The sequence below is a fragment of the Agelaius tricolor genome, unplaced genomic scaffold (genome assembly GCF_023055355.1).
Source record: "Agelaius tricolor isolate 1412-34295 unplaced genomic scaffold, bAgeTri1.0.p SCAF_3, whole genome shotgun sequence".
Lineage (NCBI taxonomy): Eukaryota > Metazoa > Chordata > Aves > Passeriformes > Icteridae > Agelaius > Agelaius tricolor.
In genome coordinates, this window is record NW_027269263.1 from 48,292,802 (window position 1) to 48,364,890 (window position 72,089).

Sequence of the window (72,089 nt, forward strand, 5' to 3'; positions counted from 1 at the left end):
TAACCATGGGCCTTTCTCATTCATACACAGGAGATAAACCATAAAAAACACATTTTATGTTAATTGGGTGTAGTCTGCTTTTTCCATTTCATTTTGAATTTAAAAATAAAGCCAGATTCTCTGCTGACAGCTGGAGAGCCATAATTCTGAGTGACTGTATTCTGAGGGTTACTTCTCCTCTTATTAAATAAGCACTGCTTTGGTCCAAAGGACTACTACTCTGTAGTATTAGCCAGAAAAGAAAGAGAACAGAAATGTGCAAGCTTCTCTGCAATTTGTCAGTCCATGCTCCTTGAATAATAAGCATCTGGGAATGACCCATCTACCAAAAAAGTGCTCCAAATCCAGCTCAGATGCTCCAGCAGTTCCTTGGTTCTTAGCATCAACATCCAGAAGAGCCAATTCCCAATTCTCTGCTCCTGCCAATGTCATTTAAGCAAATACTTTGTGTCTGATACATGATACAATCATTATCCTATTTCTTAAGCTTTAAACATCTGATTTCAATTGTGTTCCCAAAGTGGTACATACAAAAATATAGTAGCTGGTAATGGCTGTTTTTAAGCAAAAAATACCCAGCTGGTAATGGCTGTTTTTCAAGCAAAACTTGCACTTCCTCATCTAGTCCTTAAGTAATAAGTTTAGAATTCATACTGCACAAGTAACCAAACTCAAGATGATTAAGCTTCAGGGAGGAAAAAGCACACACATGAAGTAATGGCTCAAGAATTTCACTCCAGAGAAACTCCAAAAACCCTTCAGAGCACAAGGAAAAAGACCTTAAAGTATATTTGTTGATAATAATAGATCAAAAAAAACCAAACCAACTCCACAATAATGTAACATATAAAACTTCCTAATTTCACGCACTCTTTATAAATGGGTAAGTCTTACAGTTATTACTTAAAAGTATGTAAGAGAAAAATTTGAGTAACAGAAAAATTACTAGTCTAATTCCTTTTAGCAGGTTACACCTGCAAATACTGTAAAATTCAGCATAAAATTTGTCAGAAAAACATCCCATTACTTATATTTGGGCAATGATTCTATTCCTCAACATGTATCTGAATTGTTTCCAAACCTGTGATTTCAAACAATGTTTTATTTTTCTCAAGCACAATATAACAGACAAGCCATAGCAATTTGGCCATTAAAAAAACAAACCAAAAAGGCTCCTTCACAACGGGATAAACATCCTCAAACTTTCAAAGACTAGTCTTAGACTTGTCAGGCTAGAGTCACTGACAAGGTAGTTAAAACATGGTGTTAACCCTCCCCAGCTCACATTCTAGTTCTTACTACCCCATCCTTTCCAACTTCTCACTCACAAGACAATTCCAGGCAGGAAACAAATACATAGCAACAGGAGTCCTTACTGCAGTGCTAGAGGATAACACTGGTCCTTTGAGAGACAAAGGCTGAGTATCGTCTAAGCTTCCCTAAACCATTTTCACTTTTCTATAAATAAAGCTGCTTATCACTGTACTTAAGCTTCAGGAACTTTAATTAGACCAAGAATTCCTCTAATGATTAGATAAAGGCTGTTGCAGTGGACTGCTAACAGTCTTAAAAGCAATAGGATCTTTCCTCCCTTCTCCTCCTTACAAGAATGTTGGGAAAGTAACCACTATCAAATAAAAAAAGGCTCATTTCAAAAGCATATTTTGACCTTCTGCTCATGAAGTGGAAAAGAAATGATTATATACCTCAGCTGATCCTGCAATGAACAATTCCAACTTTGCCCCATGCTTAACACCGAGAAATCAAATAAGCACTAAACCCCAAAACAAAGTATTGTACATCAGGTAAGTTTGAAATGCTGGACTCAGATGCTTTAGGAGAGAGAAGCAAACTTCTGAAGTATCCTGAACTCAAACTCTATAACATGCAGGACAAAGATTTACATCTGTATAATCCAGGTTCAGTTAGAGCATCCACCAACAAGAGTTAATTATTTAGAACTTCTTCTAGAATGTTTATTAACGATCCCATGTTTGTTTGACCTTGAAATGTGGCTGGTTTATTGCACTTGCCTGCAGCAGTAGCTGTTTCCAAGGAGGCTGCTTAGCAGCGGTGAGATCTGCCAGGAGGACGGGGTGTCACATTCTTACTCATTGTGTTTACTCAACAGCACAATCCAACTTTCCAGAGACATGAAACTTCTGCAATTTGACAGTGGCTATTTACTGCTTTGTGAACTTGGCCAGGTGGCCAAAGTCACTTTTAAAGTGTGCAATCAATCTACAGATCTATTTTAAAACCCGTGCCACAATCAGCACTTAAAAACCACACAGTTTTACACTAGTTGGGTCAAATTAATTTTATTATGCTTCATGATGAATTGCCACCAGTGCAACATCCTATTCACTGTACATTTCAAAAATTCACATACTAAAAATTTCAGTTTGATAAATGGAAAACTGAATGATTGAGAAGTTCTTACGAATTTCATACGTACAAGTGGCTAGCTGATATTGTCTATGCACATAGAGTGTTGAGATACAAAAGCCTCATGCTAGTTTGTTAATTGCTAAGGCTATCTGGACAGTCAATTAACCAGAATATATAAGAGGCCTTCATTACAATGTTTAGCAACAATGCACCAGTATCATGAAATGCTGTCTTCCGCTTGGAGCAAAAGTGGCAGAGTGCTGAAGCATGCAGCTGTGACTAACTTAACTGCCATTGCAGTCTGTATGCCTGAAATTTATCATGAACAAACACTACTTGAAAGTAAATATTAACCTGGACACCACAGGTGTGAGTGTACTTTTTATATGAAGAAACAGAAAACCCAAAAACTTTCTTTGGCCAGTATCTACAAATCAAAGTTTTATTCAATAATGCAACTTCAGAGCTCCCAAAATCCAGAATAGAAATTTGATTAATGAACTGTGATGCCTAATTATTAACTATATTACAGAAATTCCAATCCTGGGAACATAACAGCTAAACATATCTAGTAAGTAGCATGTTAGGAAAACCTCTAGGCCTCATCTGCTTAATTTTAAAATGCCCTATATGCAATAAAAATAAGAGTGCAGTGCCAGAAGTTATATGAAAGCCATACAAATATTTTCCTTATACACAAGTTGCTAACTCCACTGCCATTAGCTACACCAGGCTGCACTTGCACTTGATCCAAAGCTCAAGCCATTACAGCAGCAAAGCTAGCAGGAAGTGTTTCCAGCAGCAGAGGCCAATGAGAAAGTTACTGCAAGAAAATGAGACCACTTGGCAATTTTTTTCCTCAAGTTATGTGCTTAAATTACTCTTGGAAGGAAGTTAGCATCCTATGAATAATTTAACTACAACCTTACCTCTCCCACTACTTTTCAGCAACTTTCTTTTCTCCTCTACAACTAAATTAATTTGCTAAAGACTAGGTTATAACTGGGTTAGAAATCCAAGCCGTATCATGCAGGTCCAGCCTGTCAAGATCAGGTCAACACTGGGTTTCAGTCAATACTTTTCTGATAACTTAAATTTTGCTTGATACCCGGACTACAGTCAAAGACCCAGGACACTATGCATTAACTACACTCCAAATGTAACTGACTTTAATGAACATTCTGTGTCCGATAATGTGGTTTTTAAAAAGATTTTCTACCTGAAAATTACAGTAAGTACAGTAATTAATGCTGCAGATATTAAATACCCACTTAGCATAGATTAGTATTTCATAATAGGCAGATGTGCCAATGTTTACTGCACTACAAAGTACAATGTATATAAATGTGCAAGCTGTGAAATGAAAATCCCATGTTCTGTCCACTTATTCAAATACTATTCTTGTGAATCAGGTTCTTGATCTTCATCACAACCCTTGGTCTTAAAGCCAACATATGAAGACAAAATACTGCCATAAAGTTCAGTACTTTACACTCCATAGTGTATAATTCTGAGTTAATTAGACTTTCCAACCTACAGGGTGTAGGATTGGTGTTTCAGCATCTGCTGTGTACCATAAAGCAAAGACTGCAAAGTAATACCATTTGTGTTTATTAGTACACCAATGTCCTACAAATTTTAAAAAGTAATTAAATGCTATTGAAGCAAGCCTTAAATGCAGCCCTTCAGCCTAAAAACCACAAAAAATTTATTTTAAAAATAGATCAAACTGTAGCGATTGCCAGCCTCCAGTATCGCCCCCAGTAATTTAGACATCTTCATTCTGAAAGTAAGAGCAGGAAAGGAAAAAAAAACCAAAACCAAAAAAACCAGCGAACCAACAAAACCCAATCCCCCAAAAATCCCCCAGAAACCCTCCCTAAAACCCCAAACCAAAACCAACTGAAAGTTGAACTTGTTTGCATCAAAGTTGCCTTTACCACTATGACAATACAGAGCCACCCTGTTTAACTTCAGATAGAGGTCCCCATTGAAGAATTTGATTTCTACTGCTGTTCAATAGCAGTCAGTACTATAGTTAGGACAAGGTAATTTTCACAACTAGCTGTGCATTTCTGCAGTGCTTTTGTGTTATGGAAAGCATACTGCTAACATTTGACCTGCAATGTTTTGATGTATTTGAAACCATGCAATAGTATAAATCAGCCTCAACATTCATACAGCATTTCATTTGAAATCAAGGGGCTAAATAAACTAAGAGCTGCATCACTTAAAGAACATAGTGCTATACTAGGCTTTAATAAGAAAATTTAGATACAGAAAAAGTAGGGTATGAAAATAGTGTTTTCCTTCTTGCATTATAACTAAATTACATTAAGGTTTTTGTCAGTCTCACATATTACATTTAAACTCCCTTATTGATGGAATGGAAAGTATTCACATGTACATTATCATCCAGGTGTAAACTTGCACACATTAACAGGGAGTAGCTTTGTAGAGGATTATGACAAACCTTTACAGATTAAATGAGGTATTGCACAGATTAATAAAAAAGCAAAAGGCAACAAAAATATACAGCAAATTGGTAGAACATTTACATGATAATTTTACAGAATCCATAGACAGAAAGCAGTGTTTAGTATATCATTCACCTTAAAAAATATATATATAATAATATATGATCAATCATCCCATTCGTCATCATCCTCAAAGTCTTCTTCATCATCTTCATCCTCATCTTCATCTGTAAGATAGGAAAAGCAAGTCACTTGCATGCACAGAATTAACATGATCAAAGTATTACTGATTTCTACCACAATTTTCTGAAAAGAGAACCATCACTTCAAGGTCGTCATGACAATACATTTAGTAATACTCTATTTTAAGATTGCTAGACATGCCATCCAGTTCAGATAGTTACTAGCTGGAAGTTAAATCTAATTTGTTTCTTCACTCACTCCTTTCTTCACAAAGGAAAAATGTGTTTTGTTCACAAAGAGAACAAGAATCAGAAGTTCTTGTTTAACAGTTACTATTTATTACTGTTGCTTAAAGAATGTGCAAGTTGCCAGCTTGTTCCAGACTGGGTGTTAAACTTCAGGAACAGATTAATTTCTGGAATGTAAGAACTGCTTCCCCAGGTTTGTTACATAATGGAATTTGTTTACTTTACAAGCAGGTAAAAAACCAGCCCTCCAAAAAAGGTCTGGTGAGCTAAAGACCATTGTGGATACTGGAATATTCAAAGCTGTGTAATGAACATCAGTTTCAAAGTCAATGCTTGCTGACTTTATTCAGCCTTCCACTTTTTTTATATGCATCATTTAAAAATGTACTCTCATGAAATTAAACTATTTATTTGTTGGACAAGAGCATTTCCTTCCCAGAGGAAGAAACTGTTAAGGGAGCATTTAGCTCCCTTCAGGTATTTAATTTCTGTTAAGTACCAAAATTGGCAATTATCACATAGGCAGCATATCAACTAACCATAGTGCACTTGGTGAGATGCTCTGTAGACTGCATATACAGTTCTGTTATCAAGGCAAGCTCCAGAAATGTATCAAAGCCTAAGCAGAATAGATGTACTCAAACAGCTGCATTGCAGCTACTGAACTGCAATTTCAACTACATTTATTACAAGCTGGTATTTCAGAAATGCAAATCCTCTTGCAGCCCTTATTTTTCCCAGCACTTAAGCATGGGAAGTTGATTCAGTCCTGGCAGAAGCCTGGTCAAGTAACATTGCTTATCCAGGAGGTGGCAGCCAAAGCCTACCAGAACTGACAGCACGGGAGCTGAATGATGGCAAGAGATTTAGCGTCAACAAACAGAAAACATCAAAAACTTTCTTCCAAAATATTTTGACCACTTATTTCATCAGACAGCTAGTAAGCAAAAACAAATCAGTTGCAACAAGAACAGAAATGTTTTTCTAAGGATATTAACCTTGCTTAGTAACTCAGTTGAGGATTACTGCGAGTTGCTAAACCCCAGTAATTCAAAGCAGCATGAAGGAACCATTCAGCCCATCACCAGGGCACTGCTAAGGGCAGTCTGCCCTGCACTATTTGCTGGAATCCATGCTTTTCTCCAGAAGTATTTTACAATAAATAGAAGTGTTAACTCTTGAAAACCTGACACTGTGAGGTCAGAAAAATTCCATCAGACGCACCTGAAGAATGAATGGCTTTGCTCCTTTTCTGCATAACTTCCATTAACGCACCCACAATCCCTGAGGTGGGTGCAGGTGTAGGTGGTGCACTTTCCTGACCATCAGATACCTAGGAAAAAGGGTTACAACAGAAAGATGCAATTAGCAAAGCAGAACCTCTGTATTTTGAGACAAACTTCCTTGCATGACTATTGAGTTTATTTTCCACTGGAAGAAAGTGTGGAACAGTTTATTGTGGAACCTTTAGCTCAAACTGCAAAATCTTTAGTAAAAATAGTCAACTTTTTAACCATGTAACAGAACAGCCATACCCAAGTTTAAATATTTCAGCTTTGATGAAGTGAACACTCATCTAAAAGAAAGCTTCTTAATATGGTTGGACAGGCATGACTTGTATGGCTGCATAACCATTATTTATTTTATCTTTGGAATAGACCACAACATAGTTTTCATTGCTTGGGTTTGTAAACTGAGTCTGCTTTGGGCTGATAATCCCTTCTGAAGTAATGAACTTTGATAATGCCTACCTCTAATGGCAAATAAATATGAACACACCCTTACACTTTTTACAGCAGAAGCCTTGAGTGCAGAGGAGTGGCAAAAAATAAGCAGCAACAGGCAAAACAGTTTTAAGAGATTATTTTTAAGATAATCAGTGGCATCACTAAGAAACAGTAATAGCCTGTTCTGCAGCATGACAGCTACAGCATGTCTTATGGGCAGCACTTGTCAAAACACAAGCAGACACCTTCTTACAACCCTCAATATTTGCAGAACACAGGTCCGTCTTAAGATGAAAATAAAAACAGATTAATAAATCTAGTGTTTGCCTTCTACTACTGTTACTCCTAAAGTCATCTCCTGAAGTTTAGATTATTTAACTGAATAGTCAGGAAAACAGCAATCTTTTCATAATCCTTGCAAAAGTTCCGTACAGCCATGATACTATGGCATCATCATTGTAGGATTTACGGATTTTACTCAAAAGTGAGAACTGAGTTTGAAAGGGTAATTTCATGCACCAAAACTCATCTATAGCAAATGTGTGTTCTTTGCATTTTCTTAGTACTACTGTTCTTTGCATTCTCTTAGTACTACTGTTTAGTCATGGCTTCAGAAACTCTAAAACTTACAATCCAGCCCCCAAAGCAGAGCCACATTTTACTGTTCACACTGCATTTGCAAGTCCCAAGGGAACCCGGGTGCCAAACAGCTTTTACTCACAGATTTCAACTGTATACCCTGTCGTATCTGGTCTAGCAGTGCATCTCTTCCTGAGCAGGACACTGGTCGACTGTTCTGTTCTACCTTCTTCAACTGAGCTCCTTCTCTGATTTGATCCAAGAGTGCTGCTTTGTTTCCCGCAGGAACTGGAAGCTGGTGATCAACCTCTGAAGGAAGGCCTGGTGGTGGAGGAGGACCAGGAGGGGGCGGAGGAGGAGGAGGGGGCGGAGGAACAGATGAGCCACTGGCTGGTGGCGGTGGGGGCGGAGGGGGGCCGGGCGGTGCGGCTGAGGAGTGCACGGGCGGCGGAGGAGGGTACATCCGGTTGGGAGGAGGCGGGGGCACCGTGGCACCAGGTCTAGATGGAGGTGGGGGTGGAGGCGCTGCTGTGGGAGCCCTCGAAGGAGGTGGAGGTGGTGCCCCTCGGCCCCTAGCAGGGGGAGGAGGAGGGCCCGAGCTATGGGGAGGGGGAGGTGGAGGTGGAGGGGGTCCTCCTCTGCACGGTGGTGGCGGAGGTGGAGCTGAAATGAAACAAAACAACTTTGAATTACCTGCTACTCAACACCTGAACGTCTTTCAGAGACCAGCAGAAAAAGAACACAGGCTGTGCCTTGCCTTTTGCAAGGATCTCTGTGCCTGTGCAAATTTTACCAATTCTGGATAAAAATGGATACAGCTGAATATAAGCTGTGCCTATAGGGCAAATCAAGCGAAACAAAGCCTATGTCAGTTGTATATTTTGTAAAAGAGTCAATGACTGCAGGAAGCAGGTACAAGACTTAGAATGACTGATTAAAGTTCATAAGAATCCTGTAAAATTTTGTTGAGCTAGGACACAAAAAAAGAGAAAAACTTTTCAGAAATACACTTAAAGTGAAATACAGAATTTCCACTTTCTAATCTATCCCTTACTTTAAGTAATTACAGAATCAAACATTTTTTAAAGTAGTATCTTCTAGTAACAACCTCCTCCCCCCCCCACAATGCATTATAATGCAGCATAAACTGACTCTTAGTCTCTTTTACTGAAAATTACTTCCAACAGTATCTTTATGGCAGGGGCTGTCAAAAGGAAACAGCTTTAGGGCTACACACAGGATCATTTCTCTGTGAAGTGGCCTTGAAATGTACTTGCTTTGCTAATGGCATTTTAAGTAGCACTGTTTCATTTCCTCTTCCATTAAAAATCTAATGGCTCATGGTACTTTAGGTTGTGTGGTTGCTACACATAACTACTTAATAATCCAGGTACCATTGTATAATGGCACCTGGATTATAAAATTCATGTTTGATTTCACATATCTTTATAACAAAAGGGGTATTACACTCAAGAAGATCCTTCTCTACCTGTTCTATTATCCCCTTCACGTTACTGGCAAAGAAAGCAGTTTGGCTGCACTGACATAGAATAGGGAACATCCATAAAAATAAAATTTTGGGGAAGCAGGAGTCACTAGTACCTCAATGCCTCCTTCCCTGCTTATCTTTAGATACAACTCTTAAAAGCATGTATTATGTTCTTAAGTTCCACGAGTTGCTGAGTTTTTTCCTACCCCTTCACAAGAACAACATAGAGAGAACTGGATCTGAAATGCCATGTATTTTTTTTTTTTTTCCAAGAGACATACTGCTAACATTCTTGATTTTAAAAAGTGCCGTTTTTGGCTGGCATGGCTGTAGTTCCGCTTGGGGCCACTGGAGGGCGGTGTTACCAAGTGCCACAACCTGCCAAGCACTACGGACGGGTTTTTGCAATACTGAGAAAATCGACGTGATCGTGGCTCCAGAGTCTAGACTCTCCCTAGATTTCTAACACAAGGTTTAGGTTTTCCTGTGGGGAAATAGTTTATTCGCATTATAACTAGAGAGATATGCCACATCCAATCTGTGGGAACAGCATTCTGCCTGTCTGCACTCAGCTGGTAGTGAATTGAGGAAGGAGCAGCAAGGGGAGAGCACTATTAACTTACCCTCTCTCTCCCTTCCCCCTCAAACAGATGGTACAAGCAAAGCAAGAAAATAAATTTAGTTTTTTTATAAATGCACACTAATCCGTACACTGATATTAACAATAAAATTTGTATAATTATCTATAGATGGTACTGTCACCAAAAAAATAACCACCAGTACCAAAACTAGGGAAAGGGCAGGGAAAACAGGAAAATAATTTCCATCTCAGCAGAATGGCTTTTCTGCAACTCTCTAGTCAGCATGCTAGCAGGGTGAATATGTAAGCACAGAAATTCTTGCAATAAACACAGAAAAAGGTTTTTCAGTTGAGGAAGAACACTTCAAACAGCAGTCAAGCCCATACATCAAATAACGCAGTAGTGGATAAACCCACTGAAATACTGGAATATTTTATCTACCTCTATAAAAAAGCACAGAAGTAGATTATCATCATGCATATTATAGATGAGGCAGTTTTCTTTTAATTGCATACATGCAAATGGTCATAATGTGAAGTTAACACATACAAAATAGAAAAATATAGAAAAATAGGCATTTAAAAATAGTTTAAGCTAGTCATAAGACTTCAAGGCAAGTCTCCTCAATGTAGTTTTAAAGTCAGCAATATTGGATCAACACCCTTTTAAACATTTAAACTGAGTTTATTCTATAGAGAAGGTGACAGATTTCTTACTGAGAAAAAAAATTCATAATTGGAGTTTTGTTTGCAATTTAACTACGAAGTTCAAACATAATTTTTAATATTGCATTCAAACAGATGCAGATTAAGGTATCATCTAGGAAAGAAATCACACAACAGCATGGATACTTTGAAGCATATGCTTAGATGCCAGCACAAGTACATACCGCTCCACCGAGGCGGACCTAAGAAATAAATGTAACAAGTCATTGTACCCTGATTCTGTATCTCTTCAGTCACTGAACAACTTACTCACTGCTTTCAAAATGTTATAATTTCACCTTAGATAATTTTTCTCTTGAGAATAGCTCTAAGCAAATTTTTGAAAGTTTGACACTGGCAGTGTAATTTTAAACTGACTTGCTATCTTCCACTAGATAATGCATCAGCTGAGGTCACATTTAAAGGTTAGGCAGGCAGCAGCTTATTTGAGAATTTTTACCCAACAGAAGCATGCTCAAAACTAGTATTTTTTTTATTTCAAATGAGAAAAAAACTAATTTTAAAATATATAAAAACTGCAGGTCTGTTGCTGTTTCAAGGCTCTCTACAGAGTTCTGCCAGGGTACACAGGCAGCACACATATCTGCCAGCCGTCTACTACCAATACAGCTGACAACAGCATTATGTCTTGCAAAATTTTCATTTATCTATAAGATTGAGATTATAAATAAACACTTAACGTACACAGTCTGAAAAAGCTGTATCAAACATACTGTGTAGCTTTGCATTCAGACTAAGTGCTACTGGAAATTACTTAATTGGCATAAATATCCTTATTCCTCAGGGACAAGTACTCTCACAGGTCATGCCTGAACATTTTTACATAGCGTACAGTGTATGGAAACATGATCCAGTGCAACTGCAGTGACATGAAGCCCAGAGAAGAGAATCAAAAACTGCTCACCATCAACAGTTTCTACTCTAATCCTTAAGGCAAAAAATACCCTGTTAATTTTTACATGGAAGTGAAAGGAATCCCACCTTGTCTGCGCAGCTCGTTTTTAACAGCTTCCACACCTCCTGTTTTCTCAATGAAATCATATATGACCTTTGAAGTTTCTTTGTCTTTTAGTTGAGCCTCTGAAATTCCACACAGATCAAACAGATTTTTCAGTTCCGGGTCTAAGTTGTTCACCTGCAAGTGAGATACATTGGTTTTAAGTAGCTTGAAATGTGGAGATATGTTAAAACTATCACTTATATTAGGGAAAAAAAAAATACTAACAAACCATATAGTTAAAAGGAACAGCAAAGTGATGTATAGGTCTCCGAGTTGACTTTTCAAGTCAGAAAGTACTACTTTAGGAGAAGTAAGTACCCTGCATGAAAAACTTAAGGTTTTGAATCTTTCCCCCCCCCCTCAGTCCCCCATGCCTATTCCCTTCTATTCCAACATCCCCCTGTTTACATCACATCATAAAATCCCAATTTATGACTATTTAATGTACAGTTAACTTGTTCTTTAATGCAAATCTTTAGTGCAAAAAGTCTCTAAAGTTTAAATCATTGTCTTCAGCAACTTATTAAATTACTTACATCAAAACCTGTGTTTGGATCCCAACCAACATGTCCAATGTGTCTAAAAAAAGCAGAAAAGCCCATTTAATCAGCATAAAAAGGATCCTGTTAACTAAAATAAGAGGACACCAAGATAACCAGAGATACCAGCTTCTAAATAATTCTTATTTCTCAGTGCCCCACTTGAGAATGGAATAGTAAAATGTCTTAATTTTCACTTTTTGTCTCATGTCCAGAAGACAAAATGAAGAATTTCTCTCCTTAGGTTACAATCTGTGGCAAAACATGAAGGCTTCATGCCACCCTGTGGTGCATACGGATAATGATGGAAGAACTGCTCAGAGATCAAGGGGAAGTTTTGCCTTTACACAGCAACTGGACCTTGAGCTATTGCCAAATTTTTCAGTGCCAGGCAGCTGGAAAGCCTCATCCTCCCTGTCACCACTGTGTGTATCACTCCTTTCTCATTCACATCTTTCAAAGATAAGGCAGGACTGTTTTCAGCTGCCATCTTCCTAAGCTTCTAGCAGCCATTTCATGTGGCTACTGAAGTATTATTTGATGTGATGCTATAACCAGTTAGAACACAGACGAGTTTTGTGCCCCTCCAAGCTACTTGACAATACTGCTATTGGATATGGAAAAGAGAACCATAATGTTACCAGGACTCCACGTTTCGTGATTCTTTGCACACATGGTGACTTCTAGAAGGAAGATACAGTTCTCAGGAAGTTCAGCTCAGAGTTATAAAAAATACCAGGTCAGCTGTTAGTAGCCACAATGCAGTCTAGGCTACACTTGATAAATTACTAAGGCCGTTTGGCTGCTGTTAAACAGTGCCTTGCACAACAGACCTTGTATTCTTGCTTGGGTCTGTTTTTATCAGCAGCATAAGTTTTCTTCATTAAAATACTGAAGTACAATGATCAGTTTTGGTTTTGGTATAACTATGGCTAGTTATGGCTACTTATTTTAAGAAGCAAGTAAAAGGTTTGGTTTGAAGTGAAATTATGCCATAAAAAAGGAAAAACAACAAAGTCCCTGTTTTACCTAATTATTTAAATGCCTTTAACTAACTACCAAAATATGGGATGATTTGTTTACAGGATTCTGAATGCTAAGATACAGCTAGCTTCACATAAATTAGACATGCATTTCCTAACAGGGTCTCACAGCTGATCACAATGTATTTAACCTGGCATATGTAAATTGACATCAGTTTACCACTAATATGATCTTACCCACATATTTGTGCACATCTGTATGACTTGGGATGCTCCTTTACAGGATCACAGAATTTCTAGGTTGTAAGAGACCTTTAAGATCATCGAGTCCAACCCATGTTCTAACATCTCAACTAGATCATGGCACCAAGTGCCACATCCAGTCTTTTTTTAAACACATCGAGGGATGGTGACTCCACCACCTCCCTGGGTAGATGATTCCAGTATTTGACCACTCTTTCTGTGAAAAACTTCCTCCTTAATTCTAGCCTGTATCTCCCCTTGGCACAGCTTGAGACTGTGTCCTCTTGTTCTGTCTGTTGTTGCCCGGAGAAAGAGACCGACCCCCAGCTCACCCTTCAGGAAGTTGAAGAGAGTGATGAGGTCACCTGTGAGTCTCCTTTTCTGCAGGCTGAACAGCCCAAGCTCCCTCAGTCATTCCTCACAGGGGTTGTGTTCCCAGCCCCTCTCCAGCCTCGTTGCCTCCTCTGTTCGCACTCAAGCATCTCAATGTCCCTCCTAAACTGAGGGGCCAGAACTGGACACAGCACTCAAGGTGTGGCCTCACCAGTGCCGAGTACAGGGGAGAATGACCTCCCTGCTCCTGCTGGCCACACTGTTCCTGACACAGGCCAGGATGCCATTGGCCTTCTTGGCCACCTGGGCACACTGCTGGCTCATGTTCAGCTGACTGTTGACCAGCACGCCCAGGTCCCTTTCCTCCTGAGCACTGTCCAGCCACACCGTCCCCAGCCTGTAACATAGCAGGGGGTTATTGTGGCCAAAGTGCAGGACTCGGCACTTGGACTTACTGAACTTCATCTTACTGGACTCTGCCCATCCATCCAACTGTTCCAAGTCCCTCTGCAAAGCCCTCCGTCCCTCTAACAGATCCACACACGCTCCCAGCTTAGTGTCATCTGCAAATTTGCTAATGAAAGACTCTAAACCCTCATCCATGTCATCAATAAAAATATTAAACAGAACTGGCCCCAGCACAGGCCCCTGAGGGACACCACTGGTGACTGGCTGCCAGCTGGATGCAGCACCATTCACCACCACTCTCTGGGCCCGGCCATCCAGCCAGTTCCTAACCCAGCACAGAGTGCTCCTGTCCAAGCCACGGGCTGCCAGCTTGTCTGGAGTGTGCTGTGGGAGACAGTGCCAAAGGCCCTGCTGAAATCCAAATAAACAACATCTACTGCCTTCCCTGCATCCACTAGGCAGGCTACCTGGTCATAAAAGGTGACCAGGTTGGTTAAACATGACCTACCCCTCCTAAACCCATGCGGACTGGGTCTGATACCCTGGCCATGCTGTCAATTCTGTGTGATGGCACTAATATAAACTGTTCCATTATCTTGCCAGGTGCTGAGGTCAGCCTGACTGGTCTATAATTACCAGGATCCTCCTTTGCACCCTTTTTGTGAATGGCTATCACATTGGCCAGCTTCCAGTCATCTGGAACCTCACCAGTGAGCCAGGACTGTTGGTAAATGATGGAGAGTGGCTTTGCAAGCTCATTTGCCAGCTCTCTCATTACCCTGGGGTGGATCCCGTCTGCTCCCATAGATTTATGAACATCCAAGCATTTCAGTAGTTCTTTGACTGCCTCCTCTTGGATAATGGGGGGACCATTCTGCTCCCTGACACCATCAACCATTCCAGGCAGGCAGGTGTCTTGAGGGCAAGTCATCTTCCCACTAAAAACTGAGGTAAAGTAGGCATTAAGCACTTCTGCCTTCTCCTCATCTGCAGATGCTAAGTTCCCTCCCTTGTCCAATAAAGAACAAAGGCTGCTCTTACCCTTCCTTCTAGCATTAAGGTATTTGTAAAAACATTTTTTATTATCCTTTACAGAAGTCGCCATTCTAAGTTCAAAATGAGCTTTGGCCTCCCTAATTTTTTTTCTGCATGCTCCAGCAGCCTTCTTGAATACTTCCTTAGAGACCTGACCCTCCTTCCAACGCTGATACATCCTCTTTTTATTCCTAAGTTCCTCCAAAACCTCCTTGCCCAGCCAGGCTGGACATTTATCCCGTTGACTGATCTTTTGGCACACAGGGACAGTCTGTTCCTGTGCCCTCAAGATCTCTGTTTTGAGGCATGCCCACCTTTCCTGAACTCCTTTGTTTTTAAGGGCCGTTTCCCAAGGGATGCTCTGAATAAGTCTCCTAAACAGGCCAAAGTCTGCCCTCTGGAAGTTCAGTGTAAGGGTCTTACTGGTGCTCCTCCTGACTTCACCAACTATTGAGAACTCTGTTGTTTCATGATCACTCTGCCCCAAGCGACCTCCAACCACCACATCTCCCACCAGCCCATCTCTATTGGCAAACAGCAGATCTAACATAGCCCCTCCCCTGGTGGGTTCACCCACCAGCTGCGACAGAAAGTGTCCTCCGTACATTCTAAGAATTTCCTGGACTGCCTCTTTACTGCTGTATTAAGTTCCCAGCAGATGTCTGGTAGGTTGAAGTCACCCACAAGAACAAGGGCTGATGATCTTGAAACATTACCTAGCTGCTTATAGACTAAGTCATCTACCTCTTCTTCCTGGTTGGGTGGACGATAACAGACTCCCAGCAGGGTGTCAGCCTTGTTGGCCTTCCCCTTAATTCTTACCCATAGGCATTCAACTCCATCTTCCTTAGTTTCAATTTCTACGGCATCGAAAGTCTGCTTAACATAAAGGGGCACCCCTCCTCCTCTTCTTCCTTTCCTGTCTCTTCTGAGGAGCTTGTATCCATCCAGTGCAGTACTCCAGCTATGTGAGTCATCCCACCATGGTTCCGTGATGGCAACTACATCATAGCTCTGCAGTTGCACCATGGCCTTTAAGAGGTTGTGAGCATACAACTCAGTTTGGTGCACTTAATTGACTCTGAAGTTTTATATGCCATAGTTTTAGCATTATTTTTTGTTCATTTTTCACCCTTCAAAGTAAATTACTTGTACATACAGACTATAACACACGTTTTCACACTTCTTTTCAATGCAAATACATATTATCAGATAACCCCAAATCTTATGCTACTTAGAAGAATGTATACAGTAATAAGTTCCATTCATTTTGAGTACCGACTGTTGTTTTTTTCTCAAAACACTGCAACTCCTTATCTGTCTAACAAAAGACATTCAAAAATTTTATCTACTGATTGTAACTTTGATCTGGCATAAACAGTGACCATGTTGGTCTTCACAAATATCATAGCACAAATGATACAAATTATCCTACTGGCTTATTTGCCTAACAGTACCAAATGCCAGTTTCCATATGTTTGTACAAAATCAGTAGTTAAAGTATCTTACATGGTAAAATGACACATATCTGTTGCACTCTACAGGAAACTTAAACAGACCTCAAGCCAAAAGGACTTTCAACAGACTTCTTTTGTAAAGGGTCACCATTTACAACTTAAGGTTATATTATATGATACTGGAACATATCTTTTGTTTGAATGTCATTAAGTATCTTATCACCTTACTCTCAGCTTCCCTAAGTCACAATCTGATAGGCTTCATAAACAAAGTCTCAAAGTAATTTTACATCTATGCTGCTGCACAACCCCTTCCACAAATTCCAACAGAGGTCTGACAGGGTAATGCAAATTTTGTCCACATATGCTCAAGTCTGCATCAGTACAGTCATAACAATGACCAGCTACCAAGCACTCTTCATTTTTGTTTCCCTCTTCCTTCTTTTTTGTATTTTTCCATTCAAGTGACACTAACAGATGCAGCACTTCACTGATACTCAGATCAGTAAGAACAAGGTTGATGCCTGAATTTTCTAAGCAGAGTTTGTTTAGGGAAGTGTTTTAGCCCACCTCTTTTATGTTCCACCCACTATCCCATTCTACAGAGCACTGTTCCAAAACACTGTGCAGTAATGTTACTGTAACTAATAATGCCAACATTACTTTAATGGAATTATATTCTGGGAAAACACATCAGTGTAATGATGCAACATATCACTTCAAAAGAATAAGACATTCACTTGGCATGTAAACTTCACACTGCTTTTCTCATGCTTCACAGAAACTGATCTCTCTTGTAACTAACTCAAGCTCTAAGTTCCTGCTGCTTCAGCAAATAAAGTACATTTATTGTAAAAGGCAGAAGATTATTACAACAAATAATGTTCAGGAAAGCAACAGTTACTTGAATAAAGTGACCAAAACCAAGTTTCATGAAAGTGAAGCTCAAAGTGGTACATTGTAACTAGTCCAAAAGATTAAAGATACATAAGAAATGACAATAGGAAAAATTTCTGAAGGATGTGTGCTGTACTTTGATCACAAGGTACAGGTCCTAGCCTACACAACAGAAAGCTTGCAAACAGAAAGCCAAAGATGAAATCATGGCAAGTAATTTCTGTAGTTATGACAAGTCAGGACACAAATGTGTACTCCACATGACACATGCACAGCTAAATATGTGCAGGGGTAGGAATTACAGTGTTAAAGAGTTGACCACTGAGGTTGAATGAGTCTTCACTGAGCTGACAACTTCAATAAGGCACCTCTATGCAGCTGAAGTCTTTTCTAAGCTGATTTTCCATAGCAAATTACTTTTTGTTCACAGCTGCAGGAAAATCCTCATCTATGTATAAGCTAACCTCCTTTTAAACCCCACAGCATTCCAGCTAGCATTTACTTAGTTTAGGTTACACAGGTTCAAGAGTTGACCATTTTCAAGTGTAACTGACACACACAAAAAAAAAAAAAATCAGAAAAGCAAAATGGCAACATCCTTCCCCACCACCCCAAGCCACAAAACTCCCACCCATCCAAAACCAAACTCAAACTCATGAACATACTTACTGGAAATTAGAGGGAGTTCCAATATCTGCCTTTGTCAATCTTCTCTTTTTAGTTTTTCCTTTCTTCTTTTCTTTGGTATATGAAATATTGTTGACTTGTGGAGTATAAAATCTGTTAGTTGTAATTTCTGGGTTTTTGATATCAACAGTTGCCATTGGTAGATTTGGGCCTGTGAAAGTAAAGTACAGGATTTTTACTACTGTGTTTCACCAATGCCATGTTCAATCCACAAACTTTGGGAGTTGTTTTTGACCCGTAAAACATTTGTACTCTAGCTGTAGCTCCTCATGCCACATGCATCCAGATGGGTTCTGGATGTCAGATGCATAAACTAAGATATTTGATTAAAAAAAATTGTTGCTAGAGCAGAGCAACAGGAATATTTTCTGAACTACAACTTGTTTTTCGCAACATGCATGGAACACATGGAATGATGAGACACATTAAGATACAACATAGCTACAATCCTAGATAAAATCAAAGATGTAAGTCTCATAAACAGACCCAAAGAGCCAGCAGGCCATTACCTGGGCAGCATACTAAACTGATCCTTCAGGAGATAGAACCTTCCCTTAATAAACCCCAAGTGGGAATGCTTTCTGCCATCACACACAACCTGAACATCACAACGGCTTCAAAAGGCTGCTGTGGACACACTACTGTCTTCAAATACAGGACAATATCTGTGGAACTATTCAGGGTTTCTTATGTCTCACTCTTTGACAGGTTTTCAAAACAGTGAAGTCCCAGATTAGAAACAGCTTGCAGAGACAGTAAAAAGAGCACTAGAAATACAATTTGTAATCTTTGTGTTTCACATAAATTCTCAAACTTTGCTTTTAATTCTAAATAATTCTGAATTATTATTCTAGTTATTTGAATTATACTCCTGCTAATTTAAGCATCTTAATATTATGTTACTTGCATAATGCTAGCAAACTAACATACCCAGCACATGTTCCACTTAGGTTTTTTAGCTTTGACAGAAGATAATTCCAGACATAAGCACATGATAGCACTACTTAAATGCTAAGAGGCAATTTATGCATTTATCATATACATAGACATATACACAGGTGTATTTTTATAGAAACCTACAAAAAGGGTAAGTAATTTCAGTTTTGGAAGAATGAGATTAGGCAGGTCATTTAAAACCAGTTTGGCCAGAAATAGTTTGAAAACATTCTCTACTTCCCTGTGAGTTAGGACCCAGTAGTTAACAAATGAACTAAAGACACAGTCTTACTGGGCAGACGATAAAAAAAATATAATTAGACTTTGATAAATTTGAATCTTGTTTTGACACTATTTTTTCATAACTGCATTCAGAAAGAACCAACAAGCCTTATGTTCACAGTGCAATATAAAAATCAGAAAGGACAAGTAGACAACACAACAGGTAACATAGCTGACACTTGCATTTAAACACCTCGGGGGAGGCACCTAGTATTGGCCAGGACAAAAAACAAAAACAGAAACATGACACTGGGCTAGACAAAACTCATCTAAAACATATGACAACTCCAACACTCCTGTAGGAGTCTTAAAGGACAAGATTAAAAACTGCATTGAAACTGCATGAAAAGAATTCTAGAATGTTTTCTGCTAAGCAGAAATGCTTTTATCTAGAAATGTTTTGATCTAGACAACTGTCCTTTGAGAATACCCAAACATAAACTGACCACGTAAGACTACACAAAACAATCTGCATTGTAAAGAGTTTCACTTAAAAGTAGCACTGAATTGACTAATCATCAAATATTATCAACTCTAAACTTAATAAGTTCAGTAAAATCTTCAGAATTAATTGCAAATCACAGTCCTAATTTCCTTGGTACCAAACACTAGGAGTTAATATTCACTTTAATCACCTATTACATTTTTTGTTATATTCTGTCCATTTTTACCTATTACATTGGTATTTACAGTTTCAATAGCTGTATTGACATTCAAAAAAGAAACAGGTATCTCTATAATGCTAGTAAATTGGTGACATTCTTCTCCCAATTTCTAACAGTCTTTGAAGTGCATCTTTCTGTACATAAAATTCTGAACTAACCAAACATGGTCAGCTGCCTGTAAAGCAGCAGCAATTTGCAAACAGAAGTTGAATTCAGCTGAGCTAAAATCAAGGATGATTCCTAGACAATAATATTCATACAAGAGGTCGCAGTAAAATTAAAGATGAAAATTTTTCTTACCGTCCGGTTTAGACCTTTGATGTCCACGAGGGATAAAAGAACCTTGCAAAGAATTGTACTCTTCTAGAACTGCCATATTTATATCCAGTAAAATTTTTCCCATCATTACACATGCACCTTCCCCAGCAGGTGCAGACAGCTCAATAAACGAAGATGAGAGAGGCATATAGAGCTCATCATTAGGAAGTACCTGACAGTACAGTGGCCTTAAGCATCCACTGTTATCAATATCTGTGACGTCTTCAGAAGGGGCTCCAGAAAACGTTGTACAGAACATTTTGAAATGTTAATTCTAGTCTGTATTTTATTTAGAGTCTCTCTAGGTATCTGTCTCAGACTACAGACAGCTCTACAAGAAATGCAAACTGTTCTAGTTAACAGCTGAAACAAAATTCTGCCACATGGCTCCTCAAGATTCTCTCAAAACCTAATACTCTGACAAATCCTCATTTCATCCAGTACTCCACTATGAGGTCAGTTCAACCACAATAACTCTTCTTTATTTGCATAAAGAGACCTAGCAATTACAAATGAGTAGAACACAAATCCCAGGAAATTACAGACTAATACATTTTACATAACTGTTAATGCCAATTTGAGTTTAATCCTGCAATTCTACAAAAAAAAAAACAAACCCAAAACCCTTAAATCCCTATCACTGAAAACATTATACAAAAGACCAAGTGCTTTTTCCATGCAGCTTCAATGTATGCAGAAAATCCAGACTAACAAGCCCCAGTAAAACAAAATTCCTCACAGCATTTCAACCATGGGTCATGTGAGTACAGAAATGTGACTGTTCTCATTTTACAGTTTTAGAGCTAGTAATGCATTAGCACAAAAAACACCAGCACAAAAAAGCAGGTGTTTAATCTTTTCTTCCCAACAAAATTTCTGAGAAGCAAATGCATATAGACAGTAAAATAAAAAGCAGCTGTTTTTACATTAGATGTGTTTTTTTATCCAGTTACATGCTGATAGTATGTATCTGCTCTAGTCTTAATTCCAAATACTGAAATGCAAAGTCTGTGTAGGGTGTAACAACCTGAGGCTATAATCCATGCCCTGACCACGTCTTATCTGTGACTGTTGAGGACACGGCCACACAACTTCTCACCAGCAGAGAAGACAGGCATTACAGAATTTGATAAAATCAGAAAAAGAAAAGGTTTTGATAGGTTTTGAAAGAGTATGTGGATGTCCCAAGGAAACAGTTTATTAAAAAACAGATGCTGAAACCTGTATATAACCTGAAGTGATTATAAATCTGAAAACACTGAGTATAAACCCTATGTCTTCCACAGAACACTCAGGATAAATTCAGCATAGGGATAATGACTGCAAGTTTAGTATGAAAGAATTTTTCTCAGAAAAATATTGTTCCCAAGGTCTTACAGCATGAGTTACGGAGAGTATTTTAAGCACAAAAATTTTTGCAGGCTTAGTTTTCTTAAATCTTATTCTATTCAAGGATAGCAAACTAGACCAATAAATTGTTTGTGTTATAACAGAGACAAAGGCCAATTTTTGTTTTGTGGGAGGTGTTACTACATGATCACTGCTGCTGTAATTCCCATCTGCTCCGCAGACACTGCTATCAGGGATGTGCTGTTTAGGTAACCAGAGCACTTAAAAGCTTTTGAAAGCTCAGAAAAGCTGGCAAGACCATCACACTTTGTATTACTGTGAGTGTTTCAAAACTTAACAGCCCAGTCAAAATTTAATCTATACTATAAATGCCTGACCTAAACTGATGATTGCCTGAATTTCCTCAAAACTTAAAGTTTGTGAAAAAAAAGGAAAAACAATTTTTTGAGAAGTATTGCATATGAGGGAAGTTTTATCTGGGTATGTAAAATGAATCATTAGTTCCCATAATTCAGGCTTAGTTATGAATTACCTGTTTTGGTGACCTACAGAGAACTGCTTGAATGACTTGGTCAGAACAAATTTTAAGGCGACCACCTCAAACCATAAGCAGATTTCAGAAGATCAGTTGACTCTACCCTTGCTCAAGCAGCAAACTCACAAATACATGCTATGACCTGTATGATCTGGCTCACCAACAGAAATACGACAGGAGAAATCCCTTTTTAACTTCAGTGTGAATTCAGAAATCAAAAGCACCAAACTTGATATTCATTGATGCACCTTTTTCATGATTTTAGAGTGGATGGTAAAAAAGTTCTGTATCAAACTGATACATAGTTTGACTCCTTCCATCAAGTTAATAAGAGGATCTCCTGAGGAACCTGTATCTTCATGCTAGTGAGACACATTCCTGAGAGGCAAGGAGATTCAAATAATTCTTCATTCAAAAGGAGTTTAATATTGATGAACATATGACATAAACCCAAAAGACTATGTTACATGGTTAGCCAGATATACTGAAATTGAAATATTATATTCTATTAAATCCATCATTATTATACCTGCCATTAAGACAAATGGACTAACTTTGTACTGTGATCCTATACATGCAAATTCTGAAGATCAAACAGCAAGTGCATGCTACAAGGTTTTCTCAGTTTAAGCTGAAGGGTCCTCTCTCCTACTTGCAACAAAACATGCTTCTCCAGAAACATTCTTTACAAATGCCAGCTAAGCCACAAAGTTTTCAAGCCACAACAAATACCAAAGAACATAAACAAAAAGAATACTGTAACCTCCAGTTTACTGCTTTTGTCACTACATGACTATCCTGAACAAATCTGAAACAATGCTATACATAAACAGTAAATGACAGCAGAAGGAAAAAATAAAATGCAGTGATTCATGCAAAAAGCTTACCATTTGGCGGGTCTCGTCTTTTTTCTGTTGAAAAAGAAAAAGAGCCATTTAAACATAGGTATCACAGGAAAAATTAATTCTAAAGTTTAGTGTCTAGTGAAGCTTTCAATGACCTTGACCTCAAACTTAGGAATCTATTAAAATCCTTCAAGACTACTTATGCAGTTGAAAAGTAGTATTGCAGAACAAAAACCCCAATCTTAGATAACAAGCACTGATTTAAGGTGTACAAACTGAGCAGGAGCATATAAGGCAATAGCTACTGACTAGGTTTCAGGCATTTCAACTGTGAAGTAGAGTGAAATATTAAAAAATAATCTGTTTTAAATACAACCTATCAAAGCAAGATTTTTGAAGCATTATGCTTTCTGATGTCCACTGAATGAAACTGCTCTTTCATTTTTATCTGAAAGGTAATTAGCAATTTTATAGAGTATTGTTCCCTTACAGAACCTAAAATTCAAATCATTTTTGCTTTATGCCTAAAAAATAGTACACATGGGGGTAAGACACTTCACCTACGTTATCCAACAGACAACTGAACAATATGGAAAGAACTAGAATCTTCTTGATACTAATATGATATTCTATTCACAGCACCAGTGTTTCACAGACTATGAAGAATCTGGCTTAATGATTTCAAATGTAAAGTTTTTACACCTCAATATTCTCAGCCTATATTAAGTTCCCCTTCAAAGGAGATTTCCCTCACTTACTATTAATTACTATCCACCCCCAGTATATATTTACATACAGTACATCTATACACAAACTCTTAAGAAATTTGGATTTAGCAGCACCCAGAAAGGCAAGCAGTTTATCAACTCACTATGTAAGGATCACAACTCTGTAAGGATTTGGAGTATCTCTAGTCTAACAGGGGCTCCCAAGAGTTGTATAGTTAAGAATTTGTAACAGGCATTTCACTTTCCAGCAAGTCCAAGAAAAACTTAACTTCTTGTATTTTTCCAGACTCACAAACATAAGAAGGGAGAGGGTGCCTCCACAGATGGTGCTGACCTTGTCCTAGGAATACTTATAACCCCAAAAATATACAATCCTAAGTATGCAAGGCGAGTCAGCCTCATGACAGTCTGCTGATCTTCAGGTAGGAATAAAGCAATCTGTCAAGATCAAACCTTCATGGGAAAGTGATCAAAATCCATTGAGAGTTAACTTTTGATGAAGAAGCCTTCCAAAGACAGTTGATTTTTAGGTCACAGCAGGTTAGTTTCAGGCATAGAGGTGGAGTACCTCTGCAAGGGTGCCTCAGCATAAGCTATCAGGTCTGAGGTGAAAAAAAGAAAAAAGGCTCTTTGACTAAGTACCATGCTCTCTCTTCCTACAAGATTCAGTTTAAAAAACCACACCTTGTACTGTCCCCTAGAAAGAAATTTTTTAAAAAATAAAAATCCACCTCCAACTTAACCTTTGGACCATAATTAGAGTTCTAGGCAGCAACTTAGAGACAGCAAAGGAGAGTGCAGGACTGGTTGCAAATCTGTCCTGGGATGGGAAGATGCAAAAGCAGGAAGCATTCATAGGAAGTGTTAGGTGGCCTTGAGTCAAATCATGGGAATCCTTTACAATTTTCATTATAATAAATAGTTCAAGAGAAAAAATAGTGGGAAACGACCCAAAACATTATATACGCTTCCTGTAATTTTTACTGGCTAGATTAATTTGTGGCCCAAAGAGACTAGCTCTGTTTTTCTGTGGTTACCACTGCTGACAAGAAAGTATGAACTTTTGTTCCTGAAGCACAGATGACCTGATGAGAGTGGCAGATTTTCCGGTTTTTGAAGATGAACATGCCTACCGATCTAAAACAGATGAATATCAGGAGCTGCCTATGTACAAAAAACACGGCTCCCTTCAATGAGCATTCCTGGAAATGAGAATAATCTCTGCCAAGACTTGAATCCAATGAAAGCTGAGCAGGTTAGAGATGCCCTTGTCACCCAGGCAGCAAAAACAAGAGCTGTGACCAAAGATGAAAGAAAAAAAAGCAAATAAAAAAAAATCCTCTCCATATGAAGTATCTACCTTGAAACTTATGAAGTCCATTATGAAGGTACTCAGGAACTAAAAGCTTGTGAAGGAAAAAAGCACTTTCATGGAAGGTTAACAGCTCCCACCCATGAGCTACAAGCAGTACACAAAATTAGTCAAGAAGCCTCCTATTTCAGAAAGAACTACGTGCAGTTAAGAACAAGTGTCTGTTTCTCTTTTAGGGATAAGTGCTCAGCATGTGGAGAAGGCACTTGTGTTAGTACACACATGAACATTTTCGAGGCAAGATAATAAAAATAAAAACTAATGGTATCTATGTGCAATACCTGAAGTGAGAGTGCACTACAGTGACAAGCACTGAGAAGAGACACACTGTGTTCAGCTGTTTACTGGGGGAACTATTTGGGATTGGTTTAAGAAGTAAATGGAGAGATTATTTAAGTAAATCTACTGACAAATTAATGAATTATAGCAATTTCTTTCTAATCTAAGGTAAAGAATTTAATTGACTAAAAAAAAACCAAACCCAAAAACAAAAACCCAAAGCGCCCAAAATGAAAAGGCCAACCCAAACCAGAGTTTAGTTAGAATTTTTGATCTGTTGTCTAAATCTTTATAATAGTGCAGGGTTTTATCTTTCTCTACCTTTGTCCCTCATTCTTGATATTTTTTGTCCTTCACTCTACTTGATATTTTGTACATTTTAAGCTTTTGTACATTCTCTGTTTGGAGCCAAACTTTCACCTCTCTGGAACTCCAGATGCACTTACTCAGGGGTTGTCTGTATACTGGAGTGCATTTCATGCTGAGTGAGGAAGAGCAGAACCCTGTTGTGTCTTCTCTTAGCTGTCAGACACTATTTTGTGTACTAACCTCAGCACCAAGCCATAGCATTGTGAGCCAGAACTGCTGTTACTGCTACCTTTCAACAACATAAGTTTTCCATAAGGCTCCTGGAGAAGTCTAGCAAGCCCTGAATGGTATAACAGGCAGCTAAATGATCCCATTGAGTACTTGGTTGAGTTTAAAGCATCTCAAGTGACATTGCTATGAAATGAAACATAGTTTGGAAGGCAGGAAAGTAAAAATCCCATTAAAACAGAAAAGCATCAAAACTATCAGACTATTACCTCTGTGACTGAGAAATTAAGTTGTATTAATATTATAGATGATATACAACTCTGGTATCATTTGTGTATATATATGTATACATCTATATGTAAATTAATATGTGTTTCATATAAGCATTTGTAAATAAATAAACACATAAACACCAACAGCAAATCAGCTTTGATTTGAGCAGTGCAAAGCCTGTTATTTTCAAAGCACAATTAAATAGTCACAAGGACAAATACAGAACTCCATCTGGTGGCTTGACTAAGGAATCTTGTAACTATTTTAAATTCTTGGTTTGCAGCTCTTAACAAGGAAAAATCTGAAGTGTTTTGTTTTGAAGGTTATTTTTTGGTTTTCATTTCATTTCCTTTTTTAAATAAAAGCTGTCTTGAAGTTGCAAGTGTTTGGGGAGGTGGAGTTGTTTGTTAAAACAATATACAAAGTAACATGAGCTTTAGCATACAAACAAAGGTATTAGTTCAGAGACTAAACAAGAAAAACTTAATCTGGTCCTGTGGAAAAAAATCACTATGTGGAAGAAAAACTCTGTGAACGGAAGGTTTGACTGAACCACTATTTTCAAACAAAGTTTGCTACAGCCACTAATGCAAATATACTTCTTCCCATGTCATGTCTGTGCATTGTAGCATTGCATTTCAGATGTAACAGAGTAAAATTTCAGGAACAGTAGATGCAAAATTACTTTTGCAATGTGAGTATGAGAAACTTTATAATTGCCAGTTCTTAATGATCCCCCTTCTTCTCATGAAACCTTATGAACTTATTCTGAGCTGAGGGAATCTTAAAGAAGTCATTTAAGCTCCTGGAACAAGTGGTCTTCTCCTGAGTCACCATGCCTTGGTGAAATCCATGTGAATACATATAGATCGTTCACATTTGCAAGAGCACTTGCAAGGGCAGCTCTCCAGGATGAAGGCCTCCTCCTTCTACAGAAGCCTCCACTGCATTGCTAGTGTGACTCCAGAATGGATTACAAAAACGCATCCTGTCCACCCTACATCTTACAGCAGCCCTGAGCACATCTAATTGTTCCAAGCCTGTATTTTGTGTCACTTTATGCTTCACGGACATATGGCTGTCAAGACAGGAAAGCTGGTTATGGGCTCCCTGGAAAATGACCAAGACAAGATCTGTAGGGAGCCTGAGCTGCCTTTAAAGCACTAACCACATTCCCAAGGTATCCTGCAGCTGGCAAAAAGCCTGCTGTGCTTCATTGGCTGTCCTGTGCTCCTAAGGATAGTATAGGCACATTATGTCTTCTGTTCTTGGCCTGAGCCAAGATCACTAGTTCTGAATAAAAGATATTTCTCTATTAACTGCTGGATCAATGCCAAAAATTCATGAACTACTGAACATACCAGATGGTAAAATTTTTGTTACAACCCACTTGGGCTGAATTTAACAAATCAGTTATAAACAGCCCAGGGCTAAAAGAGGGTTTATTCAAATATGAAAATAACTTAGAGAAAGATTTCTAGTTTTCCTGATGTCAGCTTACAATTTTTGTTTCCCCCAATCTGTGTTTTAAAATCACAACCTTGGGGTCTCAGCTTACACTTATAGAACAGAACACCAAGGTGAGTTGTTTCAGAAAAGTACTAACTTTTGCACATTAGAGAAAGAAGAACAGTTTAATAGCATAATTACTTCAAAATATAAATATGGCTGTAGTGCCTCCAGTGGCTTTCAAATATAGCAGTAGCTTCCTGCCTCCCCCCCCAAAATAACATAAACAAGCCTGAATTTAAGATTAATTTGAATATTTACCAGATTTTCTCTGCCGTCGTCCAAGTAAATCTGTTACTGTTTTGCGGAATAGTTTAGCTTCTTCTTCATTAGCAAAATTAAGACCAACTTGACATGTCTGAAAAACATTAATATTTCCCCCCCCATGACTAAGAAAATGTTTTAAAGGCTTTCTTAAATATTGTCTTACACCCTTCTAGAGGTCTGACAAGAAAAAAATCACCGCAAATTAGGAACCAAGTCTTAGTGCAACATTATATCTTAGGAACATCTGTCTACTAATCAAGTTTCTAAAGATCACGAATAGATCTTTAGATCTAATATCTAATAGATATAAGCAAAATCTTGTAGCTTCAAATCAAAGAGGGGAAGGAAAATTTGTGCTTTAAGAATATATGATATGTCATAAATATAATCTGCAAGTCAAAATGCAATTTCATTAAAGAAATTTGAAAATAAAGAACCACATTTTAGGCTTCTGTACTATATATTACATTTTCTAGTTGAGATATCACAAAAGTTTCTTTAATAAATAAGCTTTTACAAAGAATTCATAGAATTAATAATTTCAGTTATACTAAAAGAAAATACTGTTCAAACTGAAGGCATTTTAAAATAGGTATTCAAAGACATTGAGACTCACATCTCCAGCAAAGGTATGAAAATATCCTCTAGGACTATTATATACAAAGTTATTGTACAGCTCCTGCTCCCACAATAATTTCCCATCCTGAAAAGAAGAAAACAAATAAAAAAGACTATAAAACTTCAGATGAAATTGCAGTGTTTAATTTCTTTTACAATAGAACCTATTAAGAATTGGACACAACATAGCATTAAACATCTGCCTTGCTATTATATTAACCCAATGGATAAGCTCATTCAAAATCAAAGTACACCAGGGCTTGTGGAAGGGCTGTGAAGGCCTATTCCATTGGGTCACTGTGTTCTGTTCAAATTCCATGTGCTTCCAAAAACTTCTTTCAAGTTCTATAATCCTGCAACAGTGATACTGAAAGCAGTAATAGTGACCAGTTACAAGAATACAGTGACAAAACAACAACTGCAATAAAGGAGACTTCCAGTCTCCTCTTCTTATCTCAGGCTTGACTTGAAAATAGTTAACTAAAGAGAACAAAAATCTCACCTTTTTAAAAAGTCCCACGTATTTAAATGACATTATAGCTCTGCACCCAAGGAAGAGGTTTCTGGCAGAGTCTTAACAATCAAGTGACCAAATCAAAGTCAAATGCAAGTGCCAACTGGCAATACTTAACAAATCTGAGAGACTTCGAGCACTGAATGCTGACAGATAAGGAGCTGTTTCCTGGCTGCAGAGATAATGGGAAGCTTTCCAAAGTCTCAGCACAGTCAGTAGGACTTAGGTTTCTCAGTACCATTTTTGTTACAAAAACACATCTTGGACACTTTGTCTCTCAGTTCCCACTCTCTTGATCAGAATATTATAATAGGACAAAGATCTTCAGTATGAGTCTATTTTTTGTGGAGGGGGAATGAAAGAAAAAGCCACCCACCCCTCCCCCAGAAAGTCAGAACACACAACTTGTTTATCCTGCAGTTTTCACATGCACCACACTGACCAAAAACATTGTTTCCATCCATACATAAGACAGCATCTATTTCTTTAAACCATCCAAAGTAATGACACCCACTAGACTTTTGACAGCTATCCATATCAGTGACACTATACTAATTTCCACTAATCAGATCTGTAGAGGACAGCTTCTGAGAGCTGTAAGAATAGTTAATATTTATTTCATCCATTAAAGATGATATATATGAAATTGTTTAAATTTAGAGTACCTGAAAAAGTTATAATTAGCTATTGATAACAACTCCAACTGCACAGCTTAAAGCACAACCACTTGAGAATTTCTGAGTGCATAGCTACAACCTAACTCATTGAATTCAAAAATGGAGAATGAATACAATCAAATTTAAAGATTCTGAAAATGAAAAAGAATGCTTACCTTAATGTCAAATATTCTGATAAAATACGACCTCTGTGGATTGTCCTTTACAAGGCAAGCTACACCACAGCACTTCTTTGACCACACGGCATTGCGATCTGCTGCGTATATCTGAACGACTGCTGAAGACATTGTCTAAAAAGAAAAGGTAGCTATTACTTTTAATGAAAAAAAAAATCATAAATTCTATAACTGATCCTTTCCCAAAGCATCTCTTAGATTTGTTCCTTGCTCTAGGCAGCAACTTTGCTGATTTCCCAGGTACTTAACACCATAAGGTTCAAATGACCCCAAATCACTCCTGTACTTTAGATTTTCACTTCTATACAAGATTTAGACACCTTAGGAACCCAAATGAACTTAGCATTCTTTTTCATGAAAAATAGCAAAGACATTTTGCCTCTAGGAAGCAGATCAGTAACTATGGTGGTCACACAAAGTAGCCCTACTGTGCAAGGAAATGTCTGTTTAATACTTCAAACTGAATACATACACAATACTCAAGATGAAACTGTACATTGCACAGTTCCTGGACACACTCCTGGCTACTGGAATGCAACTGGAAGACATTGCTTAATTGTTTAAGTGGTCTCTGGCACAATTTTAACCTATGCCAACTAGCAAACTCCAAAAATTCCTGGGCACAGTTTGAGAATTCACATGAGCTAGGCTCATTCCCAGCTGGCAACCAGGAACTGTCTGGTTTTCAAACTGAGAGATTCTAATAAGAGATGAAGAGTATTCCAAACTAGATTGCTTGAGTCACTAGAATATTCTTGAGCATATTTTCTAATATATATGTGTTTTACCTTAAGAGTCCCATAAGGAAAGGAAAATGGAAGCCCTCAGAATATTTAAGAGCCAAGTCATAGGGACATAAAGCTTAAATGATCTGTAATAGGCCAAACCAGAGGCTATCTAGCCTAGGATCTATGCTCCAGCAGCACCAGCTGCCAAAAGAAGGTAAGAATACAAGAATATACCATTACAACTATGGAAGCATGTCCCCAGGAACTGCCAGGCTGGAGCTCAAAGCTCCCCAGGCCAGCAGCACATACTGCATTGTTCCTTTGTGAATTTGTCTATTCGCTCTTCAGACCCACAAGAAATTCTGAGCATGATAACACTGCATAGGATTGTGTTTCACAGTTTTCTTACGTGTTGTGTGAATAATTAGCTCCTTTTATCTAGACTTTTGCCACCTGCTAGTTTCAGTTATCGTCCCTACTTGCTCTTCCACTAAGAGATGGTGTTGATGGCTTCACAGTTGTTCCTTTATGCTGCACATCCTTTTATAGATATTTGCCACACTTCTTTGGCCTCTACACTCTCTTTAGCAAGCAACACTAGTTGCAACACAAGAAAAAAAAAATTATATTACACATTACCCTTGTCACTTTTACATGGATATTAACTAGTCCTACTATGTCCTTCTTTGCACAGAGATGAGACTTGTGCTGTATGAATCCAGTTTGTTAGCCCTTTGAACATAGGGTCACAATAATAGTTTTCAGCTTTGGTCTCTACTTATTTCACTATCAGTCAAAAAACTGCATTTCCTTTATCACTATGAAATATTAAGCAGATGTTATTTTAGATCTGTTTAGTTTCAAGACCTTTCTGGATGACTTATACCTAATCTGAGTAATGGGCTCTCCATTAGGTTTTCCCCACCTGCTCCACAAGGATTACTCTGCCTTCATCAACACTGACTACTTGCCAAAACAGCAGACATCTAGAATGCAGGCATGCCTTCTTGCATTATAAGATTATCTACTAAATGTCATTGTCACCATGGTCATACTTTTCATATGGCTTAAAACTCCAAAAGAATACCCTAAGTTTCATTGGATTTTTTTTTCATCAAAAACCCTTCAGTTTTGTTAAAATAGAGTCAACCTAATATAGTCAGAGTGACGGCTACACCTTTGGGAAGCTGTATTACCCTTGCCCAAGCACTGTGATGTTAACTTTCACAAACCAAGATATATTTGTGATTCTTTTTGCAGCCACCTTGTCAGAAGTTGTCAGACTGACTAATAATCTTGCTGGTAACCTACAGAAGAAGTTAAAGCAGGTTTGTCTGATGAAAAGAGTGCTTTGTAGTCACTTCCTCAAATGCTCTACAACTAAGTGTGGAGTAAAACTTCTCTCCCTATAATCTGCAGAGTAATACGAGTAATTTAACCATAACTGCACTTGTCAGATAAGTAAAAAGGGACCTAAAGAATTACCCATGCTACCACAACAAAACAGTTATATCTGCAACTTAATGTCATCTAAGACATGCCATTTTCTCCTCTACATTGCAAACAGGCAATGACCTGATTTTGGACACAGCCAGGCAGATTTTATTCAAAATCTTTGCTTCTCTAACAGCCTCTCCCACTCATTTCTCCAATACTGTCTACTTAAATTGATAACCTCATAGACACAAGACAGCACACTGGAGCAAAATGGAGCATTCTACAGTTCACATTTAAGCACAGCAACTATCTCTCCCCCCCTGCAAGAAACCTTCTCACTACTCCAAGAGAAGTCCAGTTCCACTAACCTCTACCCAACAGGACTGCTCACAGAGGTGGTCTTGGTAGGAATTATACAACTTAAATTCGAGGCACAGGAGACAGTGACTTATGTCAAGACATGGCTCCTATACATTGCTGATTATCACATCTAACAGCAAAAGCACCAACTGGAGTATCTGGGTAAACCAGTAACTGTTGTAACTTGACAAGTGCTTATAAAAGCATGAACCAACGCCTAGCACATGAGTACAAAGAAGAATATTACACAGAGTGTGTCCTCATTCTGCATAATCATAATATATTTAATATATACTTGGTTACCCTGTGAGTAGAGCTTGATTTAGAAGATAGAAAACAATTTCACTGGATCTAAAGTAGGTTTTGTTTTGAGGTCTACCAAGTTTAGAGCTCAATTGCATTTTAACTTGCTCATTAGCTTTGTACAAATTCCTAATGTTGACAATTGCAATGAGACTTTTGCATATTAAAATATAAAGCTACAAATTCTGCTGTCATATCACTCAGGTTTTTTTATTAAAAGGGTGATAAAGGAAAAAAATAAAAAGTATATTTTGGGGGCCAGAGGGAGGAGGACAAAATCCAACTCCTTTTACTTCATCCCCTGTTCATTTTCATTATGTACAGCAGTGGTGCCAAGCCTTCTGCTATTCAGCTTCTGGAACAAAGATGGTTAAAGTAATGATCCACATGATTTGGAAATTTACAGACTCATGGCAAAATTTAAAACTTGAGAAAATAAAACTGCATCTACTGCTATTCAATATAAATCCTAGCCACATAAATTCAATTTTAAAAGTTCAAATTTAATTGCATAATTACAGCATCTGAGAACATTTACACAAATATCATATTTGAATATTCTACTGCATTTACTGAGTATTTACTGTCTATTTTGAAGATCATTAATGTAGTTAATTGTTTCAGTTTCTCACAGCATTCTTGAAGAGAGTCTTGCATTTAAAAGTACAGGTTCTTTTATACATAAGTATTTCTTCAGAGTAGGTCAGACCACTGATTCAACATAATGATTATATTTTTTTCTGACACGTAGTAGGTTACTTTGTTACTACTGTATTTTCAGGAGGAGGATTTTCAAGTTGTCACTACTGCTTCTTTTAAGAGCTTTGGTGAAGCTCTTGTCCTTTTTATACAGCTATATATCTAGAAAAGGTGCATAGGGGAAAGAAATAAGGTAGTCCACCAGAAACTGCTGGGCTGTGGAGGTGAAAACCAACCTGGCTCAGCTCCCTCTATTTTTTCCACAGTCAACCTCCAGCTGGAGGACATACCATTGATTCCAGGAACCTGTCACACCCTTCAAGCTGATGAGCTATGAAGCAGCAAGTCTGTGCTGTCAGCCGTACGCTGGCTGCCTCACTGGAAGAGCTGGTCCTACCCTCGGACCCATACTGCAGGATATGTGGTATCAACAAAAGGCTCGTGAAAACACCTTCTGCCTGCAAAACATAGCCACAGCCAGTCACCACACATCTGCAGAATGTGATCACAGCAGCCACTGACAGTTCCGACTGGGCAGCAGAGATGCGTACTTTGATCAGCTTCTGGTGTGAACATTTGCTGCAGTGGCCTGTCATGTTAATGACTTGCTGTAACTCAAGTGTTTCTCAAAAAACAGTGAAGCAAGCCAACCCAGACGGTGGCACAGCTCATTACAAAAAAGAATTATTACAATGCATGGCTTATGGCTGACAGACATTAAAACACAGTGGGCCAAAAGTCACAACAAAGAGTGGCAGCAAGATTAAAGCTTCAAGATATTCAGCCACCTCAGTATACAGTAGAACAGAAAGCAAGACCCATTTGAATGTTTTTCCCCAGTGTTTACATACAGCTGACAACAGGTTGTGGTGCAAAGATCAAAGGCTCACAAAATGACTTTGGTTGGATGTGACCTCTGTAAGTATTCCAGGCCAAGCTCCTGCTCACAAAAAGGGTAATTAAAAGCCTAGAGTTTATTTATTCAGTGTTCTGTCCAGTTAAGTTTAAGGGCTACAAAATCACCACTGTACTTAATAATTCCCATTTTGGTGCTTGTACAAATGCATCTAGGTTTCATGCATTTCTCTAATGGTTCAGTATTGTTATGTATTACATGTTGACAGTACTACTGAAAACACACTAGCACTAACTTTCAACCTTTTCCTAATTTTATGAGTGATGGATTTTTTTCCCCATAAAGGGGCAGAACTATACATACACACAAGTTGATCACACGACAGGCTTGCTTTTGTCAAGTTATCCTTCCCAGCCCCTGAAAACGTCTTACAAATAAAACCAGGAAAAAAAGATTAAAAAAAAAAAAAAAGAAAATACTTTGTTCTGTAATGCAAGGATGCAAGTAGTAGCAGATGCTTTCAAGCAGAGTAACCTCTTGAAAAAACCAATGCCTATACAATGGCTGTAGCTTCTTCACCAAGTCAGTCTGAGGACTTTCAGCTCAATTAGCTAATTTTACATTTCTGTGGGAAAAAGCAAGCTATGGTGAATAGTTGTGTGCAATCCAAACCCTGTAAGAATAGAAATCAGTATATCTCTTCTCTTTTCCATAAAGCAGGTATCTGGAAATGTTGTCCTAATCAATACTAGAGCTGGTGAGAAGACACCTATGGCTGGTATTTTTAAGACATGCTATGGTGGAAAGCCAACATGTTGCAGCCTGACCAGGTGATGCTGGCTGGGTGCTCCTGGGTGACGCATTTCTTCTTTGATACAAGACCAGGAAGACAGCCTGCAGTTTGCTCCTAGGGTAGCTGTTCCAGAATGTAGAGCTTTTGCTATTCTCTGATGCCACAACAGCTGTAATAGTTTTCCTCAGAGAGCAGGGCTCAGGAACACAGGCATGCTATCAAGTACCATTTCACTGCAGAAATGCTTAGTGAGGCCTAACTTTAATCTTGACCACAAGAACAGCAGGAAGCTTCAGTACCAAAGCAATCTCTAATAGCCTGGCATTAGCTGAGTCAGGAAAGGACATAAAGAAACAATACCATTAAGACTTGTGAATGAGAACAACAAGAAGCAGAAGTGAGACCAGGTTCTATAGAAAATTGACCTTCATTCACAGAAAATGAGGCAATTAGATAGAATTCAGTGGCTGACATTTTTTTTCTCCAGATGACAAATATTCTGAAGGAAAAAAACAACCAGAATATAGCACTGACTAATCAAGCAGAGACAGCTCTTGAAATCTTAGGTGCTCTTCTAAAATAAGCTTAGGTTTTAGCAATTACACTTTTAAATGTTGGTACTTAAAATTAATTCATGTAATTCAATGCAAATGCAATTGTAATTAGACAGTGATAATAATTCCCTGTTGTTTTGCAATTGCCTTATCTTCAGTGTCATAAATACATGGAGATTCCAAAAATATTTCTGTAGTGCTCAATACAGCTATACATTTTATCTCATCACTCAATACAGAAACATAAAACCTGCTGAAGGGACAAGGCACCAGAACTTCCACCCCTTTCTCAAGGGAAGATTTCAGTGCCCTACACAAGCAAGCTCTACTTGCTCTTTCTGGCAGTTTAATTTTCCTTCTGCACAGTGGTCCTGTTTCAGGAAAAAAAAAATGTAGCTTTTTTTTCTTGGCATTGAGGAGTCTCCTGTCATGCAGGAACAGTCTGTTATGTTCCCTTCCTGCTAGGAAGGGCTGATAACCCACTTCTAGGGGGAACGTTCCCTCCACCATGCACTCCTACAGAAAGCATGCACTGCAACCTCTCCCAACAGCATTTTAAACAGATTGACTAAGCCTGCCACTATTGAAATGACCCCTAAGTAATTAAGCCACATAAAAAACATGCAAGTACGCTTCCCTAACAATTGCAACATTTCAAGTAGCAGAGGCATTTGCTAGAGTAGACAAAAAGACTTCCTAGCATTTTCACAAAACTTAGAAGAGTTTAATTAGGTTCAGAATCTTGCAATATTTATAAGCCCTGAAGAGTAGGTAAGCCAAACTTCTTAAGCATGGGTGTCTAGTATGATGGTAGAGGTGCAATTCAGGCCTAACAGTGAGAAATATGAACACAAATTAACATCACCACTAAACTTTGAAAAGCTCAGGAAGTATTTACAAGTGTCAACTTGTAATTGCTTTTCAGTTACAGATGGGAAAGGATTGAGATGGGAAGAAATTGGAGAGAGAAAGGACTGGTGATGCTGAAGGCACACTACTCTTGCTTACTGCTGATACCTTTATTTGAAGGACTGCAAGGATTAGGGCCCCAGACAATGGAATAAGTACAATAGATGCATCTGTCTTTTTAGGCTTTTCCCCTCTAAAAACAGTGTATCAGGCAGTGTATGGTTACTGCATCCTGTACAAGAAGTGTGATGATACTGTCTTGATAGCATGCACACACACATTCGTGCTAAAAATATTCTTCTAAGACTCCACAATATTTTTACTACAAAATTAGGTTTTTGTCAGTCAGATTTTGCAACTCTAACTGGTGTATAATTTGTTTTCACACCAGGTTGCCTCTAGAATCTTCACAACTGAGTCCAAATGTGACAGCATTCCTCCACTAGGGATTTGACTACTACTCTATTTTTAATTTGGACAAACTGTGATTACTTCAATTTTTAAAGCTATTACAACTTCTGAAGATATATTAGGCAAATTATTAAGAATCTCATCCTTAAAGACAATTGTGTATTGCAAAAAAGCAAGCTTCAGATGTTACCAACATGATTTTAAACTAGTTTCCCATAGAAAGAAGAGATACAGAACTTCAGAAGTTTGCTGACAGACTTCAGTAAGTTAGGCAGCTAGAAACAATCTTCTAATTTTTATGCCCTTTACAGGATATTGTTTTCCAAAGACCATCTGACTGCTCCGAAGACAGGAACACTAAAGCAAGACTTCACATTATTTGACAGAACTGACAAAAGAAAGCCTTTTGTAAATATCCACTCACATAAGTAAAACTTTACTTTGTGCAAATCAAGAAATTACTCACTTGAAAACACTGAGGCCTCACCAGTTCTACTGCTTGTGAAATTATTTGCTACAATTACCAAGTGTTCAATTTTAAGCTTAAAGCTTGCTTTTCATTTAATTAATTTCCCATGATTACCCACTGATTTAAAAATGCCGTGTATATCGACATCAAGAAAATAGTAATTTTTTCCAAAAAGTTAGGCTGTTAGAAATAGAGCTACTGTGTAAGAGATGCTGCTTTTTCTTATTTGAAGGCAGAAGGAAGTCAGAAATTTTTTCAGAAATAACAAAGCCACTTCAGGTATTTCCTATCGCTTCTGAAACATGAGAAGACAACTCCACATATTGCATAGTGTTATGTAGAAACATTTAAGGAATTAAGAGACCAAAAATTCCACACTTAAGAACAGAATCCCTGTCTTGCCTGTGCCCTGATAACCAGACAAGTCAGCTGCAATATCCTCACTGAAGATATTTTATTGAAGTGAAGAAAGTACCAGTGATCATTAAGTGATGTTAGAACAAAATGGGATGAAACAAGGGACTGCTGTTTGACAAATCTAAGCCATAAAAGTGCTTGTCTGAACTTAGTGTGCTGTTGTCCAGTAAAGAGATCCTTCACTCCTAATCCTCAGTCAGCCAGTTACACATTACAGCTCACATTTTAATGAGTGTCTTCAGATAAAAATTCATTTGCCTTTCCAGTACCTCCCACAACCCCACAGTTCAGTTAGAGCTGGCCAACTCCTTTTCAAAACATTGCTCAGTGGTGGATCACAAAAAACCAACAATTAAGGTGTGGGCAAACAGCACAGCATATAAAGCCTAATCAAACAGCACGTGATTAAGAGAGACATTCTTTTACCAGACACAGCATGAAGATATTTTTAAATCCTACAACCTCGATTCAGGACAGCACATGGAAGACTTCAGCCTTCCTGAGATGTGACATAACCATAACCACAAGCATGCTGCAGATTATAATATTCCAAGCTATCTCATCTAGCAGATCATTTACCAGCTGACATACACAACCTGGGGTTTCCACTGATGAGCAAACTGAACACTGTCACTTCCTGTTTACCTGCACAGCATCACTCACTGAGCTGCACCTCGCTGCTTAATGCTGCTGAAACCTTGGCTGGCCACACAACAGCGCACACAGCAAAACAGTTACCCGTGTTCTGGAGCTGAAGTTGTTCAGACAGATATAGATAATATGCTGCATACAGGCTTTCCATAAATTTGTCACTGTCTACTGCCATGGAACAGAAATTCTCGCTAAAGATGACATTTTGTCTTGCAGTTCCACTGCCTCTCCAGCCTCCCAAGAAATGCTCAGATTCATAGCATGTAAGACTGTTCTTGCCAAAGCTTGGGGAATTTTCAGATGAAATGCTGAAGTTTACCTTTCAATTTTGATCCATTTTAAATTTATTAAGACTCCCAAGACTAGGATGAACCTTATATAACCATGTAAGAGATTGTACAGATACACAGATTAACCAGTTCTCAAAACTATGTTTCACGGTCATATACAGAAATTGCAGATTCAAATAAAGAATCAAAAGTTTCATGCAATGCACAGGATAAAATTTGAGTTCTCCTCTGTTTTGTCCTGTTCCACTGCCCATCCAGCTATAAGAAAACCCAGCCTCTTGCCCTCAACATTCCCATCTCTTCTACAGCAACTCACTGCCTTCATGCACTAAGGTCCTCTTCCTTCAGCCATTCCATTTTCTGCACAGTAACATTTTTGTAGATGCTAAATACTAGCTGCATATTAAATGTAGATTCTTATAAAAAAATCCTCATACCCACTTTGAAGATATGAGAGTGCTTTGAGAAAAAAAACATCAGAATTCAGGCCCATTTTTTTAAAGTTAGATCCCGCCAGTTCCTTATCAATCCACTCAGTGATATAGGTATCATGAAGTTTACAATTAAAAATCTGCAGAACAACAGTAAATTGAGTAAGGAAAGGATGTAAAGCATAAACCTCAGGAATTCATGAATTATCCCAGCTCTGGAACACTCATTAATGAGCCCTTGAAAATGCTATTCAGCATCCACTTGGTACTCCCAGGCCCAGATTTAAAAAACTCATTAAAAAAAATTAGTATTTTCTTTGCAGACATGATATTTAGGTGAACTTCACTTATGATCTCTACACTTGAAGACAGAAAAAAACATAGAATTTTGACTTTTGATACTTAGGGAAGATTGAAATAAAACAGCTTCATTTGTTTAAAAAGAACTCTTTTATAAGAGCACATTAATTACATGCCAACATAAAACAAAGAACTCCCTTCAAAATATTAGGAAATATGAGAAAAGGCTATTAAAAGTAAAACCTCTTTGAATAATAGCCAGCAACTGGTCTCGCAATTGAGTATACAACTTGTGTCCTGTCCTGGAAAGCACACTCAATCCACTTACATAAAGGTACTTAGAGATGCAACCCCCCTCACACTTTCACCATGCCACAATTCAACATGTATTAATTCCTCCTTGAGCAGTTCACATATAAACAGAATAGTTATGGCAATTCAAGTCAGATACAAGAAAACATAACTACATGTAAGATTTTTTTAAAAAAATATATACCAGCAACTGACTTTGCTATGAATAGTTATTCCCAGTGACAAGTCTTAAAAAGTTGCTATACTATGGCAGGAAATAAAGGCATGAAGATGTGTTAGTTCTATGATCCCTTGCCATATTCAAAGTTTACTGCAGGATAAAACATTAGACACTGCTGAATGCCCAGGAGATTGCTGGTTTTCATTTTGTTCTAGCAATAAGAATTTGCATGCTAATGTTTGTTTGTCCCCTATGCCTCAGTTTCCTCATGTGTAACATGTAAGGGAGACACTGACCTGCATCACTGTAAAGTGCTTTGAGAAATACTGATGAAGAAGTATTATGCTGTCACAGACAAATTATTTTTGGAGGGTGTGGGATATGTGTCAATAGCTCCTAATTGCTGCTAATAGCAAAGGTTAAGACAGGTTAATTTCCTCATATGTTTTAGGTAAGGAAATGAAGATATTCTTTCACTATGGGGGGGATGCCCCTTGAGTCTAGTGACATTTATTACAGCTAACAGTTTCAATTATCACTGCCCAAAGGGGCTCCTTCTTTACAGATACCAGCACTACTTTTACCAACATGCTGTGGAGGAAAAAAGCCACTTAAACTCACCTGTCAGTAAACAAACTTTAGTTTGGAAGCAGTGTCACAGAACGGTGGCCTTAGATGCCCGAATGTACATAGATCTCAGGCTTACAATTTAAATCCCCTATTTCTATTCTAGACCAACCATGGCTGCAAATTCTTAGTAACAAAATTACTAATGCTTTTGTAAGACATCATCATACTTATTTTACACAGTACATTTAACTTGTGATTCTTAAGATGGAAGACTAAAGAGCACAATGAATATGACTCAAAACTTCCCATGCACCTGGAATGTCTCAGTCCTCTATTCCATGAAAACCCCTGAGCAATAATAATCCGTGCAGTCTCAGTATGTAGGCATTAAAAAAAAAATATAAAGCAACACACCAAAAAACAAGCAGTTTTGAAAACTAGGCACTCTAGCCTAGTTCTGAAACAGCCCTTCAATAAGGGCAATCTCACCATCCTCATATATCTAGGTTCATTTACAAAGAATTCAGGCTGCATAGAAAAATGCTAGGGCGAGTTTACTTTAGCTTTTGGCATTGCTACTTGGTCCCCTAAAGTCCCCTAGGAGCTGAAAACTCCACTGTAATATGGCCTTTGCAGGTAAAGATTTATGTTTATACTCTCAGGTCGGGTATTACAAACCTTCAATTTCTACTACTAAAGAAAAGCCCCCACCAAAAAATAATTTGTATTTTTGTTACATTCTCTCTTGACTGTCTAAATGAGTAGTACAAAGGTAATTTAGTGTGGTTTATTGAAGGGAAAAAACCCTTAAGGAAATAATTGCTGAGTTTGCAATATTCAATCTCCAGAGTGAAAAAAGAAATACAACTGAGCTCTGCCAAATTGGGACTTAATAAAAAGTTCAGATTAAGAATTATTTTGAAATTCGGATATTAACAATGGAGTTGACAATTTCCTTTCTGAACTTACTACCCTCTATCTGAAAATAAATGCAGAGGGCTGCTGAATGGGAAAGCTCCGTCCCTGAAGCCAAAATTCTTCTGTAACTCCTTATGGTGCCAGAATATTTCTTATAATGAAGCTGCCTGCCTTACTGAACACACCAAGAAAAGCAAAAACTGTAAAGAATCTACTATTTAAAGTTAATGAAAAAGTGTTTATTTATACAAGTAAAATGTTGTAGAAAGAGGGCAGCAGGATGTTATTTTTCTACTGCACTTAACACTTCAGTGTCCATATCCAGTCACCAGTTTCCAGTTTAAGAATAAAATTAAAATATCATGCAATACTTATTTTTTCTTTCAGTGCAGAGCTGGTAGTACAAGTTCACATAGCAAAGGGAAGGAACAGATACAGTGATACTGTTCTCAATCTTAATTCTTAACGTCTGGATAATGAGAACAAAATCACCCTCATCGTAATTTGAAGATAGCTAGCTCCCCTTAACTGCTGTGTTCCTGTGTGTAGCTTGTGAGCATTGTTCAACAGCAGTAACACATATACTATATGAAAAGTTACTGTACCCACCTGAATTTACAAGTAAAATAAAAATTATTTCACTCTACTGACACCAGTACTAGTAGTACTAGACTCATGTGAGAAACAAAGCTTACAATAAAGAAAATCAATATTTATTAGACCAATATAAGATTTTAGAATCCACAAAGTCACACAAATATAATTAACATGGACACGGTAAAGATATTTTAACAACTCTTAGGACAGAAAACATTTGTTTCAAAGAACAGCTAAAAGAATCATCTGGTCTGAAACTGACCTCTAAGCTTTTTGGTGAGTATTTTCTGAATTAATATCGAGCCAAAATATAAACTTCAATTAAAAAGATGTTAAGATAGCTTTGCTTGTGATCACAGTGAAGCTGTAACACTGGTAACTACCAATCTGTATTGCACTGCAATACAGATCAATCAGTATTATTATCCTAATCAAGCATCAGATTTGAAGCAATACATGCTTCAGTTTCTGAACTACTTTTCTGCAAGTCTCCAAGTCTGTTCTGGAGCTGAAAGAGGCTCACATGCTCAATGTTACTGGTTCCTGCTGCTTGGGAGAACTGGCAACTGCTTTCTTGTCAGGTCAAGTGTTTGTCACTATTTGAAAACCTCCACTTATGCAATAAATTACAGTGCTTTTATGACAGCATAAAATCAGTATGTAAATTGTTACACCACACTAACATAAAAATGTACATAATAAATCTTATGCTAGTTACCATCATTGAACAGATAAAAGTTACTGTGACATAATGATTATTTTTTCAGGTGTGTAACACTTTTGGAAACAAGATATTCTTTGTAAGGGCAATGATGCACCTTAAATCCCAATGGGTGAAAGAAGGTACCCCTTGTCAAAGCAGACTTTGGATTTCCAGTTTTTGTGTGGATATTCCCTCCCTTTATGATCAACTACTTCAGCTGCTCTGAGCACCTGAACAGCCTCAATCTGTTAATATAGAAACAGAAAACTCTAGATGTTGAGCATATGAAAGATAATATCACTCCCATGAATATACAGTTTAGACAAAAAACAAGCTGGTTACCTCATTAAGATAGAATTCAAGAAAAATTACACCCTCCTCAAGAGACTTTACATGAATATAGAAATAGGATACCTCTCCCAGTCTCCTGCAATAAATTATTACAGGTGTGGGACCTACATAATAGCAACACATTGCTAGAAATTCAGTATGGTTGATATGTATCAGATTTAAGTCTGTATAACTGGGTCCTCAAAAGACCTAGGAGATACATTGCCAGAAGCTTTAAGACTGTGGTACAAGCACTCCTATAGGAAGATGGTGATGGAGAGTGCCAGTAACACAGCTGGATCTTGAGAAAGCCTTGCAGAGGGATGAGGGGTTTGGGGTAAATAAAAAAGAAAATCTTGATTTTCTGATAGTCTCGTATCCATTCCTGGGCACACAGAGCAGATTTACAGAATAAATTGAAAGCTACTCAGCTTCACCAATGAAGTACCCCATTGAACATCTGTTACTCAAAAGTGCATCCTTCAGAATGCCACTGCCATCCACCAGGTGCAATATTATACACAGCTTGAGAGCTTTTTACTAGATTATGTGAACTAACATCTCTAAATCTGCCAATCCCTACATAAAACCTTCAGTTCTGCAAGAAATGCAACAGTCCTCTACAGAATTCCAGACTCCAAGAAGTAACATGTCAGTCAGCTCATTCCAGGACTAGGTTACTCTCACAAACCAGTCACCATGCTGCACTTAAAGTGCCCAGAGCACCTGAATTAAAAAACAGCCTTGATAATGCATGGCAGACATCTGTATTCAAGGCTGATTTGTTTATCTGAAGTAAGCCAACTACGTAACAACACCCTTTGCTAATTCAGACTTGCATCATAGTGATATTTTTTCTGTATGTGGTGTCCTTGGAGAAGTTATTTTCAGTCAAATGGATATTGGTACTGCATCATCTCATTGCTAAAACAATTACTGCAGCCAGAATAGACACACAAGCCACCATCCTGAAATAAAGCCTAAAACCACTCAGCTGCTCTGAACCAAATAGTACCTGTTGTAGGAGAAAACTGCTTGCACAGCACCAAGCCTCATCAGGGGACTGGTTCCTGCCAGTCCTGACTTATAAAAGTGATACTGGGAAAAAATATGGCCTGAAGGGAAAGAGAGAATAACCAGACACTCAAGGGGAAAAAACGGTAAAATAAAAACTTGAGAGAAGTGCTTACAGAACTGAGGCATACAAACACTATCTAGCAGATCTTGTGGACATAGAAGACAGAACAAACTGAAGTTTCCTGAACTCACACCTTTATACACCAGACAGAACCAACTACTAAGGTGAGATATCAGCACAGACAGAATATGTGATGATCAAACTATCACTAATTACAGTACTTGACACCCTAGAATGGTCTCTGGAGCTCAATCAGGAAACAAATTACTGCATCTGCGCTGATGGGAAACTGTCATGACACTCCAAAATGCAGTTAAGATTTAAAGAGAACTAAGCACATCCCTAGAGGCACCGAAGATGCACAGAACTTTTCTTAAATTACTTACAAACTACTCATCAGAAAAGAACCCTTCAGACAGGATACATTTTCTTAGGCCATTATTCTGCAAACAAGGAGTGAAGTAAAAGAAATGCAGCATCCTTTAAGGTCATCCGTGCTGTACCTCATGCACTCTGTAGAAACAAAGCTACAAGTCAGCTACATCTCTTTACCAGAAGGCAAAATCTTTTTTTCCCTCCTGGAATCAGAGATCAGAAACCTTATGAGCTTGCAGTCACAGTATCAGTATCAAATAGACTTGGTAATTTATCCACTGCAGCAGGTGACTACGTGCACAGGCACACTTTCATCTGCTGTAAACTTCTAGGCACCTACATTTTCTCCAGTTTCCAAAAGCAATTTCTAGGAGCAGAAAGACATTACTGAATTTTGCTGCTGGCAGGAAAAACAGGTTTGACTTGAACTTAATGTCAAAATAGACAGTTACGTGCACAGCAGCAGAGTTGACACTTATTCTGTGATCTACATGCTACTGACAATGCAAGAAGAGATAGTTCACATCTCCCCATCCCCAGAACTGCTTCTGTCTCCTCGCAGATTTCCCTGGTTGTGCAAATATGAGTTACTAAGATCTGGGCCACTTTCTGGATATGATGGGAAATGGTGAAAAATGCATATATACATAGAGGAACAAACTCTCTTCCCAACACAACACAAATTGGGTGGTGATGGCCCTACCCTATTTGATGTACCAGGAGCTGTTAATACGACCCCAATCTCAAAACCACACTCATACTAATTTGAGAAACTACTAGGCTACCACTCAAAACTGTGCCAGAAGTGTGCCAACAAATTGAACAGCATGGATGGCCATGGAACAGTGCCTGAGTTCATGCTACTGCCCCACTTCGGTTTGTTAGCACAGCTGGCTGACACACCACAGTGAGAAAAAAGACAAGATGCATCCTTCTGCCACCAAGCTTAAATGCTATCAGCAACATAAAGGTATGGTCCAGACAGGTATGGGCAGTGTGAGAGATGGACTCCTTGGTAACACATGTGAAGCCTGGACCAGAAGCATGAACACTTTTTCGATAAATAAATTTCCATAAACAATATGAAAAGAGGACAGAGAAACAAACAGGATTTTTTCTGTCATTTACAGGCAGATAAGACCAGAGGTGTTCAAAGAGACTGTTAAGCAAAAGCCTCAATGACAAACTGAAGCATTCAAAGTAAGACTTTCTAAATGACATAAAAAGATGACATTAAAACCATGACATGGAGTGAGATCTACATATCCCAGCAAAACACGTAGCACCAAATCCATCTCCATGCATCCTATCAAATCAAACTGTCACACAACTATAGGTATGTTGCATCTAGATGTTTGAATTAAGGAAAGGAAGGTCATGACCTGAGCAGAGGCAACAGCTGTTATTATCAGTCTCTCAGGTACAGAAATACTGGCACCTGAATATGATATGGACAAATCTCTTAAAGACAAAACTATTTTCTAAAATAAAGAAATGGTGCATTGAATCACTGAGTTCTAGACACCACGTGCAACCACCACTTTCTGTCACAATCACACTTTAGATTTAAAGCTATACAAGGTTTTAAAGTTCCAGCTACACAAACTGAGCCCTGTGCCACCAGTACCGTGTAACACAAAGAGGCCAACATTGTTTAAGAAAGGTCAAAATTACAACACTATTGTATGGCTAAAAGATACTGGTTCACATAACATTAACACAAAATTAAGACCAAACCCTTAATATCAGGTTGATAAAAATATAAATGCTAATAAATGCATATCCAGTTATAAAATGAATTCCATACCTGAGACACTCTTAACTAAAACCTAAAACAAATAAAGAAAAAAACAGCCCTGCATTTGTTAGAAACTACTTCTTCCTTCTCTGCAAATGCAAGGGGAAGCTTTTGCCTGTGGTATTCCACAGAGTGCACACCACTACAGGATGTTCATAGTTTTCTTCCTCTTTTTAGTTAACCACAAGAATCAAGCACAGTTTTAGAGAGAGGAGCTTATTTGGATGCCTCTGTGTATATTTAGTGTCATAAGCCAAGTGATGTTTCTGTTTGCTTTGGCTGACTGAGGGGGAGTAAAGGGAAAAAATGTCTACTTAGAAAGAATGACCACATCTTAGCTGTGCTCACAGAGAGCTGTCACATGGTTAGAGGAGCAGGAAATAACTTACATACAGTTCAGTCGAAGCAGGACTAAGCAATTCTGTGGTTTCAAATCTGAGCTTGTAGAGTTGATGAAGCTGTATCTTCCAGTATACAGTTTCTTAATAGAGCAGCTTACAAACTGGAGAGTCCAGTCCTGCCTGGAGAAGCAGCAGTGAAGGGTGGAGCAGTGCAAGAAACCTGAGGAATACCATACTCCTGTTTCTGTGTACCCTTCTCATATCCACCAGAAGTTCTCTTCCCTATAACAACATTAACAATGTCTTTGGCCAGTGAAGACAAATACAGGTGAGAAATGAGTAATGGCCAGGTCTCAGGCTCCAGAGCACTCCATGTCTGCAGCAGCAAAAGCTGCCTAGCATAGACATTGCCTCCTCTCCTCATGACTTTGCTTATGCAGTGCTCTGCTGAGCTACAACACAAACGCCATATCTGTCCCAGCACGGCGTATGGGTAGGGCTACACATCTGATGTGACAAATCAGATCCTTCCTTGCTCATCCTTAAGAGCAAAGGAGCTGAGGAGGGGGAATAAGGGAGTGGAGGGGAGAACGGTGAGGAAGAGAGTCAGTCCTACCTGGAGACCTTTGTGCAGATTATGGATGCAGGAGCTGAAGGGAAAAAGGGAAATTCTGGAAGCACTTGAGGTGCAAGAAGAAAACAGGAAAGGAGGAAACCCTGTTACTGGGACAGGGCAGAAAACTTACTAAAAACATAAAAAGCACGTGTGTTAAGAGTACAAGGAGAACATGATGAAAGCAGACATGAGATTTGGAGGGAAGAGGTCGCTATGCAGGACTTCAAGGTACATCAGCAGGATGCGCCTTACAAAAGAAATAGTGGTTATATTGATTCCTAAAATAGAAAATTCTTTTAAAGTCAATAAATTACTGCTTCTGTTACAAAATGTACTAGGGAGGATGTAAAATAATCGGTCACTTTTCTTTATCCCCAACACAGAAAAATATTAACATATTAATATTAATTTCTTATCCACAAATCACACACATGTAAATTAGCTGCCACCTCAAGAGGGGAGAAAACATTTAAAATTTACTGCCAATTTCCCACTTCCAAATATTATTGCTCTTCAGCCTAGACAGCAAGACAAGCACTAGGGCTCATTACTTAATCTCAGCAAGTGCTGGCTAACTTTTGGGACAGCCATTACCATCAGTAATACTTGAGTAAATGCATTTCTTAAAAGTATCTGCAATCGTAAAGGCAAGAGTTACCTTTGCATAATTGAGAGTTCAAATAATGAAAAACAGTTTTCAAAGTTGTTCACAACAGCAGAAGTCACACTTTCTTTTGCTAGGTTGGTGTTTCTCAAATTGCAGGCATGGTACCTTCACATACAAAATATGCTTATATGGGAGCATAACTGTGCTTATTAAATACACCCCCCTTATGCTGCATAGTGGCTAATGAACAAGGGGAGATAAAGGCAAAATAACACATTTGCATTGAAGGTAAAGGAAATGAATGCAGGAAATTCTGAATTACAAGATGTCCTGCAGGGGAAAATGATGTGTGAAACTGTCTTACAGAAATGGAAACACAACCTTAGTGTGATCTTTCAGCTTTAAACTAGATACACTGGAGGACTGAAAAATGTATTAACACTGTTTCTTAAAAAACCTAAAAAGAAAATGCTGCGTTAAGAGTGAGGATTTTAAGGACAGCTAAATAAACAGTAGAGGGAAAAACAGCCTCACCAAGGTGGGGATGCATGTATGAAAGCAAGTGCCTAAAGTGAGAAGCAATCTGCAAATGTGTCGTGGAGCTCTGCAGCCAGCAACAGTTTTCTTGCCAGCAATGATAATCTCCACAGAACATTATGTCTACAGGAATTGAGTAATTCATTTAATGAACTTATTCCAGAATCATATATTCTTAACACAGACATTCTAATTTGAGATACCTAAAGTGTCATTTACTGTACAAAGAGGTGTCAGCAAAACTGTCTACCTTTAACTCAGAAGTGTCTGAGAAAACACTACTAAATTTTAAGAATTAAGCAAGTGAATGGCTTTCTAAGAAAGTGTCCCAATGATTGTTTGAACTGCATCTTTTCTTTTTCTATTTGGACCTTTGAGAACACCGCTCCTGTGATGATCACAGTACACTTCAGGATCTTCAAATTTAACTACAATTGACCTGAAGGTCACACCTATTGTTCCCATTTTATTGGATATCCAGGCACCAACAACATGTCTGGAAGCCACAAAAGATGGTGTGGCAGTGCACCCAAGCAAATATGGAGAAACTAAACTATCTTGTACAGCATCTGAGTCATGTCCCAGGTAGAGCGGGCTGTTTAAAACCACCCATGAAGTAGAAGTAGAACTTCTAGTTCTACTAAATCCACTCTGCAATATTTATGTTACAAGGAGAACCAACCAGCCAAAAAAAAAAAAAAATCCCTCTGTGCTTAGTAACACAACGTCAGCCTTTCTTCAAGAAACTGTACCCTAACCTACCAATCAGCAACTCTAAGTGCCTGTGACACATTTTCGTTGCTTCCTGTATTTTATTATCTAGGTATTAGGCAATGAAACCATAAGTCTCCTGTATACTAAGTTTTATTTCTGTACTACAAAGATTCCTCAAGAGACAAGCCTATGAAACACACTCACTGGAGGAGAGGACACTATAAATCTTACCACACAGCTTCAAGTCAATGGCAAATTTTCTCAGCAAACAGAGCATTTAGAGCTCTACAAACCCCATGTACAGACAGTTCTGCCTATAAAAAGTCAATGACAGGATCAGGCCTTTTTTCACGTTGGTTAATGAACTAGTACAAAGTTCCTAGGTGGCACTCACTCATCACATACAAATATCTTCAACGCTTCACTCCATCCATTCCAGCACTAAGCTAGAAGCTGCCAGTGGCAATTGCTGCCACTGCTGGCACCTGCAGCCACTATCAATGAAAGCAGTAGATGAGTTCTTAATGCTGGCACAAAGTAGAGCAATAAGAGTCATAGGAAGTTCTAAAGAAAAAACAGGTGAGTTTTTTCAGGCAGAAGTACCAGAACTCTTTCAAAAAAAGAAATTCAAGATCTAAAATTAGAGCATTCCCCATTTTCATGTTTTTAGCCTGAAACTGCATGGTTCTTACAAGATTAATCTTACACTCTTCACTTGCAACAGATTGGGCTAATACTACATCTTTCAGAACCCCAGAAGAAATAAACAGAGAGAAACACATTCTAGTGATAAAAAATTCAAAACAATATTTACAAGCAGATAATGCCAAGAAATCACATCAATTTTCCATTAAAGGAAGAACAAAGTAGTCTTTACATTTAGAAGTTTGCATGAAATAGGTTCTTGTTAGAAGATAAGCATTGAGTTTGCTATCTCTTCCTTGGGTGTGCTCCTAAGCAATCTGAACATCTTGGTGAAAAACTTGCAATAAAAACTTGACTGTTCATCTGAATCCTTAATCAAAACTCTGCCCTCTTCTAAATTCCTTAATATGACTCTTAGCTGTGAAAAACCAGTAAGTTACAACACAATAGCTTGTGACTACAAATTGTTTTCATCCTGTTGTGTATGTATACCATAGGATTTCAGAGCACTTATCAGGAGCATGAGTGGCATACTTGACCATCTGATTAACCACAGAGATGATGAGAGACTTCTGGCACTTGACTGCCTCCAAAACAGATAAAATATATCTACAAAGATGCTCAGAAGAGCTTAATGTTGAAGCCTTAACAGAGTGAGGTACAGGTTGTGTTTGCCTTAGTAGATCACCCTTCATTCAGCAATACATAATGCTTCACAGCAGATACACAGTGACTGAAACTTGTAGCAGGACTCACTCCTCATATCAAGACACAATTTGTCTAGCACATGAGGTACAAGAACAGCCAGGAGAGATATAACCACTACAGTCACTGAACAAAAAAACTTCTGTTAGCTGAGTTTCTATCTTAAAGTCAGTTGAATAAGAGATTTAGATAACTGACAGTGAGGTTTATTGACAATTATGGGATTCTAAGACCTAAATTTCTGTCTTTTTCTCCTTAACCATAGCCCACACTTTGTGAATTGATGCTTTGTCTCAAATGCATACAGCTATGAGATGCAGTGCCTTCTAGACTTTTCCAAGCAGTCTCAGAACATTTCTCATCCATGGGTAAATAAGCTAAGGCAGTGAACTATGCTGTAAAGACATTAATAGCAAGCTGTGAGCATGAGAAACATACTATTATAAGGACAATGGTTGTACCTCTTGTTCTACAGTCTGATATGATCCATTACTGCGAAAATCAGTTTTGTAGGCACAGGTTTGGTTCAAAGGAACTGTCAAAATCCCATTGTCATTTTCTCTACAATGGAAGATTATTACTAATAAGTTGTTCAGAGAACTCACTCTAGTGGATACTAGTGAGCTGTCCAAAGATGCTACATGTCTTTTGTAGAACAGGGCAAATCTCAAAAGAAATCCAGGTGTAATTCTCACTACTCTCCTGTTCCACAAGACCCCATCCTTTACACTTTATCTTTTCCCTCCACATCTCATTTAAAAACAAATGCAAAGATGAGAGAATCACCACTGAATTAATGTGTCAGTTCTCCATACTTGTACAGGGGATAAGTATTTTTTAAACTGCAATGTTAGTCTTTTTTGGATGTACAGACTGCAGCTAAACTCAAACTGAGGAGTCCCAACACTTCTCAGACACGTGAAGTTGCCCATTACTCACACCTGTAGTCTACCTTCAAGTCCTAGTTCATGCTGTTTTCATAAGCACAAGTAATCTTACAAGTCCCTTCCTGATAAAACATTTAATTCTTATCAATTAAGAACTATAACTGCCACTCAAGTTTTTATTTTGTTTTATCTCAGCTATTACTGCAATTTGCTCTTTGGCTCTGATACACAAACTTATTCTGGTCACGTGCACTTTTAAAAGCAGCCAGAACAGTTTTCTTAGTTAGCTTACTGCTGTGTCACTTCTCTTTCTGCATCCTTCACCAGTTCCTGTTTACCATATGAACCACAGTGAGATCTCACAAAGAACAACATATTCCCAGCCTTATTCATTGCACCTTATCCAAGTGTTGAGTCGCACTTCTAAGCAGCATAAAACATCCATACTCCATTCTACCTACTTCTAATGCTACCAAGTACATACTTCTCATGGTTTGTTTCTCAAAAATGATTTCTACAGAATAAACTAGTTTTTCATCACTGACATCTCTGACCAATATTAATAATGGAAATTACAAAAGTTACTTCTTTATTATAGACTATAAAATGGACGCCTAGCATTTACTTTTTCTTACAAAACTAATCATTATTTAAAGTAATGATTAGTAACTAACCAGAACTTATGCAAAAATTTTTAAGCTGGCCATAACCACAAAAATCATTAATATGCACAAAACTAATCTCATAGCTCCACTTAGTATAAGTGTACATAAAATTTTATTTCCACATTATTATTAGAAAGTTATTGAAAACTTTTTACAGAGAGCAAATTTTACACCTGACTTAGATAACAAAGGTCACAAACCTGAATGAAAATTAGTTACATGCCTAAACAATGGAAATCCTAAAGGGCTTTACGCTGGATATATTCTGTAAATAGTTCTACATCTGGATTCATATTTCAGCCAAATTAACTATGGCTACAGCTTTGACTATTAGCCAGTGGCTTGGTTTTGAAAGCCTGATCTGTCATGGGCAAAGGTATTTTAATTGCTTGTAGATTCAGATAAACATTTTACAGCTCAGCAAGTAGAGGGGAAAAAAGAGTAGAGAAGAAAACCAATTACCCTCTGTATGTACACTTGCCTATTACTGAGTTTCTCAAAGTATCACTAGTAGTGTGCAGAATGGGTATCAACCTCAGCAACACACAGAGTGATGGCTCTTCAGCATTTCCCCCTCTCACAGGAAATTTTTCTATCAGGGATCATTACTTAAGAGGCCATTAGAACTGTGTCCATTTCCGAGTTCACAGACTGTGAGTACTCAAAGTTATACACTACTTGATATATTCCTTTGCTTTCCCATAGAACAAAAATCAGATAATTGAATCCTCAATGTTATTTCAAAATAGCTGCCTTGTTACCAGTCAGAAACAAAGAAAAGACTGAAATAAATCAGGTTCAGAGCACCACATGCTTTCTTAACTAAGCCCTTCAGGTCTGACAGCAACACTATGGTGTCCATTAAGAACTCTATAAATTATTACTACAGAGAGTATCCTAGGAGAATGGTTTAATGTCTCAACCTTCCTCTGGTGTTTGCTGCAGTAGTGATATAACAATGAGATTTAGTCAAACAAAACCTAAAATTATCTCAATGTGGCTGATACATCCAACAGCCTCTCTATGCCCCAGTGACAGAAACACCACCTGCACCAGCAAGGCAGCCCAGATATTTCAGGTGATTGCAAGAGCAAACATTTAGCATCCTACAGAACTCACAACATTTTCCTTTCTTAAAAAGCAGCACTTAAGAGTCAGAAACTTCACTAATGAGTAATTCAAACATGGATATTATGAGATCAAATATCATTAACAAAAAGGCATTTATCAGCATAGCATGTTGAGGCAAGCTAGAAGGTCATGAGCACATAGAGTCCTGCACCCCAACAGATACTGTGGTTTCAAGTTAGACAGCTGAGGCTGTTACCACCTCCAAGTACCCATTCCACTTCCCTGCTTAAGACAGTGCCCTCCAAGGGGCAGAATATTCAATCTGTTCACTTGTTTCTGAATTTCTGGCACATGCCACACAGTAAGCCAAAAAAGCCTGGTTAAATACCTCTAGATCTTCAGTGCTTAAGTCCTCAAGACTGAGAAGAAAATAAGCCTATGATTAACTTAGAGAGCACAAAGGGATGGGAAAAGAGGAAACAACAGATCACATTTTTAAGAACCTCAATTAGAAAGTCATCCAATATTCAGTGTAAATCAGAAGAATGTCTACTTTCAAGCAAGCCATAAATCCCATGACACCCAGATCCTGTGAACATATTTACCTCCAGTCTGCTTTCAACATACTACTTATGCAGAAAATTTGGGAGCTTATCTAGGTGAGTTTTACAGCTGAGTATAACAGAAATTAAAAGTGGGTTCACCTGACAAGAAAAACAATCAAGTTACAGAAAAGCAAACTGAAAATCAATTTACACACAAATTCATGCACTATTTTTTTATATTTAAAGAAAAACTGTTTTTTTCTTCTTTCTTAGCAAAGAAATAGAAGATATGAAACGTTGCCTGAAACTAACTGAGGCATTTCTATAATTCTATACTTTTCAAAACATATACTTTAGGGTCATACCTTCTGACACACAACTTAGTTACTGTGAAAGCATCTTATCTAACCCACCGCAAAGTAAATATACTCTACTTCCTGTTCCCTTGCTGCATCTTATGTTTTCCTCACAGCAGTTTGATCAACCATACCATTTCAAAGTCCAGAGAGTTATGTGGAATCAGTATAACTGCACGGATATCCTGCTTTAAGTCACAGTTTTAAGTTCATGAAACACCCTCCATAGCTATACAGCAAGTGCCTAACAGTATTTTAGGTACGAGACACAATGCACCAGAATAGTCATTGTTTTGAAAATCACTATTTTTAAAAAAAGCAGCTTCTTTTCCAGTGAAAGCGTTCATCTTTTGAAGCTTTCAAATAGTTCTTTAATATAGATAAGTAGTTTTAGTACAGTTTTACGTTACATGCAAGAAGGTATTCTGAAACCGAACTTACTGATATAGAAATAGGAAAATATGCAGTATTTGAGTACACGAACTTGTTTACGCTAAGAAAAGTACAGGCTAAACCCAAGGCAGGCCTAGCACTGATACGAGCCTTCCTACAACTTCGTCCAACGCTGCTTTGTTGTACCGCCGGTGCACCTGGGGTCCGTCCCAGCCTCGTCGAGCCATGGAACTTGTACGGCCCCGGAGCCCCGCGGCTGCTGCTTTACGGCCGGCTTCCCCTGCAGCACACGGGTCGGCGGCAGGGCAGCGGGAGCCCGGCGGGCCCCCGGGAGCTCCATATGCCGATAGACAGCGAGGCGCGGAAGGACGGCGCCCACACCGGTGCCCGAGTCGGTCTCGGAGCCGCCCGGCGCGCCCGGTTTCGAAGCGAGCGAGGCCGGGCCCGGCTCTCAGGGCCGGCAGCCCCGCCGGACCGGGCCGGCCGAGGGGTCGCTGCCGCCGCCGTTCATCGCTCCCCGCCCTGCGCTGCGGGCGAGCCGGGCGGGCAGCGAGGCCTGCGAGGGCCGCCCCCCGCCCGACGCCAGGACGGGGCAGCGGAGCAGGATGAAACTTCCGCAGGCTCAACTTCCCAGCGCCCGGCCGGGCTGTCCTCACACGCCCCCGCCTGCCCCGGGCCCCGACCCGCCGCGCCCTGGTGGGCCGGCTGGGGGTGCCCCAGTCCCCTCGCCCCCCCGGTCAGGACTTACAACGCATTTCTTGCCGAGGAAGCCGAAGAGGCTCTCGTTCTCCTGCGGGGTGAGCAGCAGCGAGCCCACATTAGTGACCCGCCGCTGGGGCTGCTGCTGCGGGGCGCCGCTCATGGCCGGGGCCGGCCCGGCGCTGCCCTCGCCGCCCTGCGACCGATGGCGCCCACGGCCCCTTCCTCCCCTTCCTCCTCCTCCGCCGCCGCCGCCGGGGCCTCACAGCAGCCGCATCGCTGAGCCTCTTCGCGGGGCCGGGGAAGGAGGGAGGAAAAGAGGGGTGGCGGGGAGGGTACCGGGGAGGGGGGCGGTCGGGAAAGGGGGTGCCGGGCAGCCGTGCAGCCGCGCCGGAGCCGCTCCGCGCCGGGGCCGATCCCGATCGCTCCCGCCCCTAAACTTCCAACTCCGGCCCGGCCCCGGCAGCCGCGCGATTCAACATGGCAGCGGGGGCGGGCGAGACCACGGCGCGCGGCAGCCAAGGGGGAGCCCGGCGAGCGCGCGGCCGCCGCGACCATGTGCTGTGCGGGGGGAGGGGAGGGCGTCGCCTTCCGCGCCCGCCCCCTCGGTACCTGCCGGGCCGGGCGGTGCCGGGCATGGGCGGCCCGCGGGGGCGAGAGGGGGAGAATAGGGGTGATCAGAGCACGAAGAAGAAGAAAGACAAGAAAATGACGAAAAGGAGGAGCGGTCGCCGCCGTAGGGACGCGGCCGCTGTCCCGGAGCCGTGGGAACCGCCGGGGCGCCGTCAGGGGCAGTGCCGCCCGGTGCTGCGGGCTAAGGCCGTGGGGAGCTCGGGTCCGCGCTCGGAATCGCCCGGAGCGTGAAGGGGCCCCCACAACATCGCCTGAGCGCGGGGTACCCGGGCCGCCCGCGGGGGTGCGGGAACCAGCGTGTGCTGGAAGCTGTCAGGGGAGCCCGGTAGTTTGTAACCCGAAAGTCTTTTCTCGTTTTGTGGCAGAAAGGAAGCTTTTTGCCCAGCCGGCGTGTCGCTGTGCCAGCCAGCAGGGAGGCCGGGCGGGGGTGTCACCCACCCACGGCCAAACGCTGCCTGCCACAGTCTGAGGTGAATAGTAGGTATTTCGCGCTCTCCAGGGGCCAGCTGCTGAGGAGAAATCACGTATACAATCAAAAGCCTTTGTCAGCCAGATTTCTCTTCCCCCTGCTTCTCTCCGTGTGACAGCAACCAGCTGCGATGAAGGCTGAAGACATTTCAAAACCCCAAGACCCAAAGCGCTGCTGCTTATACTCAGCTTTCAGCTGCATACGAGAAATGTTCACGTTTCTCACGTGCAAAGGTGAAAAACAGATATCAAAGTGAGCTCTTTGCTAGTTTTCTGTGGTTTTAGGTGAAGAGTGTCTCTCATACTCTGATAAATTAATTGTCAGTGTGGAAGGTCTAGGTGAAAGAGGGAAGGTCCCCCACTGTAACTGTACTGTACATTGTACAGAAGAACTGAAGCACAAGAGGAAACAAACCAGGGAAGACAGGAAAAAAACCTGGGAACACAAGTCTTTATATGATGCTGTACTGACTTAGTATCTTCCAAAAGATCAGGTGGGGACAAGATGGCAGCCGCTTCTGCTCTGCTTACTGGCCCTTTTGCCTGTACTTAAAAGCTTGTAACTGTGTCCCAAAGTATAAGGAAGGGAGAATATGGAAGAAAATCCTGATTTTAACACCATAAAAATAGTTTGAAATGCATGCATATACAAGACTCCTCAATCTGCAGTTTCTCCGAAGTGACTTGAGCCTTGCCATAAAGGAAAGCCAGTAGGAACCAAGTGTTTCTAAAGTACTTCTCAGCAATCCTAGGTTCTTCAGTGCTACATACTTTCTGTAAAGTACACACTTTCTGTGTAAGCATGTGTGTATTTTACTGGGAAACGCTTAAGCTATAAAATATTGGCAGCATTTCTTTAATTGCAAATGTATGTAAAAAGATAAAACACTTGGAAGCACTTTGCAAGACAATATTTTGTGGGTTTTATTTTTTTTTGAGATTTGTTTGTTTGGCTTTTTTTTTTATTTCATGAATGAAACAATTATTGACTAGCTGAAGCAATTTTGGGGAAATTTACATGCCTCCCTTGCTGGTGGTGTAAATAACAAATATAGTACATCTTCAATGGGTATATGTTGGTATTGTCCTCATCTTCTAATCACTTGTATTCTTTGATTTTTTTTTTTTTTCCTCTCTAAAAACTTTTGATATTTGTTCCTGTGTAGATCTTGCCATAGGGCCTGGGTGTTACAGGTGATGCATTTTGCTTCATACTGTTCTTTTCAGACCAGCTGGCTGGTAGATATTCTTAAGGGCCTTTTAACCTTCAGGCTCTATTGTTAAGATTTTGTTTGCTTTTTTAATAAGGGAGGGCAGGAAAGGGAAGAAAAGAGGTCTATTTTCAGTCCCTGTGTTTCATTAATTATTCAAAAGCTGTTTCTGTTTTCATATAATGGCTAAACAGTGAGTCCTGAAGGGAAGGGGAAATACCAATATCTGTCGATACGTCCCTGGGATCCACTGAAAAATAGATGTTTTGCCTTGATATATATATTTGCAGTCACTTCAGCAAAAACCTGCTGTTTCTGCGTAAAACATCCGATTTGAAGCAAAGTTCTCTCAAGGAATTTTTAAATTTTTCTAGTGCTATGAATCATACCTTAAAGATTTTATTAATGACTGAACTATATAAGTGGAAAAAAAAAGTTATCAAAGGGTTTAATATTTTGTTGGTAGCATTTTCCAAGTCTTGATCTTGTCACAGTCCTGGTTTTAGGTCACAGTTTGGTTTTCTGGTTTTCCATAAAATGAAGAGAGAGTTGATTACATGGAAGAACAAGCAAGGGGAACAGAGAATATGGCTTTCCATGGGGAAAAAAAAATTCCTGCCATCTCTTCCATCTCATGTTTTTTGCAGTGACAAGTGGTGCAGTCTGGGACAAGTGCAAACCTCGCTGCAGCTCGCTGCAGCGACCACAAGAGCAAGGCTGGGGGACATCAGGAGTGAGAGCTTATGATTACTGTGACCATGCAGGAGAGCAGCCTGGGAATGAACAAAAGTGAAGCAAGCTGCCTTTCCCTCAATACCCTTTTTGGCTGGGCCTGTAGAAAACACCGCTCTGCTCACTGCAAAACCGCTTGTGGTAACTGAAAATGAGGAACTGTCTTTGAGATTGGAAGTGGGTTTGCAGCTGTGAAGACGCAAGTTCTCTTTTTTGAGTAAATCATGTTTTTCTCAACAGACACCCCATTGATGAGGATTGGGTTTGCACTGCTACTGAATCGATGCCAAATAACATAGTAATTATTTTACTGATAATAGACTCATTCCCTTCTGCTCTCTATTCTGAGCCTTTGAAGTTGAGGAATCACAGCCCTGAGAAGTGCCCCCAGAGGTAACTGAATCATCTATTAAGTTAGAGTTCATTTCAGATTCAGTCACTGTATTTCCTTTCTCAGAAATTTTGCATTATTTGTTTCAGGTGAGGAACAGTCTAGAAGAAAGAGGATCAAACCTATGGTGTTTTATTTGCTTTATATTGAATTTGCATGCTGTAGGTTTCAATAACAGAACGACATGATTTAGCAACAAAAGTTGCCAGAGATGACAGTTAAGTCTTATTTTAATTGGTCAGTAAAGCCTGTGCAGATTCCATGTGGACGTGGAAGTGTGCCCGTAGGAAGCAGCCTCCCCCTTGGTGGGCAGCAGTGTCCTTGCCGCAAGAGTGAGCAGGCTGCAGCCTGAGAACCAATGCTGTGGTACAATAAGTTCTTTCATTTCTTGCATGAATCCTATCTTAGGTGCCAGCTAGAACTTTTCCTCTAGTGCCCATTGTATATGTCTATTGTTTGTATCTTTTCTAGCCCTCATTTTCGACGTCAGACTACTTACTTGAAGAAAAGAAATTTGTGCCCTTCCAGTTTACTCAACAAAGGATAAGATTGGTTTTTCTTTGGATATAGAATTGTACTTTTGAGTTGTGAGGATATCTAGCTCTTTTCAAGAGCTCCTCAGCAATTCCCTTGTGGCCTGAAGCATCAGACTATATTGCTCTCCTTTTCAAGACTGTGAGGAAGATGGACTAAAAACATACTGGAATTTGAGGTGTCCTCTCTCTCCTCTTACTTACTGATCACAGTTGCCTGCAGCAATTGTGCAACAGTTCTGTAGCTGCTCTACAAATTAGAGGAAAACATTTTTCTTTCCCCAGCCCAGATAACATCTAGCATTAGAGCTCATCTTCAAAATTGTATGGCGGAAGGTTTTTTGAAACACTCTTTTTATTCTCTTTGCTTGGTTTATAACTCAGCAAAGGTATGACTTCTTGAATTTTACACTCAGCAATAACCATGAGTGGAGTAAATAAGTAAATCTTGTTTTATTTGCAGGTATTAAAGTGAATATTTATACCTTCCTGTAAGTTTCCTGACAATTTTTGAATTCAATGTAATAAAATCCCCCTTCAGCCATTAGTCAGCCACCATGGAGCTCAAAAACCTCACCAGTTAAAAAAAGCAAAAGAGACACATGTTCTTTCCTTAGTGTGATCTGCAAATCTGTTGTTAGAGCACATTTCCTTAACAACAAAGATCTTGCTCTGGCTTTGAAACGTCAGTTCTTATTTGCAGCGTGACTGACCTCCCACCCTGATCAGCATGGTTCTGACCAGGAAGCCTCCTCTTTACTGAGAGGAGGGAAGCACAGGCAAGTGCATTCAAAATGCACCCTTTTTACTGTAAGTGCTAAGAACAAAGTACATACTTGCCCTCTAAAATCTGCCTTGAGGTCAATAGTTTACTCCCAACAGGTCAATGAGCAACTGGCAAATATGTAATGCAACTCAGCAACAATTGCTTCTTGGATCCTTTTGATGGATGACTTAATAACTTTTATATAGTTTTTATTTATTTTCCTTTTTTTAAAAAAAATATTTAATTCTCTATCTGGCACATAACAACCTTAACGGATTGGCATGAACTACATCTTTGTTGTTTGCTGAGGTTGTGCTGGGGCTCACACCTGCAGATCCTTACTGCAGCCCTGTGGTGTGTCAGGACTGGCCGTGTCCAGGCAGTCCTGCTTTGCTGCTGCTGCTGCTCTCCAGGAGGCCAAAGACTGAGACCCTGTCAAAGGGCAGATTTGGGCACCTACCTGGGGCTTTTCTGTTGCATCATACTGTCTCTGGTACTTCTTTAACTGTTTTGCTTCTGTGTGGGTTTTGCCAGTTGATGCAAATATTTGGGAGGGAGGGGGAAAAGAGAGAGCAGTCTTTATGCATCAGTGTTCTTGCAGGTGTATGGCTCCACCTCATAAAGCAAGATTGAGAACATGCATATCTTGATCAGCCTGATTTTTGTGTTCAGGGAGGTCACTTATATAAGCTGCAGGCCAACTAGAGCAACTGGTACGGTGAATTATATTGGTTTTATAGGGAAAAGATAATATACTTTAAAAATCTAAAAGCTTAACAAATGTGTGCTGTAGGAGTTTAAACATATATAAACAAAACAAAATTGTACATGCTTCAAACTGGCTTGAGAAGATCAATGAAAAGTATTTATTTAATTTTTTTTTTCAAAACAATTATGTTGCTTAGAGCATATGACCCATCAGTAAGAAGACCTGTAGTCTGTGCAGTTGCTTCACCTCTGAGAGAATTAAGTCTAAAAGTACTTCTTTGTTTTTGATTGCATTCTAGTAAGTAAAGACAGTTTAATTTCCTTAAGACGTGAGGAATATTTGGGATTTAGGACAGACAGACAAGTTGTTTTAATTGGTACATTCCTGGCTACTCTATTATTATTTTCAATTAAGGACTCTTCCTATGGTATGTTAGGATGGGATATACAAATTATGTCAGTGCTTTATGTGGATATCTGCTTTGCTCATGCTCACCAACTCTACCTGAAGGAGTAGTTGTCCAATAAGAACATACCTACCTGACTTTTTATAACTAAAATGCTGGTATATGTGTAGCATAGCATTGCTTGAAGCCCTGTATAGTTTTGGTGCCCAACTGCCTTTTAAGCACATATGAGAACACAGTGGCTGATCTGGGGAGAAACTGTTAAACTTGGAGAACATCCACAGCAGTCTCCCTCCTAAAACTAACCATCCTTAAATAAATACTGATTGGGTGTGCTACAGACTGAAGTAGTGAAATTTAGTTCAGTTTCTATACTTTGTGACAAATAAATTTTGGAAGATGTGTAACTTTTTTATTCGTAGATATCATAGTTCTTCAAGCTTATCTTTACATGTGTTTATATATATATATATATATATATGGCAGCTTTAGATCTAGCATTTTGTGCTGCAACAGCACAACATGTAACGCTGACCTGTTTTGTTGGGTTAGCTTTCTTGACCTTGAATTTTCTCATGTCTATTTAAAAGATGAAACCCAGCATTTTTATTTAATATACTGTCACAATAGTTAAAGTACGAGTTGCTGTTCAATAGCTAGAAGCCTACAGCACAGCTAATAAGGCTTTCTGAGAACATACTTGCTACTGCAATAGCAGCTCTTTCACTGAGGTCATGGCGGGGAGCCAGAGGAGGTTGGTAGACAGCTAGGTAACCAGAAAAGAACAAGTTTGTCAGCCTGTACAGCTGATTAACATGAGGATAATTTTCCATAAGCATAGCCTGCAGTGTTTGCTTAAGGTGGGGGGGTTTAATTTTTCACTAAACTTCCTAAAAGCGAAGCCATTTTTAACTGTGGTGGAAAGTAATTTGTTCAATTCAAGTGGAATAAGGCTCCGTAAGGTTTTTATGCTATTTTAACTCTGCCCACACATTGCAGCAGGCTGAGGTGTACTTAATGTATAGGCAATATAAGGTTATTCCCGTAAAGACACAATATGACAGGTATTTTTGATAGGTGGTTTTATTTCTACTAGTTAGAGTGATCAGAACAAGAAAACATGAGAAACATTTAGTGGCAGAAGAGGTAGCCTTTAGCTACTATGTTCTCCTGCTTCTGAATGTCATCTAGATTGCCAGCATATAACGGAAAATAAATTACCTTGCATTTCTAGGTTGCTTATTGTTATAAATCACAGGATCGCTAGGCTGGAAGAGACCTTCAAGGTCTTTGAGTCCAACCCAGCCCTAACACCCTCAACTAGACCATAACACCAACTGCCACATCCACTCTTTTTTTAAGCACATCCAGGGATGGTGACCACCACCTCCCCAGGCAAGCCATTCCAACACTTTATCACCCTTTCTGTAAAAAACTTCCTAATATCCAGCCAATATTTCCCTTGGCGCAGCTTAAGACTGTGTTCTCTGGTACTGTCAGTTGTTACATAAGCCTGTGGGAATATGAATGGTCTTCTAAGTTTTATGGTGTTCTGTAACCCAGAATCTCTGTTCATGGACAACTTAATCATAGTTCCAATCTCCACAGCAGGTTTAGGTGTATTCAAGTGCTGCACTGAATCTATGCTTCTCCTTTCTCTGGCTCTCTCCATGGGCAAGGTCAAGGCTGAAAAGAGAACATTACCCAGGTCTGTGTCATGCAGAGACTTTCTTCACACTGAAGTAACCCAGTGTTTGCCTAAGGAACAGTATGAAGCAGATGGACTAAAATAAATGCACAGACTCTAAATGTTCAAAAGAGAAGACAAAAATCAATTCATATTTACACTGTTGGGTTTTTAAGAAATGAAATAATAACTCACTCAATTCTCAATGTTGTTCTTGAATATACAAGATATTTGCCAAAGTCTATAACTATGTGTGGTTTATTTTAAATGTGATGCAATCCATAACCTGCATTCTCCTTAATTTTGCAGTATGAGCTGTCTTTATCCATTATTTATTGTGCTCAAATATGAGGAGGATGAGAATATTAGACAGAAATAGCACAGTGGCTTTGAGGATGACTTGTAGAAATGAGATGAAACTGAGTAGTAAAAAGAGCAGTGCTTAAGGGTCTGGATTGAGAATGACTGCAGGGGAGATCCAGGAGTGGCTGGGAGTTGCCCTGGCAATGTGGCCTTAGAAAGATGAATGCAGGTCCCTGGGGCTTCTGGTAAGAGATTCCCACTAAAGCCAGGGATACATTAGTGCCATTGTGCAAGGCCCTAAAGCACCTTATCAGGAATAATGTGCATGATTCTCTCTGTCCATTTTCTAGAAGTGAATTTAGCTTGGAACAGGTTCAGACGAAAAATAGCATGTGTGGGAAAATAGGAAAGAGGAGATGAGGCATCATGGCAAAACGAAATGACAAAAGATCAAAGAAAATATATTTTATATATATATATATATACTTCCTGACCAATGAATAGGTATAATTTCTGTTGACTTAATATAATATAATTTCTGTTATACATAATTTCTGTTATAATTTCTGTTCCTACATGTAATTTCTTAACAATCAACAGAGTCATTTTTCAGGTGGTGAGGGACTTCATGAGCAACAGGGAGGAAATACATTTTTTTAAGTAAAAGATGATGTTCGTTCCAGAAGTGTTTATAAATTAATAACAGACACATTTCTAGAGAAATGTACAGATTCCTAATTCTGAGGACAGTCTGTAATGTGTCTCCAGCAGAATTAAGTGGGGACTAAAAGATTTTACTGCTTTAAAGCTGGAGCTCAAGACAAAATGATTCTATACAGTGTTGCTTTTAACACCAAAGGACAGGACTCAGTTCAGAAAATCCCTTTAGTTTTTCTGTTCATCCTTGTGTTTTAGGTATCTTGCCATCTAAAAAGTAATAGTAAACCCAATCACTGTTACGGAAGGAATTTAAAATCGTTCTGTCTGAAGTTGTCTAAAACTAATAATGATTTGGGGTCCCTTTGAAGAACAGTAGCTTCCAAACAAATCTGTCAAATATTAATTTAAGTCTCTGTTTAGTCTACAGCAGTGAAATTGCTTTGAATAGAAAATACATGATAAAATATGTGTAATGGGTCTTGTCAAAAAGCTTTTTCATTCTATTTCGCATTTTCCAATAACAGACAATCTCCACTGCATTTAATGAAAAGTAATAAAACTTCTGAAGCCAGAACTGATTGCTGGTTAATTTAAAAGAAAGGAAAGTTTATTACCTCTCTTTGCAGTATACTGCTCATTCTCTGAATTTAGAAGTCACTGGTTAAATAAAGTCTCTCTGGGAGGAATTTTCCATTGTGAGTCATAAGCATTGGATTGACAACCTTTATAGAAATTTAAATGCAACCCTATTAAACAATACACTTCTATAAAAGCTGAGGGACAAATTCCTTTCACTGAGTGTGGGGGCACTGAGGTGCAGTATCTGAGAGAATGACCTGCAGAGAGTTTATGTAGCTATGACAAGCTATGAGGTTGGGATCTGCCTGGCTGGAACACCCGTCAGGAGGACAGGATATCTAATGGTACAGAGCCCATCAGCCAGCAGCAATTATCTAAATGGTGTTTGCCCACAGGAATAAAGCAACAGCCACATAAATAAAGAATTGTTGGGTTTATTTCAATATCACGTTAGAGCTGGATATTGCTCTTGCAAGCATCACTTGAAACAAGTATTTCAGTAAGATGAAAATAACTATCACAATACTTCCTGGCCTGTATTTTGAGTGTACAAAATTTAGGGAAAAAAAATGTCCTCTAAACTTATTTTGTGTTTTCATCAACTTTGTCTCCCATAACTATCAGTTTGGTTTAATTTTGAGTTTTCCCCTGTAAACTCTGGGTTACCTATAAGTGAAAAATGTAAATGTGTGAAAAATTATTAAAAATTTCAAACACCAGTCCTGTCACACACACATAAAAAAATAATGCATAGGGGAAATTACAGTTTCCCATATTTAAAACAATTGGCAAATGTAATGCCAGTCAACGCACTTGGGATGCTGAGCATACACATGAAGGAGAAAACTAGAGAGATCACAGACGATATTGTAATGATGCACAGGAAAAATGCTGAGAAGAGGATATGTGAAGATGCTGGACAGCTTTCTGGAACAGCAGAGAAGGCATCACCAGCAGCTATTTTGGGAATGTGTAACATCCCTGTTCTGATTGAATCCGAGCACTCATAAATGCCAGTGTGTGGCCACAATTTTGTGACGCTGACCCTGGCTGCTGGGCTGGGCTCAGGGTGAAGTTTTTGGACACGGACACTTCTTTGTGGTGGCAATTCTGGAAGTAGTTCTCAAAGTCTACACAGCTACATGAGCTTAAAAACCACCATTCCTAATATAATCCCTTCTGGCATCAGGTCAGGCGCATGGTGCTGTGCGAGTTATTTATTGTTTTCACCCTTCTGCTATCACCACCTCTAGATTACTTAAGATCTGCACTGGTAGTAGCTTCCTGGGGAAGGGCATTGCAAGGTGTTTGTAAGCTACAAACCCCATGCAACTCACCACTGTGCTTCTCAGAATGCAGGAGTGCCAAAAGAGAAATGCAGTGAGGTCCTGCCACTGTTCATGGTTGTTACTATTAACATTTCCTGTCTTGTAGCAATAATTTGTGTCGACATCCACGTCTACATGTTATTTCTTGTTTCTTAAAGCAAATTATTGTTTACTGCTAGTGATCAGCTACTCTAACTTTCTCTTCTCACTCAAAACCAGCTACTAATAAAACATCAAGCTTTGTGCTTTGCTGTACATATGTTTTTCTCTTGGTAAAACTGAATAGCTCAAGTTATGCCAAACATTTGAACAAGCAAATGAACCAAACCCAGTAAAGAATCTGCACAAGTGAGTTTGTTTCTACGCATTCTTCTGAGCCAGCAATCAGAGATTTAAAGTATTTGGAAACAAAACAATCCATTAACCAATGTAGTCCATAAAATTAATCAGCCATAATATACTCCCTAAGATTAGCAGTAATTTCCCACCAGCCATAACCTCTCTCCCTCCAGCAAAACAGGCACTTTACAGGTCTGTATCACTCCATGGCTCATGCCAGCCCACAATCCAGAGAGCAGCACAGCTATTTACAGTTGGTGTCATTAAAATTGCCTTGTATTGCAGAGATGGGAGCATTCGTGCATGTGTATGTACCTATGTATGTATTTTATGTGTATATGTCTGTATTATTTGTACATATACAATCACTGGTTTTTTGGGTCCTATTCCAACAAGGATGCATCCTGTCCACTTGGGTAAAGGTAAAATCTGACGAGAAAGAACCATTTACTTTCAACAATCTTGTAGAGCATCACTTGTCTTTGGCCTTTCCATTGCATTTTATACTGAAACTTCTGCAGCAGCAGAGGCTGTAACTGGACTTTTAATTTGGCTTTCCTGTCTGGATGAGGTTTTATAGCCCAGGGCCTCAGGACCGGCAGGATTTCCAAGATGCATTTTATTGGAAAGCTTTGAATAGCTCTGCTTCTTCACATGGATTCTTGACATCACTGCTGGTCATGCAAGATAATTTCAATCCAAAATCATGTGGAAAACCTCCCACTCTCAAAGTTCTGATGCGTTTGCGAGTTTTGTGAGCAGTTGCCCTATAAATGTAAATCTCTTCCTATGGTAAACATTTACTATGAATCAAAGAGATATGTAGTGGATGCACGTTGAGTTCAACAGATGTATGGGACTTCGAAGGCACTGCAAACATGATTGGTTCTCCAGTGTGTAGTCTTACTTGAAGTGAGGTAGATGATATTTTTACTAAGGAAAGGTGTGGGAATTTTTCCAGACCTGAAAACAGCCATAGCTCAGTATGCAACTCTTTTGTATTCTCTTTTCACCCACTGCTGACTTAAATTCTAAATTATTCTATGAAATCTCTTTTTTGTTTGTTAGCAAGTAGACTTATGCCTCTCTTGAGTTTAGTTACAGACAATGAAGGTACAGGGACTGGATCATCAGCATTAAGATTTGTTAAATGTATGATTATTAAATGAAGAAATTTAAAATTATTCTGCTTTGTGCCATATTTTTGTCAGAATGTTAACAAAATCTTTCTTGATTGATAAATATTGATAAAAAGAAATCTGGATAAATTTTCTGATCACTTCCATTTCATAACCTTATGTTTGTTTCCAGTGTTTCTAGTGATCTTTCACTTTGCCCCACCAAAAATACTGAAAAAGAGAAACTATAATAAGTAAGTGTTCATTCTAATACAGGCACATCAAGGAAGTGCAGAGAACATGACAATTAGCATGGCAATCAGAATACCAACTGATAGTGGCAATGCTTTCTAGCTCTGGGTTCTCTCAGGCTCTCTCAAAATTCTGTTCAAATTGATGAGGCAAAGTTTAATGTTCAGAGGATTTTCCACTGAACTTGTGCCCTTGTCTTAATTCTGTGAGGACGGGATGCCAATGGCAGGAGCAGAGATTTGGGGAAAGGCATCACCCTTGCTGTCAGGCCCAGGATAGTGCAGGAACAGTTCCTAATCTCAGTGGCATTTTCTACCGAAGGAGCACAGCAGGAGATACAAGGTGGGTGGAGTGGCTGGCATTTAGCTGAGTCAGACTGCTTCTAACATCAAAAGAGTTTCAGTTCAATAATTGGCCAAAGGGTCAACCAGATCCTTGCCTTGCCTAAGGCAATATTTCCATGATGCTTTTGGTCTGTGCAATTTTGCTTCCATACAAACATGGAGTCAGGGAGCCTAGGCAAACTCCTTAATTCTTAGAGGGCTTTGTGCGGGGCTAGGAATTGTCATTTCCTTAAACACTGGACATGTAATTGCACAGTTTAGCTTCCCCAATTGTGTTTATTGTGTGGTTCTGGTATCTCTTCTCATCGGTTGAATAATTGAGCTGGTTTGCAACAAACATTTTTAATCTGTGCTGCGCACATTCTAGGTAATTATGGTCTTGCTAAATAAGTTTTTGTGGAAGCATTTTCTTATGATTTCCCTTTACAACTTTATCCATATATATGTATATCTGTATATCTATATGTATATCTCTTTATATTCCTTTCCTACCTCATTTTTAAGTGGTGCCATTCTATTTGAGTGCTTAAAAAGAACATTTATTTTTACTTCACATGTTAATCTTTGTTAATGCTACTTTCAACATATACTTAGCAATGGCAAAGTGAACAGAAAGTACCTCTAAATGTAAAGCAACTGCTGCTATAATATATAGTTCCCTTCATAGGTTCGCCACAAAGGATAATGCCAACCTCCTGACACAGCATGTGTCGTCCATATTAAGCTATTTTAATAGCTCTTAATTTGTTTTTATTTTTAGAAGTTGTTCTTGAAATATGTATTTTAGATTCTCTTTTTAAAGTCATTTGGAGTTCTGAATTAAATATCTACAGGGCTCAAAATAATCTTGATAATGTTATTTCCATGAGGCACAAGGGGTAGGATTTGTTTGACTGTGTGCAGATCACTGCAGGAGTTATCTGCACCTCTGCTAATCACATCATTTTCCTTTTATAACCAAAGAAGAGAAATGAGTCAGCTGATCAACTTCTGATATCTGGTACAGGATGGGATGAACTGCACCTTAAAAGCAGCTCTTACTCCTAGAGACTTCAAAACAAGCTTTGGTGACCAGTTCAGGTATAGACATTTGCACTGGTGATATCTAAATAGAGATGGGTCTTGCCGAGGTGACTGCCAGTAATTATGAGCAGGCCTTCAAACAAGCTTGAGCTGTGCACACTTACTCTTAGCTGTACAGCTCTTTGCATATTAAGCAATCTGGTAATACTCAGTTTCCACAATATCCTCTTTTTTCTATCTTTGCAGTAAATTGCTGACAATTCTGACTAGTCCTTTAAAAGAAGAAATTTAGTTGTTAAAAAAAAAAAGAGTCTGCAACTTGTAAGTTCTAAGAGTGAAGGCAGTTTTTAAATCAATTGCTACATAGCTATATTATTAGCTTTAAACTTGCAGGAACTTTACTAATGGTCCTGAAAACTCATGAGTAAAGGCAAACCCACACATTATGCTTAAATCTTGTTTGGATAATTTCACTGAGGCTTAAATATATAAACAAATCTGTATGTGGATTTGAAGAATTTTGACTCACTTCTTGGAGTAAGACATTGCCACTGCAAATGTAGGCATTCTTTTCTTGAATGCCTACATTTTTTTTCTAATTTTATGAAGCTGGCCTCAAAAGAATTTTTCAAAAATCTTTCTATGACATTAGGCAATGTGTCAGAAATCTGTGTGGCAAGGTAAGTATTCATAATATTGTGCATTTTTTTGCATAATAGATCTCAGCTTTATTCAAAAGTCTTTTGAAACAATTATTAGTTATTAGACTCAAAGGGCTGTTCTGTAGAATTATGAGAACCTTAAAAAAAAAGGGGTGGAGGAAATGAAAGAAAAGTGAAAAACAACTTCGTTGCTAAAGAAAATACATTTTCATTTTCAGCCACAAGATGGTGCCACTTCCCTAATTTAAAGTACAATTTCCCTTTGAAAACGGTTTAAAAATTACATTTACCAAATTAATCCCCATGGAAAGAGTGAAGGAGCAGAGGAGTCCTACTAGTGCCTTTAAAATAGCATTTAAATGGCATTTAAATGACATATGGTTCTTGTGCTGGCCCTCTGCAGAAGACTAGGATATATCCTGCCTGAATTCAGGGACATATTTGCTAATTTGTGTGACAGAAATAGCCTTTTAGTGCATATGGTCACTGCCAGCTCTTCAGCAAATCATGGTGCTCTGTCTGAATGGGTTTCTGTTTCTTTCTGTGTACAAAAAACAATTATTTAGCAAATCTCAAAACTTTGTCTGAGGAAGTGTACTGAAGATTGGTGATCTGCACAGACACAACTGAAATTTAAGAAGAGTGGGGCTGCCAATGTGTGGCTGAGAACCCACCTGACCCATTCACAATATTTATTTTAGAGCCATTTCAGAAGAAGTCCTTTTGGGATACTAACTGTGGTTTATTATTCTTTTCACCTTATGTGGGTGAAAACCTGAAAGAGAAAACCAAAGAACCGATGGTTTGTGCAGCACTTTGTCTATAAAATTATCTTCAAGTCAGAGGCTGAAATAATAGGAAATGGCAAAAGAGGCAGTCCCTTGGCAGCTCTCTGTCCCCCTGCTTGGCTCCACTTTGCTCATCCCCACTGGTCCCTCTGGAGGCCCTGGCCTTTGCCCCAACCTTCTGCCTGCTTCCCTGGTTGTTTGCCCTGTCTGCTTCCCCTCACACTCATCCGGTAGCTGCTTCCTCTGTGGTCACCCCAAGAAAGTACAGGGGAGCAAAAGAGCATGGAACATCTCCCTGATTTTACTTGAGGTTCAAGTACCCATAAAGTAGGGTGTAATGATGCAAAAATGTTGGATAAACTTGACCACGTGCATCATTACTAGTACAACACATGATGAGACTATGTTTTACTTTTCTAAGAATAGAGGTGTAATGTGTTTTATCATGGAAATGCTAGTCTGTAGTTAAGGTGGAAAAAATCAACCTTTCATTCAAATGAACTGCATGAGTGATTCCTACTGAAAGTCAAAACACATAGCCTCCTACATCCCTCAGCAGACTGCTGAGGCTTATTTGAGAGTGTAACCCAAACCCGCTTCTCTTCACACGGGTAGGAACAGCAGTGTGAATAACTGAAATGCTTTCAAGCATTTTTATTGCCCGACAAACTCACCTGAAATGAAGAAACCCTGACACAGGAGGCAGCCGTGTGACAAAGGCTGACTCCAGCTCCGGGCCAGGAAGCGAGTCATTGTCCCAAGGTAGTGCCGCACTTGTGCCCTGGCCAGGTGAGGCAGTGTCACCGATGTGGTGACCCCGCCTTCCGGAGGCTATCCACGAGTTATTCACCACCTTGGGCATGTCACACCGGTGGGTGTCAGAAGAGATCCTGCAACTCAAATTGCCTAAGTGTGGGATTCTGAGTGACTCACAGCAGCCTGATGACTCCGTAGCTCATTTGTTTAGGCAAGCTGCAAGCCCAAGGATGAGTCCCAGCCTATGCCATGCAGGTTGGTTCTCCAGCTCCTTAGGGGAGTTCTATGCATGCATATGCTGCCTGTGCTTGAAAAACAAAAATTATATTAAAGATGAGACATCACATTTTATGGAAAATTACTGTACTACATCCTTGAAATCTGGAGTTGATGTTATGTTGCAAGACCCTTGGATTTTTCTAGTTATGGAAGAAGTAAAATGGCATTTTGTTTTTTCCTGAAATGGCAACAAAAGGAAGGTGAATAGAGGGAAGGGAGAAAGAAAACAGAAAAAGTTTTGAAATCAAGGTTTTTAAAGGAATGTTTAATTGAGTTTAATTTGAGTTAAAGCTCATAAAAAAACCTCAGTACACCATATTTCTAAAGAGTTCCATTTTATAATACCATATTTTTTTTATATTATATAATATTTTTATATTATACCATATTCTAGAGGAAATAATCTCTCTTGGTATTCTTTAAAGTCATAATTGATGCTTCTTTTTTAGAAAAAGAGTATTTGTTTGAGACATTTTCTTTTGTACTTCACAGTTAAAATTTAATCATACTTCCTTGTAAATCAAAATAAAGCCCTCTGTTAGGAAGGAAGAGAAGGAAGGCATAGCAAAGGCAGGAAAATATAGCTTCTGTATCTGGATATCTTTAGGAGCATATGATCCAAACTGTGATCTTCAAACTAGGAAACACATTTGCATTTTTACTCTTATTTTCCTCTCTATGGTTCATGGAAAACTTTTTTTTTTCTGCTTCATAATCTAGATCTGATTGTTTGGGACAAGTTTTTGTCTTGCTGCACTAAGCTAAACGTAGCAGGGTTAAGGTGATCTGCCTGGTGAAGATGGAATCTCAGTCAGACAGAAAGCAGAAAGGATTGGAAAAAAATACTGCAAAGAAGGAAAAGAAGCTGGAAAGGAAGTTCAGACATTAGAAGGATGGTTATTAGAAAGGCTTGTGTCAGAGGCTTGAAGTGGCATTTCCTCCAGCACTGACTGCTGCTGCCTCTTTGGA

The 72,089-nt window shown here is 39.1% G+C and overlaps 1 protein-coding gene across 1 annotated transcript; it reads right to left on the minus strand.

The window, feature by feature from the left end:
• Positions 1-2,305: 2,305 nt before the first annotated feature.
• WASL (WASP like actin nucleation promoting factor) lies at positions 2,306-55,698 on the minus strand. The gene is made up of 11 exons (XM_071423770.1): positions 55,203-55,698; positions 29,843-29,977; positions 28,495-28,581; positions 27,873-27,969; positions 22,956-22,979; positions 17,965-18,133; positions 11,937-11,979; positions 11,382-11,535; positions 7,748-8,268; positions 6,524-6,632; positions 2,306-5,095 (listed from the first exon to the last, which is right to left on the minus strand). The coding sequence occupies exons 1-11, from the start codon at positions 55,314-55,316 to the stop codon at positions 5,034-5,036; spliced, it is 1,515 nt and encodes a 504-aa protein (XP_071279871.1). The 5' UTR covers positions 55,317-55,698; the 3' UTR covers positions 2,306-5,033.
• Positions 55,699-72,089: the final 16,391 nt, after the last annotated feature.

What these genes read in the sequence shown, in the direction of transcription:
- WASL (XM_071423770.1), bottom strand. Translation starts at nt 55,316, where the DNA reads ATGAGCGGCGCCCCGCAGCAGCAGCCCCAGCGGCGGGTCACTAATGTG. An exon ending in TCAGAATATTTGACATTAAG is followed by an intron (nt 28,582 to 29,842) that starts GTAAGCATTCTT and finishes TCTTCTTTTCAG; the next exon opens with GATGGGAAATTATTGTGGGA. An exon ending in ACGACGGCAGAGAAAATCTG is followed by an intron (nt 22,980 to 27,872) that starts GTAAATATTCAA and finishes CTTTTTCAACAG; the next exon opens with AAAAAAGACGAGACCCGCCA.